This window comes from Lactuca serriola, chromosome 8, assembly GCF_051521515.1.
Source record: "Lactuca serriola cultivar US96UC23 chromosome 8, Lser_US96UC23_V15, whole genome shotgun sequence".
NCBI classification, from domain to species: Eukaryota; Viridiplantae; Streptophyta; class Magnoliopsida; order Asterales; family Asteraceae; genus Lactuca; species Lactuca serriola.
The window spans coordinates 308,006,942-308,079,030 of record NC_136415.1 but is presented as its reverse complement, the minus strand read 5'-3'; positions in this window follow the sequence as shown (position 1 = coordinate 308,079,030).

Genomic DNA, 72,089 nt, shown 5'->3' with positions numbered 1-72,089 from the left:
AAAGGGTTGCATCTAAGGGATGTAGGGCTTCACCTTGGAGTTTACGGCCCAAGTGTAAACTCCCCATGAGTTCACGACCAAGGGTTTTGCGGCCCTAATGAGTTTACGGCCGTAATCTATTGGTAACTTGTACCATTTTGATGTTTAAGGTCCTTTACTCAGTTTGGAAGTGTTCTAGACCTAGTTCCAAGGCTAAGGAAGGAATTAGGGCTCATTTGCAACCGTCATTAGGGTTTACGGCCCAAGGAGAGTTCCTTGGCCGTAAACTCTCTTTTGATCTTGATTTTGTGTTGATTTCAAGGTGTAAAATAAGTGATTCAATCATATAACAAGTTACAGCAAGAGTACATACTCATAAGAAGCTTGCAAGGGTGTTTAAGGTCAAAGAACACTAGTGTGTGTTCTTGGTGAAATGAAGAATAGTTGAAGATCTATCAAAATGAAAGGATTTAATGGATGAAATCATGTGAAATCACTAGATAAAGTGTTATAACAACTAGTCAAGAGAAAGGATTCTTACATTTTTGGAAGATCGGGATGAAGATCTTATGATACTTGAGAGAGAAATGGGGTTTCTAGCCTTGAAATGGAAGGAAATGATGAAAAATGATGTAAAATCATGCTTATATCATGAGTTCACAACCATGGATGAGTTTACGACCCAAACTCATGAAGTTTGGCCGTAAACACCTCATAATGTGGTTCAAGGCTTAATTGTTGCACATAAACCCTAGAAGATACTTCCTAACATTTGATTCTTGACTGCCATATGATTAAAAACACCCATATAGACTCTAAATAGTGCTAAAAGTTAGCAGAAATAAGTCTGGCTCTGATTGAGTTGATGGAATGTACAAGATAGAAATTTTGGGTTGTCACATCATCCCCCTGTTATAGAGAATTTCGTCTTGAAATTTGAATTTAAGCAAATAAGTAGTTACAAATAACTAAGTAAAAAGATGAGGATATTTCAGTTTCATTTGATCTTCGCGCTCCCAAGTGAATTCAGGTCCTCGCTTGGCATTCCAGCGAACCTTCACTATCAGGATACAGATTTGTTTGGTTTGCTTGACCTCTCGGTCCTTCATCTCTACTGGTTCTCCCACGAAGTTGAGGTTCTCGTTGATCTCAATCTCGTCGAGTGGGATTAGAAGAGTCTCGTCGGATAGACACTTTTTCAAGTTCGAGACGTGGAAAGCAGAATGTACGTTACTAAGTTCATGGGGTACATTGAGTTTGTAAGCTACAGAACCGATTCTAGCGAGAATCTCGAAAGGCCCTACGTATCTTGGATTTAGTTTTCCAAACTTTCCGAAATGTATCAAGCCCTTCCAGGGTGAGACTTTCAAAAGAACAGGGTCTCCCACCTGGAATTCCAAAGGTTTCCTTCGTTTGCCTTGGTATCTCTAGAGGCTTTTAATCGTTCACGTATCTGAACGATCTTCTCTGTCATCACCTGAATGATCTCTGGACCTTCAGAGCAATTACCACTGCCCCTATCTCCAGATCATGTATTGTATAGTTGGCTTCGAGTGTCTTAAGCTGACGGGAGGTATAGGCAATGACCTTACCTCGTTGCATCAGAACACAGCCGAGCCCTTGATTGGATGCATCACAATAGACCACAGAGTCTTCTATTCCTTATGGGAGGGATAGTATCGGTGCGGTGCATAAGGCTCGTTTCAGTGTTTGGAATGCTTTCTCTTGCTTCTCTTCCCAATCAAAGGTCACACCCTTCTTGGCCAAAGTTTAAGATGTTTCGTAATTCGAGAGAAGTTCTGAATGAACCTAAGATAGTAGCTAGCGAGACATAGAAATTGCCAAATTTCTATAGACGTCTTCGGTGCTGACCTGTTCTCAATGGCTTTGATTTTGGAAGGGTCCATATGAATTCCCTCTTCACTATCAACGTGACCCAGGAATTTGACTCTTCGAATCCAAAACTCGCATTTAGAATTTCACGTAGAGGTTCTATGATCGTAACATTTCCAAGATCTGACGTAGGTGCTTACTATTCTCTTCCTTACTACGAGAGTAGATAAGTATGTCACCTATGAAGACAATGACGAACTGATCCAAGTAAGGACGGCATACCCTATTCATTAAGTTCATGAATACTGCGGGTGCACTGGGCAATCCGGATGGCATAACTACAAACTCGTAGTGTCCGTAACGAGTTCGGACGGCTATCTTCGGGACATCCTCCTCTAGCACTCGTAACTGGTGATACCCAAATTTCAGATCTATCTTTGCAAAGTAACTCGCCCCTTGAAGTTGGTCGAACAAATCGTATATGCGAGGCAGAGGGTAATGATTCTTAACGGTAAGCTTGTTGAGCTCCCTGTAGTCGATGCACATACGAAACGATCCGTCTTTCTTGTTGGCGAACAAGACCGATGCCCCTCAGGGTGAGAAACTTGGTCTAATAAAGCCCTTGCTGAGCAGTTCATTAAGTTGACCAGACAGTTCCTGCATCTCATTAGGTGCTAGATGGTAGGGCGTTTTGGCTACTCGGTAGCCCCTGGAATTAAGTCGATTACGAACTCGACTTGACATCGTGGAGGTAATCCTGGGAGTTATTCTGGAAAGATGTCGGGTACATCTAAAAGAAAGTATGATTACTCATGAATTAAAGAAAGGATATGTACTTCTATTCTATCCGTATCTCTTGTCCCGATCGGCTGGAAAGGCATTTGTTTGGCTCCAAAGTTTATTCATATGGCAGCGCGTTCACTCATAGTCTTGGGCAGTGTATGTCCTGAAGTTCATATTAGAAGTCATATTTGGTTCATCAATCATAGCTTCGCGTATACGAGTCGTATATAATTAAGAATGAAAAGGCAGTCGAATAAATGATTCTTCTTTGAGCTCACATCCAAACAAGGAAAAAAAGTTAAAGCGGAATCATCAATTCTTAGCCTGTAGAACCTTGATTATATACCGCCCTTGAGTATACATTCCTCAGCGATAGATTAACCACATGGGTCTTCGGTTTTCCCTTGACGTACTGTACGAGTGGTATTCCGGGGAAGTTTCTTCGGGAAGGATACGAACCATAAGATACTCTATGCATGAGTATCTCGGAGTTTTGGAATGATGGCTTCGCTAGAAAGGCTGTTACGACAAATTTTTTTTTCACACGAGACTAGCATTGAGAGGATCGAATTGACTCAAGTTACATGATAATGTCAGACTAATTAGAATAAAAGGTGTTAGGCTAATTTAGAAAGGTGTTACAAAAACATAACGGCGCAACTTTGATTGAGTTTTAGTACTTTAGTTTATCTACATGACTATTGCTGTGAACAAGGTATACTATAAAAAGCAAGTATACGCAGCACGAGAGTCCCTTGACTGCCGAGATCTTGCAAAAGATAAGAATCGAGTTGCACTAGTTTTTACCAGTTTATAAGTCTACTATAACGAAATGCCCTAGTATTTCAACGTGGGTCCTGAGTAGTCTCTCCTGCAGCAGTGATCCTTAGTATCTTCCCGTCTGCGCCAGAGTCCTTTGTTATTGGACAATCCTTCTTGAGATGTCCTATATCCCCACATAAATGACATATCTGGCTTGTACCAGCATCGGTGGTGGAAGTGATGTGTCGGGTCGGAGTGATGTGGACACGAGTGCTTTCGTTGTTCTCCCCTTTTGGACAATTCCTTTTATAGTGTCCGGTTTCAGCACAACCATAGCAAGACGGACTGACCCCGATGCTAGTGGCTTGGGAGATGGTTCGTGTCGGCGCTCTATAGACACGAGTAGTGTGCCCCAACCGGTTGTAATTGTTGCATTGCAAATCATGACAAACTCCGTGATGATGAAAATTACACTTGTCACACTTCGGAAGTGTTCCCTCATATGGTTTGATCGGTGCTGAAGTGGTAGGGGTCGCCACTTGTTGCTGTTGCATGGCAAGTCTTTGAGATCGCTTGCGCTCCTTTTGGGCTTGATGCTTTCGTTTCTTATACTCAGATTTGTGACTTTGGGTGCTTGTAACATTTATCATTTGTTAATTTCCCAGATTGTTACAACAATTTGAACTGGCAACACCTTCTACAGCCGCGATTGCTTTACCAGCTTTGAAGTGTGAAAGGATAGTTGCCCCGGTAGCTATTACCGCATCTTGGAAGGTGGCGGCGTCTATATGAAGGATCGAGGTTTCGTCATTTGGCTGACTATTTCTGGATGACGACATGATTCTATTATACTAAAGAAAAGGAGTTCGTGAGTGATTATGGTCGGCACTAGATGTATTCTACTCATTTACGTAAATGTAAATTTTCCGTTTTGTTAAACTGTTCTCGATGGTTGGACCTACATCCCTATGATGCAGTACTGGTAAAGAGTTGAAGTAAGTTCATAGAATGGTTACTAGCCGATTGATATTTCGAAGTAGGCTGTCATTGGTTGGTGGATAACATGATCCAATCTTCTACAATAATTGGAAGTGATCCCTGCACTAATTTACCACAGCTCAATAATTTGACAAAAGTGAGCTTTAGATAGAATTCTATTGATAGTAGAATGAAAGTATTTGAACAAGGATTGTCACAGGAATTAGCCGTTTGTGAATATCATTGATATTTAAGATGTAATAAGTTCGCGCAAAATTGACCTTCGAGTAGGTCTTACATCATATCCGAAGGGAAATGTTGACAGGTTAGAAGTCTAGTTAAAGTACTTGAAAGATAGAAATATTTTATAGACAAGTGCTTCATAGAGAACAGATAAGAAAGGCTATTCCTTAAACCAAGAGAAAAGATGATCTAGACATCTTCTACCGGCGGCAGGTACCTCTCGGGTGAACCCTCAAGCTTGCCAGTTGACGCTCCATGTCGAGAAGGTGTTGTTCATAAACTCTCTGGCGAACCCAAAATTCTATGACTTCATCCCGAGTCGCAGCAAGCTCTTGCTACAGGGCCTCATGGTCTGTCGCAAACCTCTCCCAATCATTTTCAAGATGAATGGTGCGAATGGTATGCATTCTCGCATTGGCACTAACTTCTGTGATTCGATGGAGAGTTGTCCTGCCCTGAATTTCGTTTTGAGCAACCCCGCGGACTAGGATTGGCAAGACTCTGTCTATTGAGCCTCCTTCACTCAGGTCGTAAAAGCTTCTGTCTCTATTGAATGGCGTGGGATGATTTTGCTCTTGGCTCCATGTATCCAAGCTTTCTACGCAAGAAGGCGTCGGACCCTGAAAAACTGGACGAGGGTTAGGATTTGGAATAGGAGCCACCGGGGGTAGGTTATTAACCTCTGGCTTAGAGTCCGAACCATCAAAAAAGCCTTCAGCCTGGTGATCATCCAAAGGGATTGGATGGTCATCTTTTGGCTCTGCTTCATGCCATCCTGCATTGCCATGGTTAGGGAAGTACGGGTCATTGTGGGGATGGAATTCAGCCATGTTATCTACACGAGAATAGGGATAAAGAAATAATTAATAGACGTACTAACTAAATAATTATAAAATGATATTTATCAGTTACTTCAATACTTGTATAGTGCATACCAGTTATATGTAATCAAAACAGGATAGACCTTCGAATAGGTGACTCTAACTCCAAATCCACAAGGAACAAGGAGTTAAGCAAATATTCACAGATTCTAAGTCTATGACATCCTAGTTACATATAACCTTAGTTTATCCATTTAACAACTATTGACCTACTAACGAAGAAATTTAGTTCTCAGATAAGTAATTATTGTAATACAAAATACTCCTATAGTATTTTAGGTTTATGTTTTGTTCTTATGTTTTCATTGTAGTCGTGTTGGTAAGTTTTTAGACTTGTTGCCACATCACAATCATTCTTGGGCATATGCTAATCACTTCTCGGACCAACATAGTTGATCAGGCTATGTCACTCCCAGAACTGACCATACATACCCGAGTCTACTTGTGATGTTCAACAATTGTAATACTTTTGTTCTGTCCTAGTGACACTGATTTTAGTATGAATGCAGGTATGTATACTTGGTTAAATATTTTAGTATTTAAAAGTATCAACTCTTGATCGGAGTATTTTAATCCTACTGTGTTCATAGTTTGTATATCTTTTATGGGTTGATATACTTGACTCACTATAAACGATGCTCTGATACTAATCTGTCACACCCCAAAACTGGAATGGCGGAAACGTTCGAGGGTGGATGACGTCATGTACAGTATCACAACAAAGGATAATAGTAAACAAGATTTAAACATCATCCATTGCATTAATTAACATATTACTTAATACAAGTGTGTTTTGTGAAGTTTATAAGACACCAAAAATGTAAATCAAAATAAGAGATGAGTCATGAACGAGCTCCATCTTCTCAAAATTTGGTATTGTTACTTGTCTACTGATGACCTGAGAATACAATTTATTTTGAAAGATTTGATTAGCTTTAAAGCTGGTGAGTCCATAAGCATTTTAGTGTCATTGTTAGTATGAAAATGTTTGTAAGTGTATGATGTATAAGTTTGTAAATGTTTGTAGTAAATGCTTGATGTAGAAGTTTGTAAATGTCTGAATCTCCTAGAAAATCCTATATTTTCTATTAAATGTAGCCTTCTACCAAGGCATCAAATGTTATGTATGTTTGTTTCTTGTATGAGTGTGTATTTTCCCAAAAGTGACTATCATTAACCAACAATATAGTTTTTACATTACCCTTTATGTGAGAAGATCACAATGTTAAATGCAATGGGGAAATAATAAAGTAATGTAGTGTTATATTATAGTTGCTACTGCTATACTATCTACCTTAATCTGGCTGTTAATTAAGGTGTAATGTGAAATGGTTGCACCATACTATCGACTAAGAGCTCGACTAAGAGCATAACGATGAAAGACGTCAGAAGTAATGACATTTGGCACCCGTAGACTTGCAAGTCCCATTGTAGCGAACAAAAAGGTGTAGGATAGTCAATCCAGTATAGATCTATACAAAAATTCACACTCTCCCTCCAAGTGACACTGGATACAAATCGAGCCACGACAGCGATGCCATGCACTGAACAATGATTCACATTTATATTATAGTATACTTGTATATGTATTGTATGTACTAGAGTATTGTATGTTCTCTCTGTCTAGTATGTAGCATGTTCATTTGTATAGTGTAGTGTATGTATTGTTTCTCATTATAGTATTCTCTATCTGTCTCTCATCATAGTATGTTTGTACAGTTTCTCATAATAGTAAGTTCTCTTAGTTTCTCATCATAGTATATTTTTATAGTTTCTCATAATAGTAAGTTCTGACTCATGAATGAACAGACTCCTTTTATGCTTCACTGAACTAGAAGTAATGAGTAGTATCCTCCTAAACTATACCTATTATAGTTTACTAGTAGAATTGTTTGTATCACTGAATGTATTAAACTAAGATAAAAGCTTTTACGTCTTATATATATATATATATATATATATATATATATATATATATATATATATATAAAACTAAGGATCAAACGACATTCGGACAAATAACAGGGTACTCTTAGTCTACGACCAAACGAGGAACAGGAAATAAAGTGAGTTATCAGTCCTAAAACCTTGAAACCTTACATATATAACTATATATGCATTAGACATGATTTTGACAATATATAAGTTTAAAAAGAAGTTTTGTAAAACCTTTTGAAGAGTTTAAATAAATATTGATGACTTGATGTCATTTTATAACACGATTTAAAAGCAGTTTGGCGTATAGAAACAAGTTTTGATAACGAGTTTAACATGTAAAAGAACTTTGGTAAACAGTTTGAAGTAGTTTGTTTGGTAAAACAGCTAAAAGTATGGCAAATCCATTTGTTTCATAGTTATTAGTCACATGTGATTAACCTAATAACTATAATGTTTCAACTTGTATTCCCCCCCCCCCATAAAAGCATTTAAAATCATTTAAAAGGTAGATTAAGGGGGTATGAACTCACCTGTAGTGAGTGGTTTGGATGAACAAGTGGTCTAGGATGATAGGTGTCGTGTGAACACTTAAGCACACACATGGATCCTATTTAGCACGTAATGACACATATATGCATCTAATTAGTGATTAAATAACAAATTAAGCAAGTATAGACACCCTAGAACATGGAAAACACTTTGATTCAAGTGGTATATGTATAAAGGGTTGCATCTAAGGGCTGTAGGGCTTCACCTTGGTGTTTACAACCCAAGTATAAACTTCCCATGAGTTCACGGCCAAGGGTTTTGCGACCCTAATGAGTTTACGGCCGTAATCTCATGGTAACTTGTACCAGTTTGATGTTTAAGGTCCTTTACTCAATTTGGAAGTGTTCTAGACCTAGTTCCAAGGCTAAGGAAGGAATTAGGGCTCATTTGCACTCATCATTAGGGTTTACGACCCAAGGAGATTTCCTTGGCCGTAAACTCTCTTTTGATCTTGATTTTGTGTTGATTTCAAGTTGTAAACTAAGTGATTCGATCATATAACAAGTTAAGGCAAGAGTACTTACATATAAGAAGCTTGCAAGGGTGTTTAAGGTCCAAGAACACTAGTGTGTGTTCTTGGGGTTCTTGGTGAAATGAAGAACACTTGAAGATCTATCAAAATGAAAGGATTTAATAGATGAAATCTTGTGAAATCACTAGATAAAGTGTGTAACAACAAGTCAAGAGAAAGGATTGTTACATTTTTGGAAGATCGGGATGAATATCTTATGATACTTGATAGAGAAATGGGGTTTCTAGCCTTGAATTGGAAAGAAATGATGAAAAATGATGTAAAATCATGCTTATAGCATGAGTTCATAGCAGTGGATGAGTTTACGGCCCAAACTCATGAATTTTGGCCGTAAACACCTCATAATGGGGTTTAAGGCTTGATTGTTGCACATAAACCCTAGAAGATACTTCCTAACGTTTGATTCTTGACTGCCATATGATTAAAAACACCCAGACGGACTCTAAACAGTGTTAAAAGTTAGCAGAAATAAGTATGACTCTGATTGAATTGATGGAATGTATAAGATAGAAATTTCGGGTTGTCACCAAAACTAAGGATAACAACACCTCGTAATATGATACTAATCTCATTTCTTATCAAATTGGAGAATCTTTTATCTTTCTGCCTAGAAAATTCTTCTATTCATTTAGCTACTCTTTGAACTTTTCAAAAGTATTAGAACTCTATTTATTCTTATAAACAAAACCATATTTATTGAAACATCAGTAAATCATGACGAATAGAGTTATCATCCCTTGTGGTAGATCTGAAGAGTGCATATCAAGATGTTTTAGATCCATTATTTCTTCACTTGCCTCACATAAACATGTGAACAATGATTTGATTCATAATTTTCCAATGAACAAGAATCTCATATATATATATATATATATATATATATATATATATATAATACAATTCAAATTGTACGATTCCAAGTATTAGTCTAGTTGGTAATGAGATTTCCTTTCACTAGGTTAATCATAATGTTACCAAAAGTGATATCATAAGAATGAAATCCACAATTAATATTGCTATTATTAGAAACATAACCAACACTTTGATTAATGTCATTGCAAAGAAATAAGATAAAGCAACTATGTAAACCAAAACCTCATTCTATTAATAAAAAGAAAACAGGAACTTGTCTTTACAATGCATAAAATGAAATTTTTTATTTCTAGACATTTCTAAAGATTAATAGAAATCCATTAAATTATCCTAACTCCCTAGTAGTAGCTCCAAATTCTGACCATCGAACCATGTGACCAAAGTCCATTTCCCACAATTAGATTTACCTCACTTCACTTAAGCTTCCTTCTTCCTCTTAGATCCCGCAATACCATTAAAATGTGATCATCACATTATGTATTAAGAGTCTAAGAATAGGAACTTATAAAAAAATGGAGTTAAAAATTGGATGTACAAGAAGTAGAGTTAAATGAATTGACTTTACCATCCTTGAGATCCTTCTGGTACTTTGGGCAGCTTTGCAACCAGTGTCCCTTCAATTGGAAATAGAAACAAATGGAATCTTTGGGTTTAACAAATGGAACGATCCTAGAACAAGCCTTTATCTTTACCATACGATCAAATGGTTTGATCTTAGATGACCCCTTTCCATTGGAAGATAAATCTTTTCTGGATCACTAATGTCACCATTGCCAATGTCCATGGAAACCTTGGAATCATACCCTATAAGCATCTCTACTTCAAATGTGTTCTTAAGAATTTCTGCCTCAATAACCACCAACATTTGTGTTAGATCTTGATGGGATTAAAAACAACTTTTAATCTATGAAGATCGATTAGATCTTGAACAAGTATATGAATATGAAACAGTAAAAACGCAACAATAAGAACAAACAGCTTGAATCAAACGTGTCGAATGATTAAATAAAATCCTTAGAAGAGCTCGATTAAGAACATCAACTGTAAAGGATTAGAAGATTACAAGAACGATTACAGAAAAATATAGTACTCTTGATCAATCGCTATTTCGATAATCTCAGCAATCTTAACCTAATATGCATGCAAGCATTTAACTTATATACAATACATAAAAGGCTCTCGGTTGGACAGGCCCAAACCGGAGAATACAAGGCTAATCAACGAGCCCAAAAGACGCAACATCAAAATTATCTACAGCCGAACAATCTCCCCCTTTGCGTCAATTTGGAGCGAGATCTTCACTTCTTACTTGGGCCGGCAGCTGAAGCTGATACCTTCTTCTTCATGGTGTTAAACAGACACTTGGTTATGGAGAGGATGGTCTGTCTAAACCGGATGTACCAATTGATCATATCATTGAAGTACTTGATGTCATCAGCCGAATTGTCTTTACACTGCTTGATGATGAATAAGACGTGCTCCAAGCAAGTTGTGGTGTAAAGATGTTTGTCAGCTAAAGCGAAGAGACATTTCTGTCCTTCGGCTCTAGTGAACATCACAGAGTTTCGCCTCGGATCTATCTTACCCATTTGCATTTGATTTAGATCACTGGCCGATCCCACAGGTGCGACTTTCGGTTTCTTCTTAAAAACTGTGGCGACCTCCTGATCCATTAGGGCAACCTCCATGATATAGCATGCCAGCATCCTTTTGACATGGTCTATGATGGGACCATATTCAGATTCATTTGTCAGCAGGATATTGTACAAGACTATCCAATCATGAGGATTCAGATTGGGCAGATCCGCCAGGGAGATGATGTGGGCAGTTCTTGCAGATCCTCGGATGAGCTTGAACTTAACGTTTGTGAATCTCCCCACGGCATAAGGCTTCAGCACCCAAACATTAACAATCTTCTGGGCGCTCCATGTAAGGTACTGAGGGCGAGCGGCTTACAAGTAGAAGTCAATGAGCTCCCTGTCAAGCTCATCGTTCGGATGCGGGACTTCAAAAATGTTAGAGAAGGCGTGGAAGATGAACGCCTTTCGAGTCAGCGACATATCAAACTGCGAATCGATAGAGTTGTTGCAGTCGAATGATATCACCGGCTCGAGCCATAGTATGCTTGGAGTCTCTATGGCCTCTTTTATCATGCGATCCCTGGTCCAGGCAGGGAGAGCAACTTTCGGCTCTCAAGGAGATCGTGGGCTTCTTTTTGCTTTCGTTCGGCTTCTTCAGCCTCACGCGCCACATGACTGGCATCGTCTTTAGCATTGCGACTGTTCTTTCTTTTTAACATGTCCGGAATGGTCTCCTTGTCTTCATCTTCATCTTCATCTTCATCTCCTCCCTCTGCTATGTTTCTGCCCTTGTTCTTCACACCCGAACCCGAGGCATGACCGGTTGGGGGTGGTTCGGTTGTGTGAGTCGCTTTGGAGGAAGGAGGTGGTTTCGATCCTTGCTTCATATCTCCCCCTTGTTTCGGAATGGACACGAAACTCGGTAAGCCTTCAATTTTACTTAAAAGGTCCATGGCCGGAGATAGTTTTTCAGCGAGGGTACGCCTCACTGAGTGGTTAAGGATGGGGTCGTGTGCTTCCAGGATGTTTGAGAGAGCTGCGTGGACATCCGAAACATACGTCTTTATGACCTCCCTCTCGGATCGAAGAGCTTCCAATTGTTGCTGGGAGTTGGAAAGCTGAGTGGTCTTGACCTTCAGGGCGGTAGTCTTACTTGCCAAGACGTCCATCAGAGAATTTTCTGCCGCAAGATCCTCTTGTAGTTTTGCCAAGCGGGCATCGATGGAGGCACGAAGTGCCGAGTTGTCGTCGCTAAGATTTTGTCTGAGGGTAGCGAACGAAGATAACTCCGTCGAGACAAACTGGGCCAATTGTTGAACAACTGGTTCCAGAGTTGTCTTAGTGGCTTCGGCATTCTCCTGCAAAGACTGCAGCAGGATAGAAGCGTCATTGAATAGTTTATCGACTTTTGCGGTCGCCGCCTCACAGGCTCGGGTGGAGGCGTCTATAGCTGCAGTTGCTGAGGCGACATAATCATGTTGAGCCCTGGAGAATGCGTCAACGATCTTCTAAAGGGCAGCTTCAGACAAAGATGACTGCTGGTTGGAAGAGGAGGCGAGAAGCTGATCAACCTTCTCGTTAAGCTCGCGAAGATGCTTCCGTGTCACTGGAGTATCATCCTCCTCATCACTCTGAACTTTAAACGGACTATAGTAGACTGAATCGAAGTTCATGTGATCACCACCAAGGTATTGATCACCGCCATCGGAGGCGTCTTCTAGAGATTGAGGTGGTGGTGAAGCTGGGGGTGTAGTGGGTTTGGTTGGTTCAGGTTGAGTGGGTGGGGGGTTTGTTTCGGGTGGTGGTTGTGTATGGGTGGTTTCGGTTTGAGGAGGTTCGGTTACTGGAGGGGTTTCGGTGACTGGTGGTGTTTCGGTTGATGTGGTGAATATGGGCGGAGGTATAGGGATAGAGGTTGGGGGATTTGTGGGGTTTATGGTGGGAATGGAAATAGAAATTGTGGGTGGAGGTGAAGGAACTGGGGATTGATGAAGTTCCATGTCTGGGGTTGGGGAACGAGGAGGTGTGTTGCCTCGTTGAGGAGATTCGTCTCCTTGTGATCCCTCAGAGTCCGAACTCCCACCTTCGGATTCGCTTGAAGAGGAGGGAATGACTAGATTTCACTTCTGTTGGGTCTTCCTCCTTTTCGGTTGTGGGGATGAAGCAGCCTTCGGTTGTTTTCGCTTCTTGGGAGAAGGTCCCTTTGGAGCCTTGGACACTTGCTTCCCCTTCTCTGCCTTTTTACCCCTGGCTACCGGTTTGTCGGCATCATGAATGGATCGCAGCATGTCCGGTGTCAGTTCCCTCGGACCAGTTGGCTGAGACTCCTTTATCGTCCGGATAATTCTACTGTCTGAGGGCACACTTCCATACATTGTCTCCGGGATGGAGCCAATGAATGAAAATTTTGATGCATCAGAGACGATGATCTTCTTGGTATGGAACGTACCAATAGAAGACACCGATGCACCATCAGCAGTTGGGACATCAAACTTGTCCATGGCCCATCTTGTTATCAAGATCCAGAACCGGGCCAGCGACACCTCGGAGTGTCGGGAAGAGGAAGAGAGGCTCTGAATCAGCTGTTGCCAAAGGACAAACCCATAGTCTAGGTTTATCCCATTGTACACTCCGTACATTATCGAAAGGAAAAGACGACTTGCACCGTCAGATCCTGAGCTCCTCTCTGACAGTCCCTTGAAGAGAACTGTAAATAACCCATTCCACTAGGGCGGTAGGCAGGACTTCTTAAACTTGGCGACGGAGGTGAGAACCTCTGTGTAGCCCATGTTGTAAAACATGCTGTACAACATCCCAACCGGAATCGTGTCCGGGTGAACTCGCGATGAATCAGCTGCAAACCCTAACAAAGTGCAGAAACGGGGGCGAGAAATTGAAGTCTTGTGTTCTGCAACTTCAAAGAATACCCGGTCGACGGCCTTGTCGTAGTAAGCCGTCGCATAGACCTGAGATAAGGCCACCATCGGCACCGTTTCAATTCTTGACAGTGCAGGAGCAAGCTGGGAGTACTTGAGGCATTCTATGACCGGCGACATGTAGGGATCATACGCCAGTGGGTTCAGATCAATGACTAGGCATTGTTGGGGTCGGATGGGAAGAATCTGGGAAGTTGCATGAACAGATGAAGATTCAGCCATTGTTGCAGGTTTAGGGAAGAAGAAGGACGGGAGAGTGTTTGGGAGTATTTTTGCTTTGGGAAATATGGGGGCAGTAAAGAGGTAAAAGGTGGTGTTGATGGCTTTTTATAGTTGGTGAGGAGAGAGAAAAATCGTTTCAAATCTCTTATGGAAATACGAAACGGGTTTTTGAGTGACTGATTGGTGATAGTTGGGGTGTGCGATGATCACGTAGGAGAGAGAGTGTCAGATTCCTAGGATTACGCCGCCCAATAAGCGCCGGTTCAGAGAAAGGAACCGTTTCCATTTCCACACGCGCCTCTTATGCCAGATTGATGACTCTTCATTATCGCACACGCGTCCTTTAAGTGTCAGAAAAAGCGCGACCGTTTCAAATTCACGCGCCCTCCTTTTTACCGTCGTTTGAATTTCTATCCATTGAACTCCCGCCGAGTCAGCAACTTTCTGTCTTATCCCCTTTTGAAACAGCTGTTTTCAATTAATGACCCACGTGGCTAATCTTTGACCACAACTTCTTTTGTAACCATCCAGTAATAATCCAGCCTGTAAAATAATTAGTAACGGAATTTTTGAAAATCTAGGATTTTCGTGCAAAGAGTGTAAAAGAAAAAGAAATAAAGCAACTCTTTTTAGGATAATCTGTGATGTCAATAATGACACGAAACTGATGATCCCGGGCACGAATCTCTTTCTTCAAGGTCAAGAGAGACCTCAAAGTGTTAGTGTGGAATCCCGTTGAATGACGATCAAACATTTATTAAGAAATGTTGAAAGGCTTCTTTTAATTAGGTTAACTTGGGGTAGTTTCGCTTTGATTCATCAATTCAATTCTTGATATAAGAACGAAAGTGAACAAAGTACTTGTGAGACCGGTGTAGTCTGTTGAACAAGTAGATAGGATTTGATTTTAAAGTAGCTTGGATTAATATGAAATCTCAGATAAAAATTTAAAACTAGATCCCTTGGGAAGAAATGTTATGGTGTGTAACAATTTCATTGGAATCACGCAAAAGAAAATTTGAGATTCCATGAAGGTACATTCGTCTATTCATTGGTGAAAACTTGATCAAATTAATTGGTCACCGTCAATTCGTTGGTGTTGAATTTTGGGTTTCACTCAGCTTGTAGTGGCACGAAACTAAGATCATAAACACAGATGTTGTGTAACCATAAACCTCAGTGGTAGTTTCTGAGAGTCTCAAGGGTTACAGTGATGAAACGAATGTAATGGAGAAGTGTAATAGAGAAGGTGTAAGAAGACATAGTACCTCTGCTGCGAAAATAAGGACCAAGCAGGAGACTCTTAACTCATGTGAGAAGAGAGTGAGGTAGCTCACGATTAGAATAAATGAGTTAGCCTTATTGGGAAGACAAGGTTTGTGTATACCAGGTCATGAAGGCTATTATTCAAAATCTTATGAGGCTTGGGACACATACAGCAACATGCTTCTAGGGACACTTAAGTAAGTCATCAAATGTATTCCCATAAACGAATGAGCACACAAAGAAAAATAAATAAAATATTTTTGGAGTTTTTGAAATTTATAATAAAAATAAAAAAAAATTAATAAATAAAAATAAAAAAATAAGAGTTAAAATAAAAATAAGACCTAAAAAAAAACTCTTGAAAAAAAATGAAATACCGAGCCCGAACGTTCGGTTGGTTTCGGTTCTAGAAAATTTTGAAAAACCGAACCCGAACCTTCGGTTGGTTTCGGTTCCACAAAATTTTGAATAACCGAACCCGAACCTTCGGTTGATTTCGGTTCCACAAAATTTTGAAAAACCGAACCCGAACCTTCGGTAGGTTTCGGTTTTGGAATATTTTGAGAAACTAAGGAATTTAGATATACAAGAAATAAATACTTTTAACATAAAGAAAAACAAACCAATACAAGAAATATACAACAGAAAAACTACCTTTGAAGTAATGAGCGAGTTAGATGGTTGAACCGAACCCGAACGTTCGGTTGGTTTCGCTTCTTACGTTTGAGGTTGAGAGGTAGTGTGAGGTACTGACTCTGATTCCATCATTCCTAGCCCTTGCAATATTTTATTAAATGAAGCTTCTGGAAGAGCTTTGGTAAAGACGTCAGCCAGTTGATCAGTGGTTCTTACGAAGTGAACTTCGACATTTCCATCTTCCACATGATCTTTGATGAAGTGATACCTCAGTGCTATGTGTTTGGTTTTAGAGTGCTGCACTGGGTTATGACAGATCCTAATTGCACTTTCAGAGTCACAATATAGTGGGATCTTCTTCATATTGAGTCCATAGTCTCGAAGTTGACTCTGGATCCAAATCACTTGTGATGTGCAGGATGCAGCGGCAATGTATTCCGCTTCGGCAGTAGACAGTGACACACATGTTTGTTTCTTGGATTGCCAGCTGACCAATTTCCCATCAAGAAATTGACAGCCACCAGTTGTGCTTTTACGGTCAAGTCCACATCCTCCAAGGTCAGCATCGGAATAAGCTTGAACGAAGAAGCCTGAATTGGATGGATACCACAGACCTAAGGAGGTGGTTCGCTTGAGATAGCGTAGGATGTTCTTTACTGCCAGCATGTGAGGTTCTTGTGGGTTAGCCTGAAATCGAGCACAATAACACACAGAAAACATGATATCAGGCCTGCTAGCAGTTAGATACATCAGTGAGCCTATCATTTGACGATAGAGTGTGATGTCGACAGCCGGTTTGTCTAGAGATGAGGTAAGCTTGGTGCTGAATGCCATAGGGACTTTGACTTTTGAGTCTCCCATCATGCCAAACTTCGCTAGGAGAGTCTTTGTGTAAGCTTCTTGATTAATAAAGATGCCTTCGGGTCCCTGTCTTATGTTTAAACCAAGGAAAAAGTTAATAGGACCCATTGAGCTCATTTCAAACTTAGTCTCCATCAACTTTCTGAATTCAGCTGTTAAGCTGGGATTCGTGGAGCCAAAGATGATGTCATCGACATAAATTTGAACTATCATAAGGTGGTTACCTTCCTTTTTGCGAAAGAAGGTTGGGTCAACCGAACCTTGTTTAAATTTAGACATCTTTAAAAATTTTGTAAGCGTTTCATACCAAGCCCTCGGAGCTTGTTTGAGACCGTACACAGCTTTATCCAGAATATAGCAATGATTTGGATACTTTTCGTTTATGAACCCAGGAGGTTGCTCCACATACACAGTTTCTTCAAGTTCTCCATTGAGGAATGCACATTTGACGTCCATTTGGAAATCCTCAAAGTTTTTGTGAGCAGCATAGGCTAGAAATATTCTAACAAATTCTAACCTAGCTACTGGAGCGAACGTCTCTTCGTAATCTATTCCTTCCTCCTGACAGTATCCCTTGACCACCAGACGAGCCTTGTTCCTTATGACATTACCTTCCTTGTCCATTTTATTTCTAAAAACCCATTTAAGACCAACAACCGAAGCATCTGGAGGAGTTGGAATGAGGCACCAGACTTTGTTCCTTTCAAACTCGTTCAGTTCGTCTTGCATTGCTTGAACCCAATCAGAGTGATCGAGGGCAGTGTTCACTGTCTTCGGTTCAACTTTTGATACGAATGAGTTAAACAAACAAAACTCTACCTTTGAAAATAAGGATGTCTGTTTTGCCTTCAGTTGAGATCGGGTCAGAACCTTTTCAGATACATCACCAACTACTTGAGAGATAGGATGATCTCTGGTCCATTTGGTAAGAGGAGGGTAATTCGGATCGAAGGTTGGATCTAGTTCAGCGTTGATCATCTATTCTGGCTCAGATTGGCTATCGTAATCAGGCGTTATATCATCATGCTCCTCCTCAATTGATGAGTCTTGAGAAACATGATGTTCATGGGTTTCTTGTGGTGCTGGATTATCAGGCGTTGAAGCACCTTCGGTTGGAGGGGCATCTTCGGTTGGAGAGGCACCTTCGGTTGAAGCAGTAGAGCTTGGCTCCCCCTGGACTTGTGAGCTTGGCTCCCCCTCGACATGAGAACTTGGTTCCCCCTCGACTGAAGCATTGTTGGTTGGAGATTCATCAGTGGGCGATTCTCCTTCATGCATTCTTTTTGCAGCATCTTCGACAATTTGCTTCATATGATCAATTTTGTTGTCAGCTGCACCTGCTTCTGAGAGAGAAGCTTTTTCCGGTTCGTCAAAGAGTTCTAGAAAATTCTCGTACAAATTGGCGATTGAGACTGTGACTTGGCCAGTTTGAGGAAAGATTTCCCTGGCAGCGTCATCTATGGCCTGTAGCTTCTTGACATAGCTATCGTCGAAGGTCACATAGTATGTCTCTTCAATCCTTCTTGAACGTTTGTTTAGGACCCTGTACGCCTTGGATGTGAGTGAGTAACCCAGAAAGATTCCGTCGTCAGCTTTGACATCAAACTTGTTGCGGTGTTCTTTAGAGTTAAAGATGAAACACCTTGAGCCAAACACATGGAAAAATTTCACATTGGGTTTTCTGTTATTTATTATCTCATATGGTGTGAGCTTGAATCACTTATTGAGATAGGACCTGTTCTGTGTATAACAAGCAGCAGAAATAGCGTCAGCCCAAAAATAAAGAGGTAAGGAAGCGAAACTTAACATAGTTCGGGCAGCTTCACACAAGGATCGGTTTCGTCTTTCGACTATTCCGTTCTGTTGTGGTGTGTAGGGAGCTGAGAAATTATGACTAATTCCCTTTTCTGCAAGAAACTCTTCAAACTCCTTGTTCTTGAATTCGAGACCATTGTCGCTCCTGATGTTTCGAACGACCTTCTTGAGCTGGACTTCAATTTGCTTGATAAACACTTTTAGCTTTTGAGTCGCTTCAGATTTGAGTTTTAGAAAGAACACCCATGTAAATCGTGAGAAGTCATCAACGATAACAAGAATATACTTGCTACCACCGATGCTTTCGATAGATGAAGGACCACACAAATCGATATGAAGCAATTCGAGTGGTTCAACAACTTTTGTGTTAATTACGGATGGGTGACTTTGACGACTCTGCTTTCCCATTTCGCATGCAGCACACAAATGCTCTCTGTCAAACTTGAGCAATGGAAGACCCCTAACATGACCTCCAGTGACAAGTCGGTTGATATCTTTGAAATTGAGATGAGAGAGTCTTCTGTGCCACAACCAGCTTTCGTCGGATTGAGCTTTGGATAACAGACATATGGCTGGGTTTCCTTTGATGGGTTTCATGTTTAGAGGAAACATTTCACCCTTTCGCTCTGACTTCAGAATCACTTTCTTTGTCTTTTTCTCTATGATTTCAGAACCTTCATCATCGAATGAAACTTTGAGACCTGTACCTCCAACAAGCTGAGATACACTGATGAGGTTGTGTTGAAGTCCTTCCACATAGGCCACCTTCCTTATTGTAAAGTCACCATTCGTTATCATCCCGTATCCCTTTATGGTGCCGAAAGAGTTATTTCCAAACTTAACGTTGCCACCATTTGCAAGAGATCTGTATTCCCTGAGCTCCTCTTTCCTCCCTGTCATGTGACGCGAGCAGCCACTGTCGATGTACCATTCTTCGTCAAACTGCTCGTCACTTATAACCTGCACAAATTAAGCAGATTTAGGAACCCAAAGTTTCTTGGGTCCATGTGAGCTTTTCATGGGAACGGGAATAGTAAGAGAGATGTCAACTAGATATGTTCTTTTAATTAGAGTTGTTTCATCTTTCTTTTTAATGGTAAAGACTTTTATTTTGTTAGGATTGGGTTTGTTCGCTTTGGACTCAGGTTTGGATTCATCGACCTTTTGCTTTCCCTTCTGTTCAGCTGATGGATGAGGTTTTTGACAACATGTGGGATTAGCTTTAGAGCAAGATGGAGATGAATGAGTGGAAGTAGAAGAACGAGAAGAATTAGAATGAGAGGATTTGGATGGGGAGGACTTCCTGGTTGATGACTCTAGGTGACCCTTTTGCTTTTGATCATTAGAGAGGCTGACCTTCGAGTCTTGTTCTCTTTTGACTTTAGAGCCGAACCTCTGTGTTCGGTTGGAGTTGTTCTTGGAACCGAACCTTTGGTTTCGGTCGAAGTCTTTTTCAGAACCGAGCCTTTGCTTTCGGTTGGTGTTTTCTTGCGAACCGAACCTTGGCTTTCTTACAGGATTGTTTTCATACTTCAGATTCTTGTCTTGGTGCGAGTAGTATGCATTCTGGGAGTGCCAGAATTGTTTCCTTTCAGAAAGGTTTTTCCTGTATCTTTGGTTCCTTTATATCTTCTTATCCCTCATCTGCTTAGGTTGATGATGAACGTTCGCTTTCGTTTTTGTTGTCTCCTTGACAGGTTCCTTTTGAACTTCAGGAGTTTTACTTTGAGCCGAGGGAGCAGAGGGAATATCTGAAGAAGATTCAGTTTGCACTGAGGAAGTGGAAGGAGTATCTGATGAAGTTTCACTTCGAACTTTTGGTGTAGAAGGAATGTCTTCTTTTGCTGAATGATTATTCTCCTGGGGAATATCTTTTGTACCACTGGTACTTGGCTCATTGAAGTTATCCGGCTTATTTAATGGTTCAGGGATGTATCTCCCTTTGCTCATCTAGGAGGTTCTTTCAGACAAGCCAACGGTTTCGTTTGCATTATCAATAGGAGCTTCCCAGAAGTACTCATCACAGCCATCAGCATTGTCTTCGTTAACAATAGCTGTGAGTTCAGCTGTTTGATGTTCGGTTACTCCAGTCACCTTGTATACCTGATTCGGAGTGGTCCTGACCTTTTGATACACAACAACTTTTTCTACTAATTTCGGGGACTTTTGTTGGGACAATCTAGCGAATTCCACAGAATTTTCAGAAATCAGATTTTTGTGGTTTTCAGTTTCGCTTTTAACAAATTCTGAGCAGTCAACCGTATCCTCTACAGAAATTTCACTCATGTTTTCGTCCTCGTTAAGCTCAGATGCATTTTCAACATCGATTTTGTTTTCTGAGCTTACATTGGCGTTTAGAGAGTCAAATTTTTGCATGGTTTCGGTTCTCAGTTTAAGTCGGTCATTTTCGTCCAAAAGATTTTTGAGCATGTCCTTGTGGTCTTTGGATTTAATGAAGGACTCGATTTTGTCCAGTCCATACATGTAAGTCGGATTGACATCATCTGACGATATCACACTCTCACATCTGTAGGCTTCGGCATCGATTTCATCCTCCTTAAATTCTAGGAAGGGCAAAATCATGCGATGGATCTTTTGGCCTATCTCACAATCCAAGTGAAGTTGAGTAATATTGGAATATAAACGTTTAGCTATTAAACAAAAAACATTTCGTTGTTTTAACAATTTCAAATTGTCTCTCTGCAAATAAATGTTTTCGTCTTTAACTTTAACTAATTCCGACTCTTTTAACTCAATCCACATTCGCCGCTCCTCACTCTTCGACGCCACCCTGCTTAATTGATCAGTCAGGTTAGAATTGGTGACTCGAGTTTGAGTTAAGCTACTATCTAAATGAGAAATTCTTGTATTGACATTTTTTAGTTCTTTCTCATATGAGGATGATGGTACTTTGGATGAAATGAAAACAGATTGTACCTTCTTTATCAGTTCATCGAGCTCATTGAACTGCTGGCTGAGTGGTTTGGCCGTAAAGCACATATCCTCCTGTACCTTCGGTCCATTGCTTCCTCCATCGGTATTGTATCCCCTCATATGAGATACGTCAGTCACCATGAAGCATTTTCCACCACTTCTTTCCTCCTTAGCCACATAAGCCTTTCCATGGGTAGGCTTCCTCACTTCTTCGTCTTCTGAGTCAGTAGACCAAACTTCTGTGCTACTGAACTCATCGTCATTGACCGAACCCTGCACAATAAGAGCATTAACAGAAGGGTTAGCGGTAGACTTCTTCTTTCTCAACTCATCCAATCTCTTCTGCAGCACGGCTTCCTCATCATTTCCATCGTCCTTTTCAGCCATCTTCTTAAGAACACAGTCCTTAGCATAGTGGTTCTTGCCACCACAATAGAAACAGCTTACTCCGGAATCGCCATCTGCTTTCGGTTCCTTCTTGGGCTCCTCAGCTTTCGGTTCATTGTTCGCTTTTTCCGAGCTGTAACTCCCCTGCCAGTTTCGGTTTTTGTTGCTGGGGAATCTCTTCTTTATGAACCTCTTAGGATTGGATACCATCATGGCATAATCCTTAGTTGTGAGGTCATATTCTTCCAAGTTGAGCTCTTCATCCTCCATCACAACTTTACTTTTAGATAGGAGGGCCAACGAACCAAGACTAGAGACAACATTCTTCTCTTGAACCACAATCTTCTCTTGCGACTTTAGAATACCCACCAGTTTCGCCAAAGAGTATGATTTAAACTGTTCATGGGCTTTGACTGTGGAAACAACTGCTCTCCATTCATATCTCAGTCCGTTCAAGAAAGTAACCTTTTGTTCAATGAGCTTCCTTTCAATGTCGTGTTTGATCATCTTGCTGAGAAGATGATTGAAGCGATCAAACGTCTGGGTCACCGTTTCTTCGGCCCCTTGCCTGAATTCTCCAAACTCAGATAGAAGCAAGGTTTGGATTGAATGTTCAAGATCTTCGTCTGTGGAATACAGTTCACGAAGTCTATCCCATACTTCCTTCGCCGTAGTGCATGAGCTGACTAGTCGGAATGTGTCGGACTGAAGGGCGAATCTGATCAACCTTAGCGCCTTAATATTGCACTGAAATTTGTCTTTTTCATCTTGCGCAATATCAGTCACGTCCTTAAGCAGATCGTTGTACTCTTTTTGCGTCTTAATGATTCTGGATGTTGCAGAATGTGAAAACGGTCCATTGATGATGGCTTCCCAGATGAGATAACCATTTTCCTCCGATCCAATCACGTAATCTTCAAAATGATGCGCCCATACTTCATAGTCATGGGTGTACAGGATTGGAATCTTTGTCGTCAAACCAATGCTGTTGGAAATATTAATGGGATTTGATTGCGTCGCGTCCATTATGATCGTAAAAACCTGTTCAAAGATCAGACTTGTAATAAAGCAGATTAGGGCAAAACAATAAATATTAAGATACGTCAATTAAGATGACGGCTCAATAAATATCGATGATTGCGGAAAACCCTAATGGAAATCTTTTTCACAGAAAAGATGTGTATCGATTACACAGCCTCCTGCTCTGATACCAATTGATGGGATTAAAAACAACTTTTAATCTATGAAGATCGATTAGATCTTGAACAAGTATATGAATATGAAACAGTAAAAACGCAACAATCAGAACAAACAGCTTGAATCAAACGTGTCGAATGATTAAATAAAATCCTTAGAAGAGCTCGATTAAGAACATCAACTGTAAAGGATTAGAAGATTACAAGAACGATTACAGAAAAATATAGTACTCTTGATCAATCGCTATTTCGATAATCTCAGCAATCTTAACCTAATATGCATGCAAGCATTTAACTTATATACAATACATAAAAGGATCTCGGTTGGACAGGCCCAAACCGGAGAATACAAGGCTAATCAACGAGCCCAAAAGACGCAACATCAAAATTATCTACAGCCCAACAGATCTACTAGGGTCACATCGAGATTCGTCATATGAAAGTTCTCAACAAACTGACCATATGACTTAGGAAGTGAGATAAGAACCAAATCAATGGTTTGATCCCTTGGAAATACGACACCCATCCTATCCAATTTGTCAATGTACGGCTTCATTTTCAGTACGTGCACACACACACAATTTCCATCTTTATTTTTACATGCTAAAAGGGCATGAGTTGTTTCATATATTTTAACTCGTGATGTTAGGAGAGTCATAGGAAGAGGAGGAAGTGGAAGAGTTGAAGAGAGACGATATCTAGTTCCATTATTTCCTAAGGAAGGGAATACATTTTCACATTCGCTTGAAAGTGGAAGATCATCCACAGAAGACTGAGGAAAACCATTTCCACAAGAACGAGGAAGACCATTATTATCTTGACTTGACATCTGATATTTGGGAGAATGGAGAATTAAAGTTAGTTGATTTTAATCCTTCATTATTAACCCATAATTAAATTAAGGCTAGGATCCATATTTTTGATTTGACCTTTAAAGAGGGAAGCCATAATCAAATTCGAATGTATTTTAGATAGGTAGAGTCGTCTCAACAAATCCAATCACTTGAAACACCTAGATATTTTGAGATTCATTGAATCTTATCAATGACATGTTTAATCTCGATTATGCTTTTAGCAATTGTGATTGGGATGCCGAAGATCATAATTAAGATGTGAATAACAATTCAAACCCGCACAAACACCCTTAATCGATTTATGATCTCTCATTGATGTTCCGGTTAACCACACACTCTACATAAACAATCATAAACATGATTTGTTTCACTATTTCACCTTTATAGTCCCAAATTAGTGTGTTGGTTAACCACACACACTCCACTAACAACTTATAAGGAAACAAAGTGCGTTTTCATGGATTGGCATATAATTTCATTTTTTTTTCCTAAACTAACGAGAGTGGGATCTCTAAATGGTTTAGTTACTTTATAGTATCATACTTTTAAGAGTTTATGTCCTATCAAATCCGTTCAGCTAACGAGCCTCCACCATACAAGGGAGCGGTAGGTGGGAGTGGACACCCATTAAACGGTCATTTTATAGGCCGCTTCCTTATACCCATTTTAGAGTATGGCTTCGTGAAAGAGGCGTACTAGCGATTTCAGTATATTAAACTTTTAATCATATATATATATATATATATATATATATATATATATATATATATATATATATATCGTATAATGTGAATTTTAAACTTTTCAAAATACTAGGCTTTAAAATTAAATTTTCGAATTAAGTAATTAATAATAATTAATTTTAAACTAAATAATGATTTAACCTTTTATCTTAATTAAACAATTAATTAAAAAAATTTGAATCATATTATTTACCAATTAAACAATTAATTAATTAATTTAATTTCATGGATTAAATAAGTATTTACCGACTAAAAAATTAATTTAAATAATTTGAATTTAATCCTAATCCTTTATCCTTCTGTTGATCAATTCACTTTAGTTCACTATCAAATAGAAAACCGATGGCTGTGATACCACTGATGAGTTTTCTAGGTTATAAACAAAAAAAATACGTGTGGCAGAAAAACACTTACACCCTTAAGTTCAAATGCAACCTGGAATGGATCTATGTTTTCTCTATTGATAGCAACTTCCTATGAGTATCAAGAAAACCCTAGGAGAGAGAGGCTATACAATCGATATTTATATAAAATTAGGGTTACATACCTTTTGATTATTATTGTAAATAATCAAAGTAGCATCCTTCTTCTAGATCATGGAAAGCTAGCACTAAAACAATGGATGCCTCTGATGGCTTGTACCTAAAACCCTAGTAGCAATAACACTTGAGGAGAGAGGAGACTAGAGCATAAATTCAGATCTATGAAATCAAGTAAAGGTGTGTGTAAAATAGGTACCCATGGTGTCCTATTTATACTCGCTCAAGGAAACTCCCATGGAAACCGAAGTGTCCTTTGAATGATTAATTCTAATTAATCTTAGAATTAAATCCAAATCAATTCTAATTAATAAATTAATCATAACTATTTCCAATTAATATATTAATCATATAATATATTTATAAATAATATATTTCAATTTCCATTTAGTTTGTTATTCATATAATAAACTAATTACACTACAAGAAAAAGCGGTATCAGAGACAAACATAATCAGTCTCCAATGATCGATAATCAATCTCTGATGAGAATAAGAGACTGATTTAGCTAGTCCCCAAGACCTAGTCTTAGATAATCGATTTTTTATGTATCAGAGACAGAACATCAATCCCTAATACATCAAATTATCAAGGACAAAAAATCAGTCTTGGATAATGTCTCATTTAGTCTCTAATTTTTTTCATCAAATACCCAATTTGATGTCATATCAGTCCCTAATATTATCTTTTAGAGACTGAATATTAGCTCTTAAGAATATATTATTCAGTCTCTAATGTTTCATTGACATCTCTAATTTATGTGATATTAGTCCCTGATATTTGGGGAGGATCCGTCTTTGGAATTAATTGGAAATAACTCCAACCTGGAAAATAACTGAGGGAATTTTTGTTTTACAACATGATAGTGCTACAAGTCTTGCATGTTTTCTGGGGAGTATCCTATCTTCAATAAATACGTTAGTATCATAATTCTTCAAAAATATCAGGGTAAATCCCAACCTGAGATTACACGTTAGTGCTATAAACTTTAGTAAATTACTGGGGAAAATCCTAATTGCATGATAACATAAAAATGTTATAAACTGTAGGTATTTCCTGGGGAAGATCCCAAATTGAGATACATGTTAATGTGATAAACTTTAGGTATTATTTGGGGAAGATCCCAACATGAGATAACATATCAATGTTATAAACCTTAGGAATCATCTGCGGAAGATCTCAACTTGAGATAACATGTCAATGTTATAAACCTTAGGAATCATCCGGGGAAGATCCCAACTTGTGATAACATGTCAATGTTCTAAACCTTAGATTTGAACTTTAGGATCTTAACTTATCTTCATAAATAAGAGGCTTGCAAGGTCGGTATAGCATGAAATAATCCCATTATTCACATCTGATAGTTAGATACCGTGCATCCAAGCGAGGTGTAGAAACCTTAACTCGTATAAAAAAGGTAATTAACTCTTTAAATCTTAGAGGGGATTAACAACCCTTATTCGTAGGAGATATGATCAATATCTACTCTTATTTACTAGGATACTTGCATATTGCAATCGTTATGAATTATAGAACGTTGTAGCTATGGAACTAGAATGTTGTAGCTATGGAACTTTTAAGTGATAGGGTCCTCAAATGTGAAGATTCTTATATGTTAGGATCCCTTAATCTTCGTGTGTCAAGGTCCTTGAATGTAAGAAATCCTAGTGTTTCAGCATCCTTGAGTCCCCGCGCACAACAAACATTAGCTAGGGGTGGGCGTTAGTCTTGCTAACACCCCTCTGATGCTTAATTTAGTCATGCATTAAAGAAGAGTAAACAATAATAATAGTTAAGGTAACAACTATGTGCACCTTGAGTTTGTTGAAGAGTGACTAATCTTACTTACATATGATATGATTTAAGATGTGTAGCATTCCAGGATCTTGGTAGGATACTTCGATTGGGAGTAGCTAACCAGTATGTCCCCTTTCCTACTTCTGTGGTCCATCCCACTTGGGTGCCAGTTTACCTACGCTAGGATCCTTGGTGTTTTGGAATGTTTTCCTTAACACCAAGTCTCGTATCTGTAATCTTCTAACTTTTATATTCTTATTGTATGCCTTGGTGATTCTTTATTGATAAGCAACGATGCGGATCTTGGCAAGATCCCGGAGTTCCTCAATAGTATCAAGATCCAGGGCCATGATCTTGTCGTTGTTTTCTTGACTTTGATGTGGGTATCTTATTGTCAAGATCACTACTTTAGTAGGGATCATTACTTCCGATCTAAACACCAAGGAATATGGGTTTCAACCTGTGGCTACTTTGGAAGTGGTTTTATCTGCCCATAGGACGAAAAGAAGTTCTTCTGCCCATAGGACGAAAGGAAGTTCTTCTGCCCATTTTCCTTTCTTTTCATCTAACCTTTTCTATGATTTTGTTGCTAGATTCTGCTTGACCTTTGGCTTAAGGTTGAACGGGAGTGGACATTATCATTTTGATTCCCCAACTTGTGCAAAAGTGTCTTGTCCTTTTGCTTATGAATTGGGATCCGTTGTCGCATATGATTGTGGCAGGGATCCCGAACCTAATCAAGATATTGCATTTAATAAAACCACTTCATGAATCTCCAAGGGGAGATGATAGGATGTAGAGGTTCCATTGGTTGATGTAGGATGTTGCTATGTCTTTGACAAGCATCACACTTTTTAGCATGTAGGAAGGAATCTTTCTTCATGGTTGGCCAGTAGTATCCTGTTCTCAACACTATGGAGCTTAAGGATCTGCCCTCAGTGTGATTTCCACAATCTCCTTCATGTATATCCTTTAGAACTTCTGCAGCTTCATAATCTTCTAAGCATCTAAGTTATGGACATGCCATGGATTTTGTAACGACCCGTGTCCGGTATGGTAATTTCTTGGTTTTTATTTTGAAGTTTTGCAAGAGGGACTCGGCGAGTTCATAGCCTGACTCGCCGAGTAGGGTCGCGACTTCGAGCACATGTGAGCCGGGGACTCGGCGAGTCCATATCCCTGACTCGGCGAGTCCATCCGTCTGGGTGAAACCCTAAATCCCCGGGTTGCCCACTATTTAAGTCACCTTATAGCCCCATTCTCGCCTCCCTCACCCTGAGAACTCTGTGAGAAAGAACCCTAATCCTCCCTTGTGTGAGCTAAGTGTTTTGTGCCATTTTGTGAAGGTTTGAAGAAGGAGAAGAAGCAAGGAGCAAGGAGAAGAGGTGTAGTGCAAAGATCCAAGGGCAAATCTGAGTTATTTGAGGTATTTTCGGATTTTCCCTCTTGTTATATGCTTTAAACCTCCATTAGAGCCCTCCTAGGATCTAGTTGATGCTTGTTCCAAGCCTTATGTGTGCATGGATGCTTTAATAAGTCGAGATATCTATAGATCTGAATGATTGGGTGTTGTAGAGCCCATATCTACTGCCTTTTTGGAGTTACTTTGCATATTAACCATAGATCTACCCATTTTGTGCATCTTTTAGCCTTATTTCCCTTATTCATGAGGTTGTACACGTAAAGTTGGAAACTTTACGTGGTAAATCAGCTTATTGGACTCAGATCTATCAATTGTATGTGTTGGATTCAAACAAAATCGAGTAAAAATCAGTTGCATGGCGGCAACTCGGCGAGTCGGGAAGAACGACTCGGCGAGTCGATTCGCGAGTCCCCGATTCCTTCATTTTTATCAGTGTCGAGTGGATCCAGTGAGTTAGAGAGTGGACTCAGCGAGTTGAGAGTAGACTCAGTGATGGAGGGACTCGGCGAGTTGTTCATACAACTCGGCGAGTCCAAGGCAATCTTCTTAAGCTCAAGAACAACTCGTCGAGTTGTTCATAGGACTCGGCGAGTCGGATGAAGATTGTCTGAGTTCTTGGATCTGGAGAGTACTCGTCGAGTCGATGCCATACTCGACGAGTAGCAGCAAGTTAAGTCGAGGAGTGAGAATAGGGACTCGGCGAGTTGGCGGCCCAACTCGGCGAGTGAGGTCAACTATGGGTTGACTTTGACCGAGAGTTGACTTTGTCTGAGAGTTGACTTTGACCTGGGGTAAAAGAGTCATTTTACCCAGTGCAGTGTTTAGTATTTGATTGAGAATGTTTATGGTCTTGTAGCCGGGGAGATACCAGAGCAGCAGCAGTTAGCCCTCAGAGCTATTCACTCAGCAGCCAGTTCACGAGGTGAGTCTCCCTTCAGTAGGATCGGGTCTACGACCACAATTCCGGCCCGTGTAATTATCAGTAGTCCGGTCTTTAGTTTGATGTAGTAGCTAGCTGGCTTGACGTCTTTGTGATTCAAGCATATCTGTGTTATGTGTTCCGGACTTCGGTCCGATGCAGTTAGTTCCGGATTTCGGTCGGATGCAGTCAGTTCCGGACTCTGGTCCGATGCAGTTAGTTCCGGACTCCGGTCCGATGCAGTTAGTTCCGGACTCTGGTCCGATGCAGGGGACAAGGTCCCGGTCAGTTCCGGACTTCGGTCCGATGCAGCTAGTTCCAGACCTCGGTCTGATGCAGTGGGCAAGGCCCAGTATGTGATTTATATGTATTGTATGGTATGTGGTAGTTTGGGGGAGCTCACTAAGCTTCGTGCTTACAGTTTCAGTTTTGTTTCAGGTACTTCCGCTAGTAGAGAGAGGAGCTCGGGATGATGGCATCGCACACACCACAGCTTCAGCTTTTATCCTGGGAGTTGATTGGTTCTTGATTTTTATATAACATGGATATGATACAGTTTTCCGCATAGTGTTTTTATTATGATTTTGAGATACATCATGTATGGTTTATGATATGACACTCGGATTATGGTTTTTGGTTATGTTGAAAAACGAAATTTTTGGGTCGTATTTTTGGGTCGTTTCAGATTTTTTATATATTTTACCTTGGATTATTACAAAACTTGAGACCCTTGTTCTGAATGCTCTGTCGCTTTTTTCTTCTTTTGGGATCGTGCTATTCTGGCGGTATTCCATAAATTGGTTGGATCCAGGATCTTGAGTTTGGGGAAGGATCCTTGATGTTACGATCTTGATAATGGATTTGAGGATCGGGGTCTTAGATTGTAGCGATGTTGGTAGTTTTCTTGTGATTATCAGGATCCTTCAGTCTTTTGGCAGGATTCTCAATCACTGGTATCAACACGTGGATTATCAGGATCCTGGTTTCTGGCGGGATCCTAAGAGAAGATCCTAGATTGGCTAAAGCATTTGCTTCAGCATTGTCTTCTCTAGGAACTTGGTTTACGCTGAATGCTTCGAATTCGTAGGCTAAGTTTTTGAGGATTTGTAGATATAGTTCTATTATTTCTCCTTTTATTGCATAGGATCCATTAAAATGGATAGTCAATAATAAATAATCGAGATATACCTAAAGATCCTTGATTTAAAGATCCTTGGCTAACTGCAATCCCATGATTAGTGCATCATATTCTGCCTCTTTGTTGGTTGCATCAAGTATTCTAACACTCGTTGAGTTCCTTGAGGAACTCGTTGACTTCATGCCCAAAATGATGAACTCTTCGAGTTTTTTTCATAAACTCATCGAGTTTTATGGTCTGGACAGTTTCAACTTTGAAAAAAAAGTTTGCATCAAGTATAAGTGAAAACAAGCCTAGGCTCTGATACCACTGATAGATTTTGAGCATTCTAACACTCATATGTTGTACATGCAACCCTAAATAGCTTGGATCTATGTTTTCTCTATTATACATGCAAATATGAATATCCCAAGGTATTACCCTAACTAGCATACAGTCTTTGATACTTGGGTAATAAAATAGATATATTACATACCTTGTTGATGTAGCTTGAATCCATAAAGCTCGAGAGCCTAGTGCCTCAAGTGTGAAACCTCAAATGGTTCACACAACATCATCAACACTTGTAATAACCATGATAAGAAGAAGCTTATGCTCAAATCGGCTACCTCATATATGTATAACTAGTGCCAATTTCTTGAGCTAAAGTGGTCCTTATATAGCGTACACATTAGGGTTACACCATGTAACCCATGACTTTACCCATTCCTTATGGTCCATGGGTTTTAACCTCCATGAAGTATCCATGGGATACCACATGGGTTAAACCCAATATAAGGAATCATGGATCATAAGCCCACATATATAAGAATGAATGATTGACACAATCAATCCCCATATATTTAATTAGTCTCTTTGATCACTAAATTAAGTCCAAATTAATTCCTGATCAATACTAATTAAATAACATGATTTCATATTAATATATTAGAACTTATAATATATTAATATGTCACAAATGTCTTCTACTCATAAAAGGTTTATCCAAATATTCCGATGCCATGCAACCCAAATGGACCATGCCGTGTCAGGTCAAGTACATACTAATTATAGTTATGGACTTAGACACTAATCCAACATTGTATTCTTCCTGATGTATCTTATGCCTTGAGAATGGTGACTCAATTTCAGAATAATCCAGATAGAGCCCACCGGATAGTTGTCAAGAATATTCTAAAGTATTTACAAAGATCCACATAAATGTTCTTAGTTCTTGGTGGCAATGATACCTTGAGAGTGATAGGTTATAGTGACGTCAGCTTTCAAATAGACAAAGATAACTTTTGTTCATAGTCTAGCTAGATGTTCCTATTGAATGGTGGAGCAGTGACATAGAAGAGTTCCAAGCAAAAAATGGGGGGGGGGGGGGAAATTATACTTGTGAATCATAGTGCATAACAGCGAGTGAAATATCAAAGGAATCGTCTTGGTTAAATAATTTCATCAGGGATCTTGTAGTTGTTCCGACTATTGACGAACCAATGTAACTATTTTGTGACAGTGAATGTGCGATTGCTTTAACCAAAGAACTAAAAGATCATGGAAGGTCCAAGTATATTGACAGGAAATAGCATTACATCAGACATAGAGTAGAAGGTGGGCATCTCCTAGTGAACGAGTGTCATCAGAAGATAATCTTGCAAATCCTTTCACAAAGGCTCTAAGTAGGGCCAAGCACATCCAGCATGCTAGGAGCATTGATTTGAGAGGCGACATTAGTTGTAGTAGTTAGTTGATAGGTTGAAACTTTTAAACAAAATAAATTGGAATTGTTTATGGTGATTAAATAATGGAGATTTTTTATGAGTATTTGTACTACCTTATTCAATTATTTATTATTGTGTTTCATTTTGCATGTTTCACTTCCTGAATAATTTTGTTACTATTTGAATTCCACAGTTGTTCATACATTTGGAAGTAAGTAGTGATTCAAGATTGTCCTGAATTGTTTGTTGATTGTCTATGGAGATTAGACATTGCATGGGTATTGCTACAATATTCATGAGTACTTAGAAAATGGAGATTTTGATTATTGGATAAACCCACACTTAGAGATTACTTCAAGGATCTTATCATGAGTAATTCTAAGACGATAATATCTACTATTCTTAAAGAATAAATATATAGTTTGTAGTTTGTGAATCAGTTGTGCGTAGGTTTAGCCAAACACATCTCATAATTGGATGTTATAAAGAGTAGTTCCATGCATGATTTGGTTAGTAAAGTGTATGACTATATAGTTAAAGTAATTCGTTCCTTTTTCCCTAGCAGGAAAAGCGATATATCTTTAGGTCCAACCGAGACTAGACTGATGTGCTCAGTTGGCAGTTTGATCACGTCATCATAAATCAGAAATTAGGAAACAGGATCTTGGACAATAATATTGATTATAATTTATGTCTCGTGTCCATATGATATCATGAAGAATGAAGGAGTAGTTGATCACTTATCATAGGGCCAATGTCTAATTTGAATTTGAGTTCAACAGTGGTGTTATAAAACACTCTTTGTTGTTTGGTTCGAGGTTATACTATCAATTCTAGTTATAGACTTATCAAAGTGGGGGACTGTTGGATTAAGGTGTCTAATCTTATAACTAAATTGGTATAAACTTGTAATTAGAAGCAAAGTTCTTTTTGGTTTGCCCTCATAACTAGAAGCTGATTAGAATGACATTTATAGATAAAGGAAATGATTTATTAGCTTATTATATGACTAGGTTATAACCCGTGGATACCACGGGTGAGAAATTAAAAAATAGTTTTAATTAAATTATAACTTAATTATTGAGCAATCATACTAAAAAATTTAATAATTAATAAATATATATGTTTTGTTTGTAATTACATACTGATATAATGATTGGTTTAAATTATAAAAGCAAATTGGTTTGGATATCCAATCAACATTTTGTATTTGTAGATATGTTAAAAAATTATCATTTTGTATAATGCGTTATAAATTTAAATAAAAAAAAACAAAAATTGATATAAATAATAAAATTTTACAAAGTTTTATAATTTTCTAAAAACTTCTTTATACACAACATTGGATGTTTTATTTTTTAGTCTACCATCATTATCTAAAATTAATAATTTTAATATTTCCTACTTTGAAATCTAGATAAAAAAACATACAATTGGTCATGCTTAAAAACAAGATCCTTGAGAAACAAACCAACATTTGATAAAGACTGTGTTTGACTCTTATTATTTATCATTGCAAAACATACATCCAATGCAAAATTAAAATATATTTGGATGACATGCTCTAATTTGGTTTTTTTAACACGAAGAAATAAAAGTATGATGATATAATATACAAATCAACAAAAGTACGTTGTCATTTCTTGTCAATTATATAATGTCCTAATGAGGAAAATAATAGTAGTAGAATGCTATAATTGGGTAACTTTTTTCAAAATAATATGCTTCAGTAATAAACTAAATGTATAATAACTTAACAGAAAGAAACAAAATCATTATGCTATAAAAACACTAAAACATGTAAAGTCCGTGAAAAGCATGACCTACGATTGACATAACGTTTCACTTATTAAAAGTAAATTGCCACTATAGGTATTTCAATACATTGAAATATAAACTCGCTCAAGCATTCCAACAACATAAAATAACATACAAAGTAATCTATAAGTTTACAAAGCAAAAAAAAAATTGACCAATGAGGAAAAATAATTTGATCATTTAAGCATAGAAAGTCAAAACCTTTAATAATCATTATATATAAACTTTTATATTATATTGAAACTATTATACTATAAAAAAAATGGGAAATACCTCTTTTTGAGTATCTTTCTCATATCTTCCCATATTTCCTTTCTTATTTGAAAGTCAGATGCTTTGAAAATATTACAATTTATTCTTGTAATTGTTTTCTTATTTTGAAATATGATGTTATAATAATCATATAAAATTATAAAATCGTATCAATAACTTATCAACTGAATATATGCATACAGAAACTTGTGCTCATTGAACCAATTTAACGTTACCAAATACAACAAGAGCTTTAACACATATTGTGATCCGTATACATATCTGTCTTCCTAATAAAACCTCTCCAAGGTGCCACATGTTCTTCTTATAAAAACCTACATTCCACGTGGCTTCTTCTTGTGATCCAATATTATGTTTTCCTGCCTTAACATGTATCTGGACACAATTTTCATAAGAGTTCAATTACCCACATCACATCTCTTAAAACCATCAAATTCTTAAATCTAATAGCTTGATTTTTAGGCTATTTACAGCGTGAATTTAGGGATTCAAGATTCACAATTTAAAATTTGAATACCCCATCTTCCATATATCTACATTGCTTCTTCTAATAACCTTAGCTCCGACTCCATCTCACTTGCTCTTTGTTTCCATCTTTTTCGGAGCCATCGACCAAGGTTTATTTTTTGCTGTTTTCATGGTCATTGATGGGGTCTATCTGTCTCCGGTGCTTGGGCTCCTATATACGAGTTTTGATAAATCCCAAACGATGCATCAATGTTAATCTATTTCCACAATGCTTGAATTTTAATTTCCTACGTTTAATTTTTAGGTCTATGTTCATCAAGTTGTTTTTGGTTTTCCATGTTTTTTGTATCTTAAGTTTCCAGAAAGTTAAAGCGTGACCCGATGATTCCTTCCCTTACTTAATGTTTACTTATGGTGGAACTATGCTCAATCCTTACTTTTGGTTCTACTTATGGTTGGAAGACATTGATAACACCGTAAGGACAACCCTATTATATTTATTTTTTCATCTTGATTTTTTTTGTTTGATTTTAAGGCATTGTTATATTTAGGGCCTGAAACCTACAAGTGACCACTAAGTAATCATTCCAAATTTGTTTTCTTTATGACTTTCGGTTTTGATTTTAGGGTTTTTTATATTCATGTACTGAAGATCAAAGATTTAATGTTTTTTGGGGAGATTGATAAATTGAGTACACTTCACATGACCATTTTGTGTGTCAGATAATAGGAAATTTAAATTTTTAATTATCTCATTCGACAGTCATTTCCGATAGACAAAATGGGGTTTGACATGGTCTATGAAATTTTTTGACCGGACGATAATGAAAATTATAAAGATTATTATGATATATATATATATATATATATATATATGTGTGTGTGTGTGTGTGTGTATATATATATATATATACCCTAAAATTGTGGGTTTTTATCTTTCAGGAACATTTGTGGGTCATCTAGAAAGGGGTTTATTCTTTTTAAAGTTTAGGCCTTACAATAGATGTATGTTTTTTTAACATCTTACTTTACTTTAATGAACATGATAAAATTCATATATTCTATTAGAATTTTATATAGAAGCAAAATCATTGCTTCAATACCCGGAGAAATTGGAATAACTTGAAAATGTTGAATTTAGTAATGAATTTTTATGCCATTTCCACATGTGATTAGGAATTTGGTTAGTATTGTTTAATGTAAGTATACAATGGACTGTAACCTTCATCAAATTAGTTACAATTTAGAGTGTTTTGTTTTCATTTTTATACAAAAAATGTGTATTTCTATTGGTTTATAAACTTGTGATCAAATAGGTTGACTTATGAATCACCTTTAGAGCTCGGGAGTTGTAATTAAGTACCTTCATGATCTTTGGTTTGATGTAAATAAGTTGCCAGGATCTAATCATGGTAGTAATGCTTCGAGTACAAACATAGAGAATGTAAGTAGATTTAGTTAGTTCTTTTTTTTTTCAATTAATTGTTGTCTTTTTGAATAACTGATCAACTATTTAAGGTGTTCACATGGGTTTGTTAATTAATTTCATTCTCTGTTGATTTAGAGCATGGCATGCGATTTTAATTTATACTCTATTTTATTACAACAATTCATTGAACAAATTTCACATATCTCGCTAACTTTAACATAATAAGTATCAATTTTGGCTTTTTTGAAGTCGCATAACGGATATCAAGATGCACTCACATAAAATATTAAAATATTGACCTTGAGTTATCGAAGAGAGGTATAAGATTCACTCATTGTTCATTGTTTGAACTTAAGTGATTCAATAAATCAAGTTGTTATTTGGTTTAGTTGGCCTTGATGTATTATGTCGTTTGTTCTAAACATGGATGTAGAGCATAAAGCATTTGAAAAACTGCTCATCAACTACTACGATACTTTATACTTGAGATTAACGATTTTTTTCTTTAATCATAGTTCGTAGGTGCAAAATTTTAATCTACTAATTACATGTAGTTGATTTCTTAAGTAGGCATTTCCATCATGTTAAGATTTTCCTAAGTAAATTTAATTCATTTGTTAACTTTCATTTGGGTGCAATTCAAAGTACATTACTATAACAGGGTAGTACATGAAAGTGGATTGCTTTGGACGTATTAGTCTGGAAAGTATTTTTACAGGATTGGTTTGCTCCTTATAATGAATGTTGCGAATTTTCATTTTTATAAACTGTAGGTATTTCCTGGGGAAGATCCCAAATTGAGATACATGTTAATGTGATAAACTTTAGGTATTATTTGGGGAAGATCCCAACATGAGATAACATATCAATGTTATAAACCTTAGGAATCATCTGCGGAAGATCTCAACTTGAGATAACATGTCAATGTTATAAACCTTAGGAATCATCCGGGGAAGATCCCAACTTGTGATAACATGTCAATGTTCTAAACCTTAGATTTTAACTTTAGGATCTTAACTTATCTTCATAAATAAGAGGCTTGCAAGGTCGGTATAGCATGAAATAATCCCATTATTCACATCTGATAGTTAGATACCGTGCATCCAAGCGAGGTGTAGAAACCTTAACTCGTATAAAAGAGGTAATTAACTCTTTAAATCTTAGAGGGGATTAACAACCCTTATTCGTAGGAGATATGATCAATATCTACTCTTATTTACTAGGATACTTGCATATTGCAATCGTTATGAATTATAGAACGTTGTAGCTATGGAACTAGAATGTTGTAGCTATGGAACTTTTAAGTGATAGGGTCCTCAAATGTGAAGATTCTTATATGTTAGGATCCCTTGATCTTCGTGTGTCAAGGTCCTTGAATGTAAGAAATCCTAGTGTTTCAGCATCCTTGAGTCCCCGCGCACAACAAACATTAGCTAGGGGTGGGCGTTAGTCTTGCTAACACCCCTCTGATGCTTAATTTAGTCATGCATTAAAGAAGAGTAAACAATAATAATAGTTAAGGTAACAACTATGTGCACCTTGAGTTTGTTGAAGAGTGACTAATCTTACTTACATATGATATGATTTAAGATGTGTAGCATTCCAGGATCTTGGTAGGATACTTCGATTGGGAGTAGCTAACCAGTATGTCCCCTTTCCTACTTCTGTGGTCCATCCCACTTGGGTGCCAGTTTACCTACGCTAGGATCCTTGGTGTTTTGGAATGTTTTCCTTAACACCAAGTCTCGTATCTGTAATCTTCTAACTTTTATATTCTTATTGTATGCCTTGGTGATTCTTTATTGATAAGCAACGATGCGGATCTTGGCAAGATCCCGGAGTTCCTCAATAGTATCAAGATCCAGGGCCATGATCTTGTCGTTGTTTTCTTGACTTTGATGTGGGTATCTTATTGTCAAGATCACTACTTTAGTAGGGATCATTACTTCCGATCTAAACACCAAGGAATATGGGTTTCAACCTGTGGCTACTTTGGAAGTGGTTTTATCTGCCCATAGGACGAAAAGAAGTTCTTCTGCCCATAGGACGAAAGGAAGTTCTTCTGCCCATTTTCCTTTCTTTTCATCTAACCTTTTCTATGATTTTGTTTCTAGATTCTGCTTGACCTTTGGCTTAAGGTTGAACGGGAGTGGACATTATCATTTTGATTCCCCAACTTGTGCAAAAGTCTCTTGTCCTTTTGCTTATGAATTGGGATCCGTTGTCGCATATGATTGTGGTAGGGATCCCGAACCTAATCAAGATATTGCATTTAATAAAACCACTTCATGAATCTCCAAGGGGAGATGATAGGATGTAGAGGTTCCATTGGTTGATGTAGGATGTTGCTATGTCTTTGACAAGCATCACACTTTTTAGCATGTAGGAAGGAATCTTTCTTCATGGTTGGCCAGTAGTATCCTGTTCTCAACACTATGGAGCTTAAGGATCTGCCCTCAGTGTGATTTCCACAATCTCCTTCATGTATATCCTTTAGAACTTCTGCAGCTTCATAATCTTCTAAGCATCTAAGTTATGGACATGCAATGGATTTTGTAACGACCCGTGTCCGGTATGGTAATTTCTTGGTTTTTATTTTGAAGTTTTGCAAGAGGGACTCGGCGAGTTCATAGCCTGACTCGCCGAGTAGGGTCGCGACTTCGAGCACATGTGAGCCGGGGACTCGGCGAGTCCATATCCCTGACTCGGCGAGTCCATCCGTCTGGGTGAAACCCTAAATCCCCGGGTTGCCCACTATTTAAGTCACCTTATAGCCCCATTCTCGCCTCCCTCACCCTGAGAACTCTGTGAGAAAGAACCCTAATCCTCCCTTGTGTGAGCTAAGTGTTTTGTGCCATTTTGTGAAGGTTTGAAGAAGGAGAAGAAGCAAGGAGCAAGGAGAAGAGGTGTAGTGCAAAGATCCAAGGGCAAATCTGAGTTATTTGAGGTATTTTCGGATTTTCCCTCTTGTTATATGCTTTAAACCTCCATTAGAGCCCTCCTAGGATCTAGTTGATGCTTGTTCCAAGCCTTATGTGTGCATGGATGCTTTAATAAGTCGAGATATCTATAGATCTGAATGATTGGGTGTTGTAGAGCCCATATCTACTGCCTTTTTGGAGTTACTTTGCATATTAACCATAGATCTACCCATTTTGTGCATCTTTTAGCCTTATTTCCCTTATTCATGAGGTTGTACACGTAAAGTTGGAAACTTTACGTGGTAAATCAGCTTATTGGACTCAGATCTATCAATTGTATGTGTTGGATTCAAACAAAATCGAGTAAAAATCAGTTGCATGGCGGCAACTCGGCGAGTCGGGAAGAACGACTCGGCGAGTCGGGTCGCGAGTCCCCGATTCCTTCATTTTTATCAGTGTCGAGTGGATCCAGTGAGTTAGAGAGTGGACTCAGCGAGTTGAGAGTAGACTCAGTGATGGAGGGACTCGGCGAGTTGTTCATACAACTCGGCGAGTCCAAGGCAATCTTCTTAAGCTCAAGAACAACTCGTCGAGTTGTTCATAGGACTCGGCGAGTCGGATGAAGATTGTCTGAGTTCTTGGATCTGGAGAGTACTCGTCGAGTCGATGCCATACTCGACGAGTAGCAGCGAGTTAAGTCGAGGAGTGAGAATAGGGACTCGGCGAGTTGGCGGCCCAACTCGGCGAGTCAGGTCAACTATGGGTTGACTTTGACCGAGAGTTGACTTTGTCTGAGAGTTGACTTTGACCTGGGGTAAAAGAGTCATTTTACCCAGTTCAGTGTTTAGTATTTGATTGAGAATGTTTATGGTCTTGTAGCCGGGGAGATACCAGAGCAGCAGCAGTTAGCCCTCAGAGCTATTCACTCAGCAGCCAGTTCACGAGGTGAGTCTCCCTTCAGTAGGATCGGGTCTACGGCCACAATGTCGGCCCGTGTAATTATCAGTAGTCCGGTCTTTAGTTTGATGTAGTAGCTAGCTGGCTTGACGTCTTTGTGATTCAAGCATATCTGTGTTATGTGTTCCGGACTTCGGTCCGATGCAGTTAGTTCCGGACTTCGGTCCGATGCAGTCAGTTCCGGACTCCGGTCCGATGCAGTTAGTTCCGGACTCCGGTCCGATGCAGTTAGTTCCGGACTCTGGTCCGATGCAGGGGATAAGGTCCCGGTCAGTTCCGGACTTCGGTCCGATGCAGCTAGTTCCAGACCTCGGTCTGATGCAGTGGGCAAGGCCCAGTATGTGATTTATATGTATTGTATGGTATGTGGTAGTTTGGGGGAGCTCACTAAGCTTCGTGCTTACAGTTTCAGTTTTGTTTCAGGTACTTCCGCTAGTAGAGAGAGGAGCTCGGGATGATGGCATCGCACACACCACAGCTTCAGCTTTTATCCTGGGAGTTGATTGGTTCTTGATTTTTATATAACATGGATATGATACAGTTTTCCGCATAGTGTTTTTATTATGATTTTGAGATACATCATGTATGGTTTATGATATGACACTCGGATTATGGTTTTTGGTTATGTTGAAAAACGAAATTTTTGGGTCGTTTCAAGTTGGTATCAGAGCCCTGGTTTGAGGGATTCGGATACACTTCCGGGTGTATCTGAACTCAAACTAAGGGGAAATAAAAAGATTTTTAAAAGGAAAATGTTTTCTAAAAGAATTTTGAAAGCACTTAGAAAGAAAGAAATTTTTAAACAAGATAAGGGTGTGGTGCATGCGATCAGCCGAGCTCAAGTAAGTACTCCCAAATTACCCATACAAGTTATTTGTTCAGTTTCAATTTCAGTAGAACAGCATGCTAGTATAAGACTAAGGATCTAGGAGAATGTCTTATGTGCCTGCTTTATGTGTTACATCTTTATGAGTATTGCATGCTAGTATTGAGTAGACAGCGGTAGGATAGCCTGTTTAGGTTATGCCTGATAGTATGAGCTTAGCACTGTATGCTAGATCAGTTTCTCGTTTTGAGAATAGTTTTGCCTGAGTATGTTTCCTTATTCCGAATGCTGCTTGCTTCGTGCTTTGTGGGAGTTCTGAGTGATGGAAGTTAGCCATTAGGTGAACACGTTACACCACATGTGATCAGGGTTGAATAATCCCAGAGTGCTAGAACTGGCCCTATTGCGCAGCTCTTGTTTGAGTCCAACCGTGATAGGGACGGGTCTTTTACTTGAAGGATTATCTGATCTTCGTCACATGTGATGGTGTTCAGGTGATGGTTAATTAGCATTACAAGGAGACCTGCAGCAGTTGAGGACTAGTGGAGTTGAGTCTGAGGTTTCCCTGGGGCAAGCCTAGGATGAGAGTAGCAGAGATCAGTAGTAGTAGAAGTGACTTGGTGGAGTCAGGGCAGTTCTTGAAGAAAGTACGGATAGATGTGGAAGGTAGTATGGGCCCGTACTACTGGAAGCAGAGGATCCGTACTCGAATCAAGAAAGGCTGAGACAAGACCAGGAAGCTAGTTGTGGTATCAATGATCCCTCAAGATATTCCTGTTTTCTAATGTATTTGTGATGTGTTTCAGAATGGTGGTTCTGCGTTCGAGACCAGCAGCCGGCAGCGGAGGTGCCGGGGAGGGATCAGGTTCAGGTTCGGGGGATGAGCACATGGATGAGCAGACTCGAGAGTTTCTTTCTTCGGAGATTACGCGCATCATTATAGAGCAGACTCTTGTGATCTTCGGTTCGATCAAGGAGGGGATTCTAGAGCTGATGGATGAGAGATTGGGCACCTTCCGTGCCGAGGTGGCGGCCATGATGGGGTTGCGCACCCTTACTTTCAGGGAGTTCAGGGCATGTGGAGCTCCGGACTATCATGGGGCGCGAGACCCCATAGCGAGCAGCAGATGGTTGGCGGATGTGGCCAACGCCTTCCGCACTAGCAGATGTCCCGAAGGGGACAAGGTCAGATTGGCGTCCTGTCTTCTGAAGGACAGGGCACGAGATTGGTGGGAGGAGGTCGGGCATGCCATTGGGGATGATGCAGCATTGGACGCCATGACCTGGGCTGATTTCTCTACCAGGTTCAGGGCGGAGTTTGCACCGGTCATTGAGGTGCAACAGCTAGCTAGGGAGTTTCAGGACCTCACCCAGACTACAGAGACAGTGGCGGAGATCACCGCCAAGTTCAGGGAGAGGGCTCTTCTCGTTCCTCAGTATGTAGCTGATGAGGAAATGAAGAAGGCCCGTTATCACGAGATGTTGTGGAGCGATATCCGCCAGTTTGTGAGCCGGTCCAGCTGTAAAACGCTGGAAGATATGATTGCTAGAGCTCGGGAGAGGGAGATTGATCTTGAGATGGAGAAGAAGAGGAAACCGGGGGCGGTTTCGGGTTCAGGCGGTTCGAGCAAAAAGCCCAAGGTTTCGGATCACAGATCTAGGATTCAGCAGAGCCACGGTCGATGTGGCAAGTGTGGGAGATTGCACGAGGGAGCGTGCAAGGCAGGGAGTTTCGGCTGCTACAAGTGCGGTCGGATTGGGAATTTGAGTAGGGATTGTACGGCCCCTGCTACTGCCGTCGCAGCATCAGATCTGATTTGCTTTCAGTGCAATCAGAGGGGACATAAAAAGTCCCAGTGTCCGAGTTTAGCTTCAGCGGGGAAGGTGGCTGCACCTGCCCCTGCTACCTTGAGGATTACAGATGGCCGGCAGGGCCGAGCTGATGCACCAGTGGCGAAGAGTAGGGCGTTTCAGATGACAGCAGAGGAGGCGCGAGCGACTCCTGATGTGGTGACGGGTATGTATCTTCCCTTTTATCTCTTTATTATTATTGATTAAATGTTGCTTATGATTGTATGTTTTATTCAGGGTCGTTCTCTGTGAACGACATTTCTGCTTTGGTATTATTTGATTCGGGGGCTACCCGATCATTCGTATCTCTTGCGCTTAGCAAGAGGTTCAGTAGAGCTCCAGGGGAGCTGGATTGTCCATTAGAGGTTGAGATAGCGGATGATAGGACCGTGAGGGTCGGTAGAGTGCACAGAGGGTGTTCTCTTCAGTTATTTGATGAGCAGTTTTCAGTGGATCTGGTACCTATTCCCCTGCGAGGGAATAAGGTTATTGTGGGTATGGATTGGCTAAGCCCCAATGGGGCGGTGATTGATTGTGAGCTTCAGCTAGTGAGGGTTCGCACTCCTAGTGGGGGAGAGTTGGTGATTCAAGGTGAGAGGCCGCAGCGAGGACCGACCTTTTGTTCCGCCGCAAGGGCGAGGCGCTATGTTCAGCAGGGTTGCGCCGGTTTTGTAGCTTACGTTTTGGATGCCCGGGAGAAGGGCAAGTCGACAGTTGATGATGTTCCTATTGTTCGAGATTACCCGGACGTGTTTCCTGGGGATTTGCCGGGGATACCTCCTGAGAGACAGGTCGAGTTCAGGATCGACCTCGTCCCTGGTGCGGCTCCGATAGACAAGGCACCGTATCGACTAGCTCCCCCTGAGATGCAGGAGTTGTCTACGCAGCTGCAGGAGCTGTTAGACAAGGGTTTCATTCGGCCGAGCAGTTCGCCTTGGGGAGCGCCGATCCTGTTTGTGAGAAAGAAGGATGGGTCGCATCGTATGTGTATTGATTATCGGGAGTTGAATAAGGTAACGGTGAAGAACCGTTACCCACTCCCGAGGATAGATTATTTGTTTGATCAGCTTCAGGGAGCGTCCTGGTTCTCCAAGATCGATCTACGCTCCGAATATCATCAGATGCGGGTTAGAGATGAGGATGTACAGAAGACTGCTTTCAGGACCAGGTATGGTCATTACGAGTTTGTGGTGATGCCATTTGGGCTCACCAATGCTCCAGCCGCGTTCATGGACCTCATGAACCGCGTGTGTAGGCCGATGCTGGATCGGTCAGTGATAGTGTTCATAGATGACATCTTGGTATATTCCAAGACGCAGGAGCAGCACGAGGAGCACCTGCGGGAGGTGCTGGAGGTTTTGAGGAGGGAGAGACTTTTCGCAAAGTTCTCCAAATGTGAGTTCTGGTTGCGCGAGGTGCAGTTCCTTGGTCACCTCGTCAACCAGAAGGGTATTCTGGTAGATCCGGCCAAGATAGAGGTCGTGATGCAGTGGGAGGTCCCGAAGTCTCCATCTGAGATTCGGAGCTTCCTAGGGTTGGCAGGGTATTATCGGAGATTTATTCAGGATTTCTCCAAGATAGCAGTGCCGCTCACCCGACTGACCAAGAAGTCAGTGGTATTTCGTTGGGGTCCGGAGCAGCAGACAGCATTCGAGACCCTCAGGCAGAGATTGTGCGAGGCTCCGATCCTTACCTTGCCAGAGGGTGTAGAGGACTTTGTAGTCTATTGTGATGCCTCGATCACAGGTTTGGGAGCAGTTCTGATGCAGCGAGGCCATGTGATAGCTTATGCCTCGAGACAGTTGAAGCCTCACGAGGCTAATTATCCTACCCATGATTTGGAGCTGGGGGCAGTTGTATTTGCCCTCAAGATTTGGAGGCATTACCTTTATGGGGTCCGTTGTACTATATACACGGATCACAAGAGTTTGAGGTATCTTATGGATCAGCTGAGTCTGAATATGAGGCAGAGGAGGTGGTTGGATGTGCTAAAGGATTACGACTGTGAGATCCTATACCATCCAGGGAAGGCCAATGTGGTGGCCGATGCCCTGAGCCGCAAGGTGTCGGCGGCCCCTATCAGGGATCTATGTTTGAGGATGACAGTGATCACTCCGTTGTTGGAGCAGATCAAGGAGGCTTAGGTAGAAGGTCTCAAGGAGGAGAGACAGAAGTGTGAGAGAATCGTGGGCCGAGTAGCTTCATTTGATTATGATAGTCGTGGTTTGCTGACGCTTCACGGGAGAGTGTGGGTACCGTACTGGGGTGGAGTACGGCAAGTGTTGATGGATGAGGCTCATAAGTCTCGGTTTTCTATCCACCCAGGGGCGACGAAGATGTACCGAGATCTTCGACCCGATTATTGGTGGCCTTGCATGAAGCGGGATGTCGCCTGGTACGTCGAGAGATGCCTGACCTGCCGGAAGGTCAAGGCGGAGCACCAGAGGCCTCACGGCAGGATGCAGCCGTTAGACATTCCCGTGTGGAAATGGGAGGACATTACCATGGATTTTGTCACCAAGCTTCCCCGGACCGCACGTGGAGTGGATTCGATATGGGTAGTAGTGGATCGGTTGACGAAAAGTGCCCATTTTATCCCGATCCAGGAGAGTATATCGGCGGAGAAGTTAGCCGATATCTATGTGCGTGAGATTGTGGCACGTCATGGAATGCCGGTATCGGTGGTGTCAGACCGAGATGTCCGTTTAACATCCAGATTTTGGAAGCGGTTCCACGACGAGATGGGTACTCGTCTCCATTTCAGCACCGCTTTCCACCCTCAGACAGACGGGCAGAGCGAGAGGACGATTCAAACTCTCGAGGATATGCTTAGGGCATGTGTCCTAGATTTCGGTGGCAGTTGGGATACGTATCTTCCGTTAGCGGAATTCTCGTATAACAACAGTTATCATGCGAGCATTGATCGACCTCCCTTTGAGATGCTGTATGGGAGGAAGTGTAGGACCTCGATTTGTTGGGGCGAGGTCGGTCAGCGAGTCATTGGGAGCACAGAGGTGGTGCTCAAGACGACCGAGTTGATCCAGCAGGTCCGTAGTAGACTGCAGACTGCTCAGAGTCGGCAGAAGAGCTACGCCGATAGGAGGCGTTCGGACTTGGAGTTCCAGGTGGGGGATATGGTCCTTCTGAAAGTCTCACCTTGGAAGGGTGTCATCAGGTTCCGGAAGAGGGGCAAGTTGGGCCCCAGATTTATTGGTCCTTTCATGGTTTTGTCCCGGGTGGGTCGGGTTGCTTATCGGTTAGATCTTCCTGAGGAGCTTAGTCAGATCCACAACACTTTCCATGTGTCTCAGTTGAGAAAGTGTCTGGTGGATGAGTCAGCAGTCGTTCCCCTTGAGGATATTCAGGTTGATAGCAGCCTGAATTATATTGAGAGGCCGGTCGCAATTCTGGATCGGAAGACCAAGACCTTGAGGAACAAGGAAATTCAGTTAGTAAAGGTGCAGTGGCAGCACCGGAAGGGGTCTGAGTGGACGTGGGAGGCTGAGGAGGAGATGAGGGAGCACTACCCAGAGTTATTTGCAGATTCAGCCGTAGCAGACTTCGAGGACGAAGTCTGAGATAAGTGGGGGAGAATTGTAACGACCCGTGTCCGGTATGGTAATTTCTTGGTTTTTATTTTGAAGTTTTGCAAGAGGGACTCGGCGAGTTCATAGCCTGACTCGCCGAGTAGGGTCGCGACTTCGAGCACATGTGAGCCGGGGACTCGGCGAGTCCATATCCCTGACTCGGCGAGTCCATCCGTCTGGGTGAAACCCTAAATCCCCGGGTTGCCCACTATTTAAGTCACCTTATAGCCCCATTCTCGCCTCCCTCACCCTGAGAACTCTGTGAGAAAGAACCCTAATCCTCCCTTGTGTGAGCTAAGTGTTTTGTGCCATTTTGTGAAGGTTTGAAGAAGGAGAAGAAGCAAGGAGCAAGGAGAAGAGGTGTAGTGCAAAGATCCAAGGGCAAATCTGAGTTATTTGAGGTATTTTCGGATTTTCCCTCTTGTTATATGCTTTAAACCTCCATTAGAGCCCTCCTAGGATCTAGTTGATGCTTGTTCCAAGCCTTATGTGTGCATGGATGCTTTAATAAGTCGAGATATCTATAGATCTGAATGATTGGGTGTTGTAGAGCCCATATCTACTGCCTTTTTGGAGTTACTTTGCATATTAACCATAGATCTACCCATTTTGTGCATCTTTTAGCCTTATTTCCCTTATTCATGAGGTTGTACACGTAAAGTTGGAAACTTTACGTGGTAAATCAGCTTATTGGACTCAGATCTATCAATTGTATGTGTTGGATTCAAACAAAATCGAGTAAAAATCAGTTGCATGGCGGCAACTCGGCGAGTCGGGAAGAACGACTCGGCGAGTCGGGTCGCGAGTCCCCGATTCCTTCATTTTTATCAGTGTCGAGTGGATCCAGTGAGTTAGAGAGTGGACTCAGCGAGTTGAGAGTAGACTCAGTGATGGAGGGACTCGGCGAGTTGTTCATACAACTCGGCGAGTCCAAGGCAATCTTCTTAAGCTCAAGAACAACTCGTCGAGTTGTTCATAGGACTCGGCGAGTCGGATGAAGATTGTCTGAGTTCTTGGATCTGGAGAGTACTCGTCGAGTCGATGCCATACTCGACGAGTAGCAGCAAGTTAAGTCGAGGAGTGAGAATAGGGACTCGGCGAGTTGGCGGCCCAACTCGGCGAGTGAGGTCAACTATGGGTTGACTTTGACCGAGAGTTGACTTTGTCTGAGAGTTGACTTTGACCTGGGGTAAAAGAGTCATTTTACCCAGTGCAGTGTTTAGTATTTGATTGAGAATGTTTATGGTCTTGTAGCCGGGGAGATACCAGAGCAGCAGCAGTTAGCCCTCAGAGCTATTCACTCAGCAGCCAGTTCACGAGGTGAGTCTCCCTTCAGTAGGATCGGGTCTACGGCCACAATGCCGGCCCGTGTAATTATCAGTAGTCCGGTCTTTAGTTTGATGTAGTAGCTAGCTGGCTTGACGTCTTTGTGATTCAAGCATATCTGTGTTATGTGTTCCGGACTTCGGTCCGATGCAGTTAGTTCCGGATTTCGGTCCGATGCAGTCAGTTCCGGACTCCGGTCCGATGCAGTTAGTTCCGGACTCCGGTCGATGCAGGGGACAAGGTCCCGGTCAGTTCCGGACTTCGGTCCGATGCAACTAGTTCCAGACCTCGGTCTGATGCAGTGGGCAAGGCCCAGTATGTGATTTATATGTATTGTATGGTATGTGGTAGTTTGGGGGAGCTCACTAAGCTTCGTGCTTACAGTTTTAGTTTTGTTTCAGGTACTTCCGCTAGTAGAGAGAGGAGCTCGGGATGATGGCATCGCACACACCACAGCTTCAGCTTTTATCCTGGGAGTTGATTGGTTCTTGATTTTTATATAACATGGATATGATACAGTTTTCCGCATAGTGTTTTTATTATGATTTTGAGATACATCATGTATGGTTTATGATATGACACTCGGATTATGGTTTTTCGTTATGTTGAAAAACGAAATTTTTGGGTCGTATTTTTGGGTCGTTTCAGATTTTTTATATATTTTACCTTGGATTATTACAAAACTTGAGACCCTTGTTCTGAATGCTCTGTCGCTTTTTTCTTCTTTTGGGATCGTGCTATTCTGGCGGTATTCCATAAATTGGTTGGATCCAGGATCTTGAGTTTGGGGAAGGATCCTTGATGTTACGATCTTGATAATGGATTTGAGGATCGGGGTCTTAGATTGTAGCGATGTTGGTAGTTTTCTTGTGATTATCAGGATCCTTCAGTCTTTTGGCAGGATTCTCAATCACTGGTATCAACACGTGGATTATCAGGATCCTGGTTTCTGGCGGGATCCTAAGAGAAGATCCTAGATTGGCTAAAGCATTTGCTTCAGCATTGTCTTCTCTAGGAACTTGGTTTACGCTGAATGCTTCGAATTCGTAGGCTAAGTTTTTGAGGATTTGTAGATATAGTTCTATTATTTCTCCTTTTATTGCATAGGATCCATTAAAATGGATAGTCAATAATAAATAATCGAGATATACCTAAAGATCCTTGATTTAAAGATCCTTGGCTAACTGCAATCCCATGATTAGTGCATCATATTCTGCCTCTTTGTTGGTTGCATCAAGTATTCTAACACTCGTTGAGTTCCTTGAGGAACTCGTTGACTTCATGCCCAAAATGATGAACTCTTCGAGTTTTTTTCATAAACTCATCGAGTTTTATGGTCTGGACAGTTTCAACTTTGAAAAAAAAGTTTGCATCAAGTATAAGTGAAAACAAGCCTAGGCTCTGATACCACTGATAGATTTTGAGCATTCTAACACTCATATGTTGTACATGCAACCCTAAATAGGTTGGATCTATGTTTTCTCTATTATACATGCAAATATGAATATCCCAAGGTATTACCCTAACTAGCATACAGTCTTTGATACTTGGGTAATAAAATAGATATATTACATACCTTGTTGATGTAGCTTGAATCCATAAAGCTCGAGAGCCTAGTGCCTCAAGTGTGAAACCTCAAATGGTTCACACAACATCATCAACACTTGTAATAACCATGATAAGAAGAAGCTTATGCTCAAATCGGCTACCTCATATATGTATAACTAGTGCCAATTTCTTGAGCTAAAGTGGTCCTTATATAGCGTACACATTAGGGTTACACCATGTAACCCATGACTTTACCCATTCCTTATGGTCCATGGGTTTTAACCTCCATGAAGTATCCATGGGATACCACATGGGTTAAACCCAATATAAGGAATCATGGATCATAAGCCCACATATATAAGAATGAATGATTGACACAATCAATCCCCATATATTTAATTAGTCTCTTTGATCACTAAATTAAGTCCAAATTAATTCCTGATCAATACTAATTAAATAACATGATTTCATATTAATATATTAGAACTTATAATATATTAATATGTCACAAATGTCTTCTACTCATAAAAGGTTTATCCAAATATTCCGATGCCATGCAACCCAAATGGACCATGCCGTGTCAGGTCAAGTACATACTAATTATAGTTATGGACTTAGACACTAATCCAACATTGTATTCTTCCTGATGTATCTTATGCCTTGAGAATGGTGACTCAATTTCAGAATAATCCAGATAGAGCCCACCGGATAGTTGTCAAGAATATTCTAAAGTATTTACAAAGATCCACATAAATGTTCTTAGTTCTTGGTGGCAATGATACCTTGAGAGTGATAGGTTATAGTGACGTCAGCTTTCAAATAGACAAAGATAACTTTTGTTCATAGTCTAGCTAGATGTTCCTATTGAATGGTGGAGCAGTGACATAGAAGAGTTCCAAGCAAAAAATGGGGGGGGGGGGAAATTATACTTGTGAATCATAGTGCATAACAGCGAGTGAAATATCAAAGGAATCGTCTTGGTTAAATAATTTCATCAGGGATCTTGTAGTTGTTCCGACTATTGACGAACCAATGTAACTATTTTGTGACAGTGAATGTGCGATTGCTTTAACCAAAGAACTAAAAGATCATGGAAGGTCCAAGTATATTGACAGGAAATAGCATTACATCAGACATAGAGTAGAAGGTGGGCATCTCCTAGTGAACGAGTGTCATCAGAAGATAATCTTGCAAATCCTTTCACAAAGGCTCTAAGTAGGGCCAAGCACATCCAGCATGCTAGGAGCATTGATTTGAGAGGCGACATTAGTTGTAGTAGTTAGTTGATAGGTTGAAACTTTTAGACAAAATAAATTGGAATTGTTTATGGTGATTAAATAATGGAGATTTTTTATGAGTATTTGTACTACCTTATTCAATTATTTATTATTGTGTTTCATTTTGCATGTTTCACTTCCTGAATAATTTTGTTACTATTTGAATTCCACAGTTGTTCATACATTTGGAAGTAAGTAGTGATTCAAGATTGTCCTGAATTGTTTGTTGATTGTCTATGGAGATTAGACATTGCATGGGTATTGCTACAATATTCATGAGTACTTAGAAAATGGAGATTTTGATTATTGGATAAACCCACACTTAGAGATTACTTCAAGGATCTTATCATGAGTAATTCTAAGACGATAATATCTACTATTCTTAAAGAATAAATATATAGTTTGTAGTTTGTGAATCAGTTGTGCGTAGGTTTAGCCAAACACATCTCATAATTGGATGTTATAAAGAGTAGTTCCATGCATGATTTGGTTAGTAAAGTGTATGACTATACAGTTAAAGTAATTCGTTCCTTTTTCCCTAGCAGGAAAAGCGATATATCTTTAGGTCCAACCGAGACTAGACTGATGTGCTCAGTTGGCAGTTTGATCACGTCATCATAAATCAGAAATTAGGAAACAGGATCTTGGACAATAATATTGATTATAATTTATGTCTCGTGTCCATATGATATCATGAAGAATGAAGGAGTAGTTGATCACTTATCATAGGGCCAATGTCTAATTTGAATTTGAGTTCAACAGTGGTGTTATAAAACACTCTTTGTTGTTTGGTTCGAGGTTATACTATCAATTCTAGTTATAGACTTATCAAAGTGGGGGACTGTTGGATTAAGGTGTCTAATCTTATAACTAAATTGGTATAAACTTGTAATTAGAAGCAAAGTTCTTTTTGGTTTGCCCTCATAACTAGAAGCTGATTAGAATGACATTTATAGATAAAGGAAATGATTTATTAGTTTATTATATGACTAGGTTATAACCCGTGGATACCACGGGTGAGAAATTAAAAAATAGTTTTAATTAAATTATAACTTAATTATTGAGCAATCATACTAAAAAATTTAATAATTAATAAATATATATGTTTTGTTTGTAATTACATACTGATATAATGATTGGTTTAAATTATAAAAGCAAATTGGTTTGGATATCCAATCAACATTTTGTATTTGTAGATATGTTAAAAAATTATCATTTTGTATAATGCGTTATAAATTTAAATAAAAAAAACAAAAATTGATATAAATAATAAAATTTTACAAAGTTTTATAATTTTCTAAAAACTTCTTTATACACAACATTGGATGTTTTATTTTTTAGTCTACCATCATTATCTAAAATTAATAATTTTAATATTTTCTACTTTGAAATCTAGATAAAAAAACATACAATTGGTCATGCTTAAAAACAAGATCCTTGAGAAACAAACCAACATTTGATAAAGACTGTGTTTGACTCTTATTATTTATCATTGCAAAACATACATCCAATGCAAAATTAAAATATATTTGGATGACATGCTCTAATTTGGTTTTTTTAACACGAAGAAATAAAAGTATGATGATATAATATACAAATCAACAAAAGTACGTTGTCATTTCTTGTCAATTATATAATGTCCTAATGAGGAAAATAATAGTAGTAGAATGCTATAATTGGGTAATTTTTTTCAAAATAATATGCTTCAGTAATAAACTAAATGTATAATAACTTAACAGAAAGAAACAAAATCATTATGCTATAAAAACACTAAAACATGTAAAGTCCGTGAAAAGCATGACCTACGATTGACATAACGTTTCACTTATTAAAAGTAAATTGCCACTATAGGTATTTCAATACATTGAAATATAAACTCGCTCAAGCATTCCAACAACATAAAATAACATACAAAGTAATCTATAAGTTTACAAAGCAAAAAAAAAATTGACCAATGAGGAAAAATAATTTGATCATTTAAGCATAGAAAGTCAAAACCTTTAATAATCATTATATATAAACTTTTATATTATATTGAAACTATTATACTATAAAAAAAATGGGAAATACCTCTTTTTGAGTATCTTTCTCATATCTTCCCATATTTCCTTTCTTATTTGAAAGTCAGATGCTTTGAAAATATTACAATTTATTCTTGTAATTGTTTTCTTATTTTGAAATATGATGTTATAATAATCATATAAAATTATAAAATCGTATCAATAACTTATCAACTGAATATATGCATACAGAAACTTGTGCTCATTGAACCAATTTAACGTTACCAAATACAACAAGAGCTTTAACACATATTGTGATCCGTATACATATCTGTCTTCCTAATAAAACCTCTCCAAGGTGCCACATGTTCTTCTTATAAAAACCTACATTCCACGTGGCTTCTTCTTGTGATCCAATATTATGTTTTCCTGCCTTAACATGTATCTGGACACAATTTTCATAAGAGTTCAATTACCCACATCACATCTCTTAAAACCATCAAATTCTTAAATCTAATAGCTTGATTTTTAGGCTATTTACAGCGTGAATTTAGGGATTCAAGATTCACAATTTAAAATTTGAATACCCCATCTTCCATATATCTACATTGCTTCTTCTAATAACCTTAGCTCCGACTCCATCTCACTTGCTCTTTGTTTCCATCTTTTTCGGAGCCATCGACCAAGGTTTATTTTTTGCTGTTTTCATGGTCATTGATGGGGTCTATCTGTCTCCGGTGCTTGGGCTCCTATATACGAGTTTTGATAAATCCCAAACGATGCATCAATGTTAATCTATTTCCACAATGCTTGAATTTTAATTTCCTACGTTTAATTTTTAGGTCTATGTTCATCAAGTTGTTTTTGGTTTTCCATGTTTTTTGTATCTTAAGTTTCCAGAAAGTTAAAGCGTGACCCGATGATTCCTTCCCTTACTTAATGTTTACTTATGGTGGAACTATGCTCAATCCTTACTTTTGGTTCTACTTATGGTTGGAAGACATTGATAACACCGTAAGGACAACCCTATTATATTTATTTTTTCATCTTGATTTTTTTTGTTTGATTTTAAGGCATTGTTATATTTAGGGCCTGAAACCTACAAGTGACCACTAAGTAATCATTCCAAATTTGTTTTCTTTATGACTTTCGGTTTTGATTTTAGGGTTTTTTATATTCATGTACTGAAGATCAAAGATTTAATGTTTTTTGGGGAGATTGATAAATTGAGTACACTTCACATGACCATTTTGTGTGTCAGATAATAGGAAATTTAAATTTTTAATTATCTCATTCGACAGTCATTTCCGATAGACAAAATGAGGTTTGACATGGTCTATGAAATTTTTTGACCGGACGATAATGAAAATTATAAAGATTATTATGATATATATATATATATATATATATATATATGTGTGTGTGTGTATATATATATATATATATATATATATACCCTAAAATTGTGGGTTTTTATCTTTCAGGAACATTTGTGGGTCATCTAGAAAGGGGTTTATTCTTTTTAAAGTTTTGGCCTTACAATAGATGTATGTTTTTTTAACATCTTACTTTACTTTAATGAACATGATAAAATTCATATATTCTATTAGAATTTTATATAGAAGCAAAATCATTGCTTCAATACCCGGAGAAATTGGAATAACTTGAAAATGTTGAATTTAGTAATGAATTTTTATGCCATTTCCACATGTGATTAGGAATTTGGTTAGTATTGTTTAATGTAAGTATACAATGGACTGTAACCTTCATCAAATTAGTTACAATTTAGAGTGTTTTGTTTTCATTTTTATACAAAAAATGTGTATTTCTATTGGTTTATAAACTTGTGATCAAATAGGTTGACTTATGAATCACCTTTAGAGCTCGGGAGTTGTAATTAAGTACCTTCATGATCTTTGGTTTGATGTAAATAAGTTGCCAGGATCTAATCATGGTAGTAATGCTTCGAGTACAAACATAGAGAATGTAAGTAGATTTAGTTAGTTCTTTTTTTTTTTCAATTAATTGTTGTCTTTTTGGATAACTGATCAACTATTTAAGGTGTTCACATGGGTTTGTTAATTAATTTCATTCTCTGTTGATTTAGAGCATGGCATGCCATTTTAATTTATACTCTATTTTATTACAGCAATTCATTGAACAAATTTCACATATCTCGCTAACTTTAACATAATAAGTATCAATTTTGGCTTTTTTGAAGTCGCATAATGGATATCAAGATGCACTCACATAAAATATTAAAATATTGACCTTGAGTTATCGAAGAGAGGTATAAGATTCACTCATTGTTCATTGTTTGAACTTAAGTGATTCAATAAATCAAGTTGTTATTTGGTTTAGTTGGCCTTGATGTATTATGTCGTTTGTTCTAAACATGGATGTAGAGCATAAAGCATTTGAAAAACTTCTCATCAACTACTACGATACTTTATACTTGAGATTAACGATTTTTTTCTTTAATCATAGTTCGTAGGTGCAAAATTTTAATCTACTAATTACATGTAGTTGATTTCTTAAGTAGGCATTTCCATCATGTTAAGCTTTTCCTAAGGAAATTTAATTCATTTGTTAACTTTCATTTGGGTGCAATTCAAAGTACATTACTATAACAGGGTAGTACATGAAAGTGGATTGCTTTGGACGTATTAGTCTAGAAAGTATTTTTACAGGATTGGTTTGCTCCTTATAATGAATGTTGCGAATTTTCATTTTTATAAGGTTAGTTTGGTGTTGTAAATTGTTGTAATTTTACCCTCTTTGTATGTTTATTTTGGAAAATTTATACTATTTTATTATTTTTTTAAGGACCATTTCTATAACTTTCTCTTATATTATAAACATGTACTTTAATAGGAACTAACATTTTGATCTTTTTTTAAACTTCATTTATCAACAAAATAGTAATGGAGACCATTAATAGGAAAAACTTATTTTTTGTAGTTCTTTTTAGTTATGACAATGTTGCATTACTCTTAAATTATAGCACTTATTTTTTTGGATTTTTATATACGATAAAAATGTTGGATGTTGACCATTTTAATATGTATTATTCTTACTATTTTAAGTTCTTAACCAGTGACAAACACGTGTTTTCAAATTTATGATTAAATGCTATGTCTTTTGTAATTATATATGTTTTTTTATATTTGACAACCGTATAGTAAACGAGTTATAACATAGTGCCACATAAAGTAAATATCTTGATGGTACGTATCATCGAAAAATATGAAAATAGTGAAAATACTAATAAATATAGAGCTTATATAGTGCTAAATTTTAGGTTGATTTATGTCATCAATTACCTTCATTGGAGTTTTCGTAATTCCATGCAAAAGAAAAAATATATTAAATAGTGAGCAACAGTAAGCGGACTATTCCCGGAGCCTTAGACAGCCTGTTGATAGATATGTTCTATAATTGTAATTTCAGGTGAGTTCATACTCCTATAATCCACACTTTTAAAGGTTTTATAAATATTTTTATATGCTTTAAGGGGGGGAATACAAGTAAAACACACGATGATGATCGTATGTTATATAAAGTTTCATTATACACTTTTTATCAACGAAATCACAGGTGATTTATAACTATTATAAATAAACTTTCGTATGCAAAATGTATCACGATAACATCATATCTTTTGAAATGAAAAGTGATGCTATTTATATACAAATCAAACACTCTGCTTATACTGTAGGTATATGTGTCCACCTTCGATACTATAAACATACGATTATTTTGGCACGAAATAAAAACATCAATATTTTGGGATACTTGTTAATAAATCAATCATATGGGATTTATAACTAGTATACAAATGGATTTACTACAAGTTTAACAGTTTTACTAAACATATTACTTCAAATGACTTTCTTAAACGTTTTACATGATTATTGCTCGTTATTAAACTGTCTTACACACTGTAAGCTTCCTTTCAAACTCGGTTACAAAGGTGTTTTCAAACAATGGTTTTCCGTGTACTTAAACTGTCTTATCAAACAAAATACTTTCAATCATTTTATAAACTGACATCAAGTCACAAATGCTTTATTAGACTTTTCAACTGATTTACAAAACTTCCTTATGCTTTTATATTATAAATTGCATGCCTCTATATGTATAGTTATATAAGAAATGTTTAAAAGACTTAGAAAGGCTATCCACCCTATTTCCTTTTCGCGCCTTGAGATGTGGTCTGGTGGGATATTGGGTATTCGTCCGAAAGTCGTTTAAATATTAGTTATATATCATGTATACATATATGGTCATAAATGTTCCATCGGTTAATTTAGTTCTGATACTCTTGGGTAGCAAGAGTGTATAAACCTACTTGGACACTCATCAATTACATTCTAGTAAACTATTATAGGAATAGTTTAGAGTAAACAAAACATTATCCCTACTACAAGAAATTACACCAGAGTCAATTCATTCATGAGTCCAGACTACATGTTATATGAAAGAATACTCTTACATGAAGGCTTATACATGAATACTTTTACATAGACATTATATGGCAGATTACTACTACATGTTATATGACAGAATACTCTTATATGAATACTTATACATGAATACTTTTACATTAGACATTATATGGCGAATTATTATTACATGTTATATGTCTAGATACGGTTATATCGTTCACCTTTCTATCTTTACTTTGTGATCCAATCACATCATCGACGAGATAGATTGGGACTTTATCTCCTAGTACCACATGATACTTTGAGGGACTAACCATTCCGACAACCACTGTTAGCTACAGAGGTAAATGAACAATCTACGGATGTTTTAGGTTGATACCATCGTGGGTATACATAAGGGACTAACCATTCCTAAACCCGGCTGTTAGCAACAGAGGTAAATGAACAATCTACGGATGTTTCAGGTTGATACTATTTCAGGTATACTTAAGGGACAAACTAATAAGAGTTAAACAGGGAAAAACCGTCACATTTTCAAGAGATGCGTACTTTCAAAACAGTCAGGTCTAGGTAAAAGGCTACTTTCAAAACATTCGGGTCTTGGTCGAAGACTACTTTTATACTAGTAGGAAATATGGGATTTTCTAGAGTTTTCATCCCTATACTAAATGTTTCATCAATTATTCACCAGTCTTTCATATCAACTAATCAAAGCAATGACATTAAATACTTATGAACTCACCAGCTTAAATGCTGATCTACTCTTTCAAAATAACTTGTATTCTCAGGTCACAAATAGACAGGTGCCGATACAAGGTTTAGAGAAGACGGAGCTGTCAAGAATCGTCTTTTATTTTGATCAATTATCATGCTGTCTTGTACTATGAAAGAAAACACTTGTAACTAAAATTATACTATTAATGCAATGGATGATGTTGTTGCTTGTTTACTACTTTACATTTGTTGTGATGCATACATGACGTCCTCCGCCCCAGAACGTTTCCGCCGTTCGTGGTTTTGGGGTGTGACAGATTGGTATCAGAGCTAGGTTTATAGTGAATTGAGTATATCAACCCATAAAAGATATACTAACTATAAATACAATGGGATTAAAAATACTCTGATTTAGAGTTTATACTTTAAATAATAAAATATTTAAGTAAGTATACGTGCCTACATTCATACGAAAATCAGTGTCACTAGGACAGTACAAAAGAATTACGATTCTTGGGCAACACAAGTGGGCTTAGAGACATATGGTCAAAACTGGGAAGATATAGCCTGATCGCCTGTATTATCCGAGGGTTGACTAGCATGTGCCTAAGTTTAAGTGTGTAGTCGCAACAATGCGAAAATCTTACCAACCCTACCACAATGAGAACAATAGAACATAACCTTAAAATTAAAATACTATAGGAGTATTTGGTGTTACTATAAGTACTTTATACTTGAGAATTAAAACGGGATCCTCATTACTAAGTTGATAGTTGCTAAGTTGATACACTAAGGCTACATGTAATTAGGATGTTATAGACTTAGAATCAGTGATAATTTTTCCTTACCCCTATTCTGTGTGAATTTGGAAATAAGGTCACTTATTCGAAGGTCTATCCTGTTTAGATTACACATAGCGGGTATGCACTTCACAAATAGCAATGTAACTAATGAGGGTTTTCTAAATAATTATTTAGATAGTTCGTCTAATAATTATCCACTTACCCTAAATTCTCGCATAGAAATCATAGTTGGACTCCATCCCCTTGACAACCAGTATCTTCCGAATGAAGTCATAGCTGGTTGGTTTGGAGAAGAACCAGAGAATGATCATCCTATCCCCTTGGATGATCACCGTAATGAAGACTTTTCGTATGACGCTAACTCCGAACCAGAGGTTGAGAACCTACCCCGAGCAACTCCCTTCCAATTCCTAACCCTCGTCTTGCTTTTCATGGCCTGACGCCTGAGTGGGTAGAATGCTTGGAAACATGGAGCCAAGGTCAAGATCAGCCCATGCCATTTGTTGGCGACCGAAACTTTTACGACCTGAGCAATGGGGGCTCAACATGTAGAATCTTGCCAATCATGGTCCGCAGAGTGGCCCAAAATGAGATTCAAGGCAGGACAGCCCTACATCAGATTGCCGAAGTTGTCACCGATGCGAGAATTCATACCCTCCGCACCATTCATCTAGAAGATGCTCACGAGAGATCAAAGAGAAACCATGAGAACCTGCTACAAGCACTAGCTGAAAACCTAAGCCAAAGTCATAGAGCTCCAAGTACGCCAGAGAATGTATGAGAGACACCTACTTGACATGGAACGTCAATTGGTTGAACTAAGAGTTCACCAGAGGAATGACCGTCGCCAGTAGTAGACGCTTTACCTTATTTCCCTTATAAAAAGAGGAATCATATTTTTCTGTCTATGCCTGATGTGGCATTTTATATGAAATTATCTTGTACCGTAAGTACTTTAGTTAGGTCTTTATGCTGTCAGGAACTATCTCCTGTGGATATGATGTAAGACCTTTACAAGGTCATTGTCCTGAACCTTTACGTCGTAAATATCCAAGATATTGACAGCCGGCTCACTTTTGTGTCATTTCCTTCATTCAAGTACTCTTATCATACTCTCATTGGAGTCTATCTGAAACCTGCTTTAGTTAAGTCATTGGATCATAGCAAGTTAGCTACGGAGACATTTCCAAGTCTCTTTCAGTGGTTAGATTTTTGTTACTCACCAACCCACGATACCTCAACTTGTACAACAAACGTCTTGAGACCATTCTACGAACTTACCTCTATTCATTACTAGGACTGCATCATAGGGATGTAGGTCAAACTTTCGAGAACAGCGTCGTACTCTTTGCATGAACAATCTAAGTACATCAGGGTCAACTAGAATTGCTCACAAAATCCTTACTTTTCGTGTTATAGAATCATGTCGTCATCCAGAAGCAATAAGTCGATCAGCAAAACCCCCACTTTTCCTATGGACGCTGCTACCTTTCAAACAACAGTTACAGCTGCCATGGTGGCTGCCGTAACCGCGGTCCTTGCACACCGTAGCGCTAATAGCACAGTCAATACAACTGATGGGAACGAAGTTTCCAATCGTGGTATCCATCCAGGAAGTCGTCAAACAGTATCAGTCACAGGCTTGCAAAGCCGGAAAACAGAAATCAAGAAACGAAAGCGTCAAGCCCGGAAGGAACGCAAGAGATCCCAAAAGTTGGCTATACAACAACAGCAAGTGGAAACCCCTGCCATCCCAGTATCGACAGGTCATACGAGGGAAAACTCCCGAAGTGTGATAAGTGTAGTTTCCATCATCATGGGGCTTGCCATGAGATGCAGTGTTGCAATTGCCTAAACATAGGGTACCATGCTCGTAACTGTGGAGCACCGGCGCGACCCATCACTCAAGTCCCTTTCATCGAGACTAAACCTGCACACAAGATTTGTTATAGCACCGAACGATTTAAGAAGCGGTTTTCAAAGTGGAGAAACGAGGAAGGCACTCGTGTCCACATATCATTGGCTAAACACCGCAATCCCGTCTCCAAGGCTAGTACTAGCCAGTCATGCCACCAATGCGGTGAGGTAGGACACTTCAAGAAAGATTGCCCGATAACAAAGAACTCTGGCGCAGATGGGAAAATTCTCAGGATCACAGCTGCAGGAGAGCCTACTCCGGAACCAGATTAAATGTAAGTTGGGCGTTTCGTTATAGCAGACTTATAAACTATCTAGAACTAGTGAAACTAGAGTCTTACCTTTTGCGAGATCCTTTCTGTATAGGAATTCTCGTCCTGCGTATACTTGTCTTTTGTAGTATATCTTATTCGCAGCAATAGTCTTGTAGTAAGTCTAAAGTAGCGAAACTCTGTTGATGGTTGCACGGTTGTTTTGTCTGTAAACATCTTTTGTTCAAATCTAATGTCTTTAAGTTTCCTTACGATTATGACATTATCATACCACTTGATTCAATTCTATCCTCACAAAAGCAGCTTCATACGTACATCTATTCCTCCAAAATCGTCTTTCTAGCAAAACCGTTATTCCGGAACAACAAAGTACTCGTACATAGAGCACCTCATGTTTCTCATCCTTTCCAAAAAGAAACTTAGCAAACCGCCCGAAGTATCACTCGTACAATACGTCAAGTTCAATCCAAAGACCCACAGTTTCAAGCTTATTTATATAGGACTCGTATGCCCGAGACTGCGATTGGTGAACCTGGTATAGGTTCTACTATGAACTTCAGGACGGAGACTGCCCAAGATTTACGAGTGATTATGCTACCATGCGAATAAACTTAGAAGCCAACACGTGCCCTTTCTGTCGATTGGGACAAAAAAAGTCAAATAGAACAAAAGTACCTATCCTTTTTCCTTAATTCATGAGTAATCATACTTTATTTTAGATCTTCAAGTCATCTAATCAACCACAAGGTTCTGACTTCATAATCAGTATGAATTGGTTTTGTTCTTATACAAGAAGAAAGGTCACTGCCTATACCTCGAGTCAGCTTAAGACGCAGGAAGTTAACTATACAACACATAATCTTGAGTCAGGGACAGCAGTAATTATTTGGAAGATCTGGAGGCACTACTTGTAGGATACAAGATGTACTATCCTCACAGTCCACAAAAACATTCAACATACGTTCGACCAAGAAGAGTTATCACCCCAGTAAGGCCAACCAAAGAAACAAAGCCGTTCCCCAATAGTGAAAGGTTCGCTGGAAGGCCATGCGAGGATCTAAATTCACTTAGGAATGCAATGATCAAATAAAACTTCTATCTGTAGCGTAGTATCAATTCTATTTAAACTCTAATTTCGGGACGAAATTCCCTCTAACAGGGGGATGATGTGACAACCCGATATTTCAAGGCGATATGATGGAACGCAAGTCAAATTTAGGTCAAAATTTAACTTTCCTAAAATTTTATTTGGGTTAAATAAAGTAGAAGGAATCGTATCAAGGTTTCCAAGCATATAAAGAACACTAAAATCCGAGTTATAACGAAGAAGTTATGACCATTCTAAGTTTTTCCAACAGAAAAACGGCAATACAAAGTCACGTGAAAACTCGAATCGGAGATCGAGCGACTTTTGGCCGGAATGACCTAAACGGGAATTAAAGGTCTCGTCAATGGTATTTCAGCGGTAAAAAGTCTGGCAAAAACCGACGTTAGATAAAGATGTTATGAATTTTTAAAGAAATTCCTTAATCACGTCATTTTAATAAATAAATAATAAAAATTATTTCATAATTTGCCATCGGAATCTAAACGAAAGTTGTAGATCTTAGTCTCACCTTCGCGTGGATATAAAGAACGTCGAAAACGGAGTTCGTATGAAGGATATATGAATTTTTGAAGTTTATTTAAAATAATTATAAATTTAAATCAAAACTCCCGGTATTATCCGAAGGGGAGTCATCGGATAGGACCGGAGTACGCCCTGCGTACCCTCGTACGCCCCGCGTACTCAGATCGAAAGCGTCGGATCGTCCACGTCGCCCTATGCGAAGCTACCAACCCGCCGTCCGACCCGCCGTCCGATCCGCCCGTCCGACCCGCTCCATCCGAAATACGTAAGCAATGACGTCCCGTACGCGCTGCGTACCCTCGTACGCCCAGCGTACCGAGGCGGTTCAGCACCCCTATAAAAGGGATGCGAGGCTTTCCGAAAAATTTGCTTAATTCTTCTCTTTTCTCTTGCGTCTTGCCTCGTTTTCCGTGCCCGTTCAAACCCGAAGCTCTGGCCTTTTTGCTCAAGTCCCGAGGGTCGATTTTACTCCCGAGATTCCCGAGAATCCCGAGAAAAATCCGTTTCCCGAGACGAAACTCTGCCCGGTTTTCCATCTCGCTGTCCTCAAACTTTCAGGTGAGTTCATACCCCTATAATCCACACTTTTAAAGGTTTTATAAATATTTTTATATGCTTTAAGGGGGGGAATACAAGTAAAACACACGATGATGATCGTATGTTATATAAAGTTTCATTATACACTTTTTATCAACGAAATCACAGGTGATTTATAACTATTATAAATAAACTTTCGTATGCAAAATGTATCACGATAACATCATATCTTTTGAAATGAAAAGTGTTGCTATTTATATACAAATCAAACACTCTGCTTATACTGTAGGTATATGTGTCCACCTTCGATACTATAAACATACGATTATTTTGGCACGAAATAAAAACATCAATATTTTGGGATACTTGTTGTTAATAAATCAATCATATGGGATTTATAACTAGTATACAAATGGATTTACTACAAGTTTAACAATTTTACTAAACATATTACTTCAAATGATTTTCTTAAACGTTTTACATGATTATTGCTCGTTATTAAACTGACTTACACACTGTAAGCTTCCTTTCAAACTTGGTTACAAAGGTGTTTTCAAACAATGGTTTTCCGTGTACTTAAACTGTCTTATCAAACAAAATACTTTCAATCATTTTATAAACTGACATCAAGTCACAAATGCTTTATTAGACTTTTCAACTGATTTACAAAACTTCCTTATGCTTTTATATTATAAATTGCATGCCTCTATATGTATAGTTATATAAGAAATGTTTAAAAGACTTAGAAAGGCTATCCACCCTATTTCCTTTTCACGCCTTGAGATGTGGTCTGGTGGGATATTGGGTATTCGTCCGAAAGTCATTTAAATATTAGTTATATATCATGTATACATATATGGTCATAAATGTTCCATCAGTTAATTTAGTTCCGATACTCTTGGGTAGCAAGAGTATATAAACCTACTTGGACACTCATCAATTACATTCTAGTAAACTATTATAGGAATAGTTTAGAGTAAACAAAACATTATCCCTACTACAAGAAATTACACCAGAGTCAGTTCATTCATGAGTCCAGACTACATGTTATATGAAAGAATACTCTTACATGAAGGCTTATACATGAATACTTTTACATAGACATTATATGGCAGATTACTACTACATGTTATATGACAGAATACTCTTATATGAATACTTATACATGAATACTTTTACATTAGACATTATATGGCGAATTATTATTACATGTTATATGTCTAGATACAGTTATATCGTTCGCCTTTCTATCTTTACTTTGTGATCCAATCACATCATCGACGAGATAGATTGGGACTTTATCTCCTAGTACCACATGATACTTTGAGGGACTAACCATTCCGACAACCACTGTTAGCTACAGAGGTAAATGAAAAATCTACGGATGTTTTAGGTTGATACCATCGTGGGTATACATAAGGGACTAACCATTCCTAAACCCGGCTGTTAGCAACAAAGGTAAATGAACAATCTACGGATGTTTCAGGTTGATACTATTTCAGGTATACTTAAGGGACAAACTAATAAGAGTTAAACAAGGAAAAACCGTCACATTTTCAAGAGATGCGTACTTTCAAAACAGTCAGGTCTAGGTAAAAGGCTACTTTCAAAACATTCGGGTCTTGGTCGAAGACTACTTTTATACTAGTAGGAAATATGGGATTTTCTAGAGTTTTCATCCTTATACTAAATGTTTCATCAATTATTCACCAGTCTTTCATATCAACTAATCAAAGCAATGACATTAAATACTTATGAACTCACCAGCTTAAATGCTGATCTACTCTTTCAAAATAACTTGTATTCTCAGGTCACAAATAGACAGGTGCCGATACAAGGTTTAGAGAAGACGGAGCTGTCAAGACTCGTCTTTTATTTTGATCAATTATCATGCTGTCTTGTACTATGAAATAAAACACTTGTAACTAAAATTATACTATTAATGCAATGGATGATGTTGTTGCTTGTTTACTACTTTACATTTGTTGTGATGCATACATGACGTCCTCCGCCCCAGAACGTTTCCGCCGTTCGTGGTTTTGGGGTGTGACATCGTTCATATAGCAAGGGAGTGTCTAGGAGGGCTTAGTATTGTGTTCTTGGCCATTTGGAGCAAAGTGATAGCCTTCGAGGAGGAAGAGTTGGAGCTCAAGCTTTGGGATCTGAGTTTAGCAGTGAAAGAAGCTTCATTTTGAGGTAAAAAGCTTCAAGCTTTGCATCATTTCTGTTCATAATTTGTAGAGACAAGTTTTAGGGTTTTTGGTCCCCAAGTTCATAGCTTTTTGAGTGGTTTGAGCTCTTAGAAGCCGAGATCTGTCCCATACTAGCTCATTTAGTGTTGTTATCTGTTAAAAATCCAGTATTGGTTGTTAAAGGTTGTTCATGCATGAGATATGGACCTTTTAAGGTTGGAAATAGATTGCTTTGGGTGTTTGTGATTTCCACAGCCATGCAAAGGCTTAAAGTCACCAACTTTATGGATTAAGTCGTGTTAGAGAAGTCAGATCTGGATTTTGGACGCAAGTCTTAACCGATTAAGACCTGAATGTGACAACCCGAAATTTTCATTTGTTCAAACTTTAAAGTCAAGCACTTAAATTAAAACTCAATTACTTTTCCTAATAATTGTTAGCCAATTTAAAGTCCGTTTGAGTGTTTTTAGTATTTATTCTTCAAACGAACGGATGAAAGGAAGTACCGTCTCGAGTCTTGGAGTTGCAAAACCGCACATACCACCTTAATAAGGAGTTCACGGCCAAACTTTTAGAGTTTGCGCTGTAAACTCCCTAGTGTCCGTGAAATCATGCCTTAGGCATGAGTTTACTCCCCAAACTCCTCACTTTTCACTTCAATTCTCAAGAACACCCTCTATTCTCTCTCAACTATCTTCCCGTCTTTCACCCGTTCTCCCGAAAATGTAAGTGTTTCTCGACTTGGATTGTTGTTATAACCTAATACCTAGTGTTTATACATCATTTCATCCATTCAATTTTTTGTTTTACTTAGATCTTCAAAACACCAAGAACACACCCTAGTGTTCTTGGAACTTAAACACCAAATCAAACTTCAATCTTGTAAGTACACTTGCCCTAGCATCTTGGGTGCTTAATATGAACTTCATAATACTTGAAAATCATCAAATAACACAAGAACAAAGGAGTTTATAGCCAAGGATGTTCTTGGGCCGTAAACCCCTTTTTATGTTGTAATATGGACATTAGGCCCTTCCTAACATTTGGATGCCAACGTTGAACCTTCCTAGAAGTGTTTAAGACCTTAAACAATAATCAAAACATGTCCCTAAGAGAGTTTACAGCCGTGAACACATAAGAATATGGTCATTTGACCGTAAACTCCACAAGGTGGTCTTATTATGCCCCTAATGCTTTCCTAAGGCTTGGACTTGATCATTTGATGCACAATCATGACTTGTAAGACCTCAAAACACAATTTGGCACTTAGTACCATGAGTTTACGGCCCTAAACTCGTGGGGAAATGGTCATGGGCCGTAAACTCCATAAAGGGGTGGTTCATGGGCCATAAACGCAAATGCCATGTCATACAACCCTTAGTTGCAACCCTTTGGTACCTATAGCACTTGAATCAAAGTGTTTCCATGACGTAGGGTGTCTTGACTTGATTAATTAGTTATTAATTCACTAATTAGATTACGTATATGTTTATTATATGATAACTAGGACCATTGTGTGTGTTCAAGTCCTCACTTGACACCTAACACCTTGTCCGACACTTCCAAACAAACCACTCACTGCAGGTGAGTTCATACCCCTTAATTAACCTTTTAAATGTTTTTAAATGTTTATAAATGCTTTATAGGGGGAATACAAGTTGAATCATGTTTAGTTATTATATCAATCGGATGTGATTAATAACTAGCCTGCAAATGGATTTACTATACGTTAACTGTTTTACCAAACAGATTTCTTCAAATGACTTTCTTAAACGTTTTTATATGCTTAAAACACTTTATTAAACTGTCTTACATATTGTATGTTTCCTTTTAAACTCTTTTACTCATAATTTTCAAACAAAGGTCTTCCTTATACTTGATCTGTCTTATCAAACAAAATACTTTCAAGTCGTTTTACAAACTGACATCAAGTCATCGTTTCTTAGTATTAAACTTTTCAAACGTTTTACAAAACTTCTTTTATGATTTTATATTGTCAAATGCATGCCCATATATGTATAGTCATATAAGTAATGTTTAAAGGACTTAGGAAAGCTAGTTCACTTTATTTCCTTTTTCCTCGTTGGGATGTGGCTTTAGGGTATCGGTTAGTCGTCTGAATGTCGTCTAAATATTAGTTATAAACCATGTATACATATATAGTCATAAAATTTTCTTCAGTTAGTGTAACAACCCGAAATTCATATCCCTAATTGAAACCCTTTTCATGACTCGTTCTGATCATCCAATCGCCGTTTTCGAATTTCGTTTCCGTTTCCGACCTTTTATTAAGTCGTTAATGTGGGTTTTAATTTATGACTTAATAAGTGTCTTAATACCCTTAGAACTCATTCTAACGTCTCATATTAATGATCGGAACATTTCTAGAATCAACCATATCGGGTTACGGCAAAGTGGCCGGGTGCGACCTAAAGCCCCGTCTAACGCCGATATCGGGTAGAATTCTACCGTGTCCCGAACTTGGACACTATTTAAAGTGTTCCAAGTCTCCATTTTGAAGCTTTTGCTCCATTTTACAACTATCACTCCAACCTTTCTCCTCAAACTAGATTTAAGGGTAAAAATCTCAAGTTTAAGGCTTCAAATCACCAAGGTATCTTCCCTAATTTGTTATGCAACCTCTCTAGCCTTCAAATTCGAGTTTAAACCATGGTTTAGGACCATTACCATGAGTTTACGGCCCTAGATCAGTCGTAGGCCGAAACTCATATAAATGGGGTTTTTGGAGTAACAAAACCCTTCCAAACTACAATTAGACCTTGAATATGGCTAGATGACTTTATGAAATGGAATTAGAATGCCTCAAACCATGATTTAGAGCCTTATATATGAGTTTACGGCCCAGGATGGTGCTTAGGTCGTAAACCCATATTTAAAGGGTTTTTAAGCCATTTAACCCTTCCAAGACACAAACAAGACTTAGGTATGACTTTTAGAAAATTGGAAATGAACCTAGAACACCTTAAACATGAATTTTGAGAGGTTTATAAGAGTTTACGGCCAAGGCATGTGCTTGGGCTGTAAACTCCTCAATCAAGGGTGTAAACTCATTTTCAAGGTGTTAGAAAGCCATCCAACACCACCAAAAGCCTTGGAATAAATCATAGGACCAACCAAAAATAGTTTAAGGGCTTTAAACACATCAAAACCTCACATATGAGAGTTTACGGCCATAGAACATGCCCCATGGCTGTAAACTCCTAAAAGTGTGTCAAATTGTGCCCAAAATTCATTTCTAAGCTTGTAGGAATTTTTAGAATCACATGTGATTAATTTTGGGACCTTAAAAACACTTATTCAAGGGGTTATGAGAGTTTACGGCCATAGACCCCATGCCAAGGCCGTAAACTGCCATAAGTGATGTATTTGGTGATTTTAATTCATTCCAAGCCTTAGGTAAAATTATTCCAAGCATTTCCAAGTGTTAATATCCATTTGTGACCCACTAAGCACCATAAATCTTACCAACATGAGTTTACGGACGTAAACTCATGTGTGAGTGGTGCTTAGGCCGTAAACCTCATTAGGAAGTTTACTCTTGGGGAGTAAACTCAAATCCCAAGTCTCTCGCTTCAATTCTCGTCCGTAGATGTCACCCGGGTCACTCCAAACACCCGTTTTGAGGTGTTTTCGTTAGTTGGAGTGTGACTTCATATCTAATTAGAGTTTATGAATTTAATTAGATATATTTGTATGCCATTTCATATTATATAGGAACCTCGCATGTTATCAGGCCTCGATTCAACGTTTAGCATCCGAAATCGACACATTTCCGCGTCCGGTGAGTTCATACCCCTACACTTTTTCCGTGTTTTTCACTGTTTTCATTGTTTTTCGGGGGGGGGGGGGGGAATACAAGCAAAACGTACAAATATATTTTGTACTTAAACTGATTTTCAATTTAATGGTTTATTTACTAAATGTCTTGATTGTGATAACTGATGTTTTGAACTGCAGGTTAAATACAGATTTCTTTTAAATATTGTAAATTATATTGTCTTTTGTAAAAGAAATCATACTAATCATAACTAAGTACGAATACGAATAACGAATATAACTAATAGGATAGAACGAATGCGTATACGAATATAACTAAGTACGAATACGAATAACGAATATAACCAATAGGATAGAACGAATGCGAATACGAATATAACTAAGTACGAATACGAATAACGAATATAACTAATAGGATAGAACGAATGCGAATACGATTATAACTAAGTACGAATACAAATAACGAATATAACTAATATGATAGAACGAATACGAATAACGAATGTAATTAACAGGATAGAACGAATAAGAATAGGCTTAGGACTACGAATGCGAAATAACGCCTTTGGATGACAACAAGACTTCGAATATACAGCTAGTGTACACCTTGAACGTCACCAGAGTTCCAAATACGAAAGTACGCCTCTGGACCTCTACTGAGCTTCGATTACATTCACCTCAGAATGTCGACAGAGATACGAAAATACAACTAATGTACTCTTTTGGAACCCACCAGAATAATCGAAAATACTGTAATGTACGTTTCTGGTGAATCCAAATATACGAAAATACAACTAAGTTTGTAGGTTATAGTTATACGAATGTAGTATATCTAGTAGTTTAGAATACTTAACTAATACTACACATATAGTAAGTACTAATACTTTGAAATAAAACTTAAGAACCAAACAACTCAACACATAGGAAAATATGGGATTTTCCTAGGATAACATAACAACTAGTAACGAACTTAAAATCAAATAGCTAATTCAACACATAGGAAAATATGGGATTTTCCTGGATAGCATAACCAAACATAAGCGAATAATGTAACAAACGAATAACTAAAACTATAAGGAAAATATGGGATTTTCCTGGAATAACACAACAAACCGTTTTTGAAATTGTAACAAAAGATAACTAAACCATTTTATAAGAAAATATGGGATTTTCTTGAACAATAACTATTTCAGAAAGTAAAGGAAACTCGTTCTTTTCAAAACTAAACCGCTTATGAACTCACCAACTTTATGCTGATTTTCAAACTACTTGTATTCTCAGGTCAGCATTAGACAGGTACACCGCAACCTTTTGGAGAAGACGGAGCGTTCCGAAGACCCGTCTTTACTTTTGTTCATATTACATATGTAAAACACTTGTACAACTTTTCTTTTAAACAGATGTAAACAATATTATGTAATGTAATATTTTGTGATTACTGCTTTACTATGTGCATTGGATTTGATACTCAACGTGGAGTCAACCCCGGAAATGTTTCCGCCTTTGGTTTTCGGGGTGTGACAGTTAGTTCAGTACCTTTGGGTAGCAAAGGCATACTTTTGGTTACACACGTACATTATTAGTAACTATTATAGGTATAGTTCGGAGATACTACTTACCATTCCAAGTACAAGGAATCACACAAGAGTCAGTTCATTCATGAGTCTATACTAGTACATTACATGTTACATGAATACGTTTACATAGATACGGTTACATAGATACACTTACATAAGTACGTTTACATAGATACGCTTACATGAATACACTTACATAAATACGATTACAATACACGATAACATAACAGACATAACAAGGTGCTATAGCATGGAACAATTTCAGGATCTAACTATACCAATGAATCACAATGCATTGTGATAGTTATATTGGGTATACGTGATCATAGTAATGTGGATGTTCGCGGCTTGCAATCATTGCAGGGGTCACGTTTGGTTCCCATAATCTCTTGACAGGGAGCGTTTAGCATGTGATCTAGCCATCACATTATGCCTTAACCCTTAATTTAGGCAAAATAGTACAAAAGTAGTCACTTATTAGAAATACTACAGTACTTACGACAATTACAAAAGGATATAAAACTCCAGTTAATATATTATTAATACCTTTACTATGTGGCATATTCACATGATCAATGAGGTAGATTAGAATAATAATAATAGTCGTACAGTCGAGTCTTGGTAGGAGGCTACTTTCAAAACAGTCGAGTCTTGGTAGAAGGCTACTTTCAAAACAATCAGGTTTTGGTAGAAGGCTACTTTCAAAACAGTCGGGTCTTGGTAGAAGGCTACTTTCAAAATAGTTAAGTCTTGGTAGAAGACTACTTTTTATACTAGTACAAATCATAGGGATTTTCTAGGGTTTTCAAACGTTATTTGACTACCTACAAACATTTTCACACTTATACAAACTTTTCTCCAAATGTTTACAAGTCTTTACTTCACAGTTTTACAAATCATAGACACATTAATACTTATGAATTCACCAACTTTTTGGCTGATACTCGCTTTCAAAATAACATGTATTCTCAGGTCACAAATAGACATGTATGACGACTAGGTTTTGTGAAGACGGAGCAGTCAACACTCCTCTTTTATTTTGATTATTGATTATTGTTGGATTAGATGTCTAAGCCCATAACTATTATTGGTATGTACCTGACCCGAGAGTAGCATGGTCCATTTGGGTTGCATATCATCAGGACAATTTGTTAGGATGGACTTTTGAGAGAAGGTTATTTATGGTTTATTAATATATTACAAGTTATAATATATTAATATGAAATCATATGTTTTAATTAGTATCGATCAAGAATTCATTGGAAATTAATTTAGTGATCAAAAGAGACTAATTAAATCTATGGGGACTAATTATGATAATTAGTTATATTTATATGTGTTGGGCTTATGATCCATGTTGGACCAAGTTTATGTATGGATACATAAAAAGTTGGGTCACATGAACCATGGATCATAAAACCCATGGGTATGGATTATGGGTTATACCCATGACCCTTGGAATCCTACATATAACTAGGTTACTCCATAGCCAAAATCACCACTTCTTTTCTTAGAGAAATGTGGAGGTGTTTTGGTGCATGGAATTCTCTCTCAAGAGCCACCTTTGTCCTAGGTGTGTCGTGATTCCATTTGAGGCATTTCATACTATTGGTGCTA